At 41.8% G+C, this 72089-nt stretch overlaps 1 long non-coding RNA gene across 1 annotated transcript; it reads right to left on the bottom strand.

Moving 5' to 3' along the window:
* Positions 1-18608: 18608 nt before the first annotated feature.
* Positions 18609-60519, bottom strand: LOC140195999 (uncharacterized). The gene is made up of 4 exons (XR_011885592.1): positions 60430-60519; positions 55369-55480; positions 53266-53402; positions 18609-19855 (listed from the first exon to the last, which is right to left on the bottom strand). It is a non-coding gene; the product is annotated as an uncharacterized lncRNA (long non-coding RNA).
* Positions 60520-72089: the final 11570 nt, after the last annotated feature.

The following is a 72089-nucleotide window of genomic DNA, read 5'->3' as shown; positions in this document are numbered from 1 at the left end:
TGGGTCTGTTAAAGAGCATTAAAGTGGATAAGTCCCCAAACCCTAATATGATGTATCCCAAGTTATTGAGAGAGGCAAGAGAAGAGATTCCTGAGGCCTTGACCAATATTTTCGTGTCCTCTCTAGCTATAGGCAAGGTCCTGGAGGACTGGTGAATAACTAATGTTCTTCCATTATTCAAGAAGGGAACCAAGGATAATCCTGGAAACTGTAGACCGGTGAGTGTCAAGTCAGTGACAGGGAAGTTACTGGAGAGAATTCTTAGGGATAGGATTTCAGAACATTAGGAAGTGCTAACATGCTTTGTGCAGAACAAGTCATTTCTTACTAACTTATGTTTTGACCTTTTTTAATGAGTAGACAGGGGTGATCGATGAAGATAGAACTATGGATGTTGATTACATGGATTTTAGTAAAGCATTTGCAAGGTCCCTCATGGGAAACTCATCCAGAGGATTAAGATGCATGGGATCCATGGTGAACTGTCTGTTTGGATTCAGAACTGGCTTGACCATAGAAGACAGGGTTGTGGTCAAAGGGATTTATTCTTACTGGAGGTCTGTGATTAGTGGTGCTCTGCAAGGATCTCTACTGGGACCTCTGCTGTTTGTCATGTATGTAATTGTCCTGGATGAAAATGTAGATGGGTGGGTTAGTAAATTTGCAGATGATATGAAGATAGGTGGTGTTGTGGATGGCATAAAAGATTGGCAGAGAGTACACCAGAATATAGATCAGTTGCAGTTATGGATGGAGAAATGACAGATGGAGTTTAACCCAGCCAAATGTGAAGTATTACACCTTGGTAGGTCATATGTAAAGAGACAGAGCACTGTTAAGACAAGACCACTATTAAGACAAGACCCTTAACAGTGTTGATGAGCAGAGAGACCTTGGGGTCCAAGTTCCTAGCTCCCTGAAAGTGGTTACACAGGTTGATAAGGTGTTTAAGAAGCCATATGTCATGTTTGAATTTATTAGTCAAAGGATTGAATTCAAATGGCAGGAAGTTATGCTGCAGTTTTATAAAACTCTAGTTAGGCCACATCTGGAGTACTGCATACAGTTCTGGTTTCCCCACTGCAGGAGCCAGGTATTCTCTGCTGCATGTTTATTATGGTAACTAGTCACATTAGTGTGCGCATGTCATGCAAGTAGAACAACTCCATGGGACCACAGGCTGGCAGCCATTGTTTTTTTTTTGATTTTGGATCAACTTTGCCACTACATTTTGTCAGCAAGGATTTTGACAGTTATACGAAATGAATATCAGCACTTGAATGTGTCCAAGAAATTGGAAGCACCAGCCTGAAGTAGCTTGTCGAAAGTATGACCTGTTTTGTTGTTCACGCACAAGAGAAAATCTGCGAATCCTCCAGCATTTTGTGTGTGTTGTTCACGCCATGTTTGAATTTGAAATTCAGTTTTGAGGTGGTCAAAAGTTGCTGTGTCCGATTTGGTGGACGCGAAAGCTGTGGTGCTGGTTGCCTGAAGTGTTCGACTCTTGGTTCCATTGAATGCTGAAGAACTGAAATAATTGAATTGCTTCTATCATTGAAAAGCTGAGTTTAAACTGCCATTGTTTTGTTTCGTTTGCACACTTGGAAGATGAAACGATTTCAGCTAGAAGCAGTGACCTTGAAACTAAGAGAGAAATTAAACAAACATGTGCTATTGAAGGTCAGTTCCCTGAGGGAAATGAAAATATTTATGAAGACAAAGAACAAGCTGTAATAACTGAGAAGTTACGGGAAGGTGCACTGAGGACAGTGTCTAACATGCATGGAACATGTCCTTTTGTTAGCAAGATGTCCCACGTGTCTAATATCACATCAGTATGCATTAAAATGGAGGCTGATTTAGCTGAGTTATACGCAAGACAACAAATATTGAGGGATAAGCATGACATAAAGGAACAGACAAACCAGTTTCAAAGAGACCAGGAACAACAGGTGGACCAGCTTCAGAGGAAGATGGAGAAGCTTAAGTTGCAGGAAAAAATTGCTGCCATGTTGGCCAGAGTTAAAGTGCTAAGGGCCTCAGGTACTGTGGGTGCTAAACATGCTCTTGTAGAGCAGCTCTCTGCTGAGAGTTCCTATGCTGACATAGGAACAGAGAAAACACTACATACTCGAAAGTGGATACATTTGAGGAACAAAAATCTACGAGCCACGAGTTTGAACCCCAAGTGGTAATTCAGGGTGTTAACTCTCAGCCTGCACCAAGGAGGCACTGAATCAATGCCATATCCAATAGCACAGGTGCTTCTGAGAAAATTGATTTATGGTATGATGCCACTCGTATTTCAGATGATAAAGGTCTAAATGCTGCACTGGAGGCCATAAGAACTCGGAAGGAAATAACAAGCATCGTAACGCAACAACAACGCATTGCATCTCTGCCTGAAAGAAAAACTCAAGTTTTCGATGGCGATCCATTGCAGTATCATTCATTTATGAGGGCTTTCAAGAATAGCATTGAAAATAAGACTGAAGATTTTGGTGACCGTCTCTATTTTCTCAAACAGTGCGCTGGAGGTTACCCTAGAGAGCTTGTCAGAAGCTGCAATCGAGCCAGCCCAGAGGAAGAATATTTGAAGGCTCAAGCTTTACTACAGGAAAGTTTTGGTGATGAGCTGATAGTCACTGCAGCCTACATGGGAAAGGGTCTTTTCTGGCCACGTATTAAATCAGAAGATGTGAAAGTTCTTCAAGATACCAGTCCTTTTCTTAGAAGTTGTTGCAATGCCATGGAAGACGTGCAGGCCATGCATAAGCTGAACATACCTGTTAATATGAAGATTGTTGTAAAAAAATTGCCCGATGAGCTTAAAAAAATGGAGATTGGCGGGCTATAAACTACAAGAAAGGCACAACCATAAGGTTAATTTAGCTGACGTTGTTAGCTTTACTGAAAGGCAAATGAAAACTGTTGCACACCCGGTGTTTGGGGAAGTATACAAGGCTACATTACCAGCAGTAAGTAAAGGTGTGAACAAACCTGGATCACAAATTTGTGCTCAAGCTATAGGAAGCAGGTTTGCAACTACTGTGGCTACTGTGGAAAGTGAAACTGAGCCCGGAGCTGAAGAAAAGGCTACAGATTTGGATGAGCCAGAACTGAAGCAAACTTAGTAGCGAGAACCATCCTGGCGTCTAATGATTTTACGGGGGCTAGTGATCATAATTGTAAACCTCCTATAATTCCAGTTCAGGTAAAGTCTGAGAAGAGTAACAGGACAATGGTTACTGTGCTTGCCTAGATCAAGGAAGTACAGCAGTGCTCTGTACAGCGAGGCTCATGAACAAGCTCAACCTGACAGAGAAAAGGACATACATTCTCTTACGCACTATGGGTAAAGAGAAGGTCATATGTAGCGACATCATTTCAGGATTGGAAATGGCTGTGATGGTGGAAGAGACTACACTTGGCCAGAGCAAACAGCTAATGGGACTTCAGTTTTGTGCTTGGATGAGTGTCAATAGCAACGTTTCAAGACAGATTTTCCTGAATGCAGTCAAGAGGAATAATCTGATTTGGCAGGGAAAATCACAATCCAGGATAGACTGTTTACCAAAAAAGGACATTTGTGTTAATATTGAGACTTCATGTTTCCTGTGTCTTAGTAGCATGTAGTTGTAATTACTATAGTGTAATAATTAGGGGCTGGAATGTAGGGGCCAGGTATTCTGTGTTGCTTGCAACACACATAAAAGTTGCTGGTGAACGCAGCAGGCCAGGCAGCATCTCTAGGAAGAGGTACAGTCGACGTTTCGGGCTGAGACCCTTCGTCAGGACTAATTGAAAGAAGAGCTAATAAGAGATTTGAAAGTGGGAGGGGGAGGGGGAGATCCAAAGTGATAGGAGAAGACAGGAGGGGGAGGGGTGGAGCCAAGAGCTGGACAGTTGATTGGCAAAAAGGATATGAAAACATCATGGGACAGGAGGCCTAGGGAGAAAGAAAAGTGGGAGGGGGAAAAAACCGACGGGACATCAACCGTCTCGACTTCACCGCACCATGTTCCCATTCCAACCTCACTCCTTCCAAACACTCTGCTCTCCACTCCCTCCACGCTAATCCTAACCTTACAATAAAATCTGCCGATAAGGGGGGTGCTACTGTAGTCTGGCGTACTGATCTCTACCTTGCCGAGGCACAGCGACAACTCGCGGATACCTCCTCTTAGTTACCACTCGATCATGACCCCACTAAGGAGCACCAGGCCATTGTCTCCCACACCATCACCGACTTTATCTGCTCAGGGGATCTCCCATCCACTGCTACCGATCTTATAGTTCCCACACCCCGCACTTCCCATTTCTACCTCCTACCCAAGATCCACAAACCTGCCTGTCCAGGTAGACCCATTGTCTCAGCTTGCTCCTGCCCCACCGAACTCATTTCTGCATACCTCGACACTGTTTTATCCCCCCTTGTTCAATCCCTTCCTACCTATGTTTGTGACATTTCTCACACTCTGAAACTTTTCGTTGATTTTAAGTTCCCTGGCCCCCACTGCTTTAATTTCGCCATGGATGTCCAGTCCCTATATACTTCCATCCCCCATCAGGAAAGTCTCAAAGCTCTCCGCTTCTTTTTGGATTCCAGACCTAATCAGTTCCCCTCCACCACCACTCTGCTCCGTCTAGCGGAATTAGTCCTTACTCTTAATAATTTCTCCTTTGGCTCCTCCCACTTCCTCCAAACTAAAGGTGTAGCCATGGGAACCCATATGGGTCCCAGCTATGCCTGCCTTTTTGTTGGCTTTGTGGACTGATCTATGTTCCAAACCTATTCTGGTATCTGTCCCCCACTTTTCCTTCGCTACATCGACGACTGCATTGGCGCTGCTTCCTGCACGCATGCTGAGCTTGTTGACTTCATTAACTTTGCCTCCAACTTTCACCCTGCTCTCAAGTTTACCTGGTCCATTTCAGACACCTCCCTCCCCTTTCTAGATCTTTCTGTCTCTGTCTCTGGAGACAGCTTATCTACCGATATCTACTATAAGCCTACTGACTCTCACAGCTATCTGGACTATTCCTCTTCTCACCCTGTCTCTTGCATAAATGTTATCCCCTTCTCGCAATTCCTCCATCTCCGCAGCATCTGCTCTCAGGATGAGGCTTTTCATTCCAGGAAGAAGGAGATGTCCTCCTTTTTTAAAGAAAGGGGCTTCCCTTCCTCCACCATCAACTCTGCTTTCAAACGCATCTCCCCCATTTCACGCACATCTGCTCTCACTCCATTCTCCCGCCAGCCTACTAGGAATAGGGTTCCCCTGGTCCTCACCTACCACCCCACCAGCCTCCGGGTCCAACATATTATTCTCCGTAACTTCCGCCACCTCCAACGGGATCCCACCACTAAGCACATCTTTCCCTCCCCCACTCTCTCTGCTTTCCACAGGGATCGCTCCCTATGCGACTCCCTTGTCCATTCGTCCCCCCCATCCCTCCCCACCGATCTCCCTCCTGGCACTTATCCTTGTAAGCGGAACAGTGCTACACATGCCCTTACACTTCCTCCCTTACCACCATTCAGGGCCCGAGACAGTCCTTCCAGATGAGGCGACACTTCACCTATGAGTCAGCTGGGGTGATATACTGCGTCCGGTGCTCCCGATGTGGCCTTCTATATATTGGCGAGTCCCGATGCAGACTGGGAGATCATTTTGCTGAACACCTACACCCTGTCTGCCAGAGAAAGCAGGATCTCCCAGTGGTCACACATTTTAATTCCATGTTCCATTCCCATTCTGATATGTCTATCCACGGCTGCCTCTACTGTCAAGATGAAGCCACACTCAGGTTGGAGGAACAACACCTTGTATTCAGTCTGGGTAGCCTCCAACCTGATAGCATGAACATTGACTTCTCAAACTTCTGCTAATGCCCCACCTCCCCCTCGTGCCATCTCCATTATTTATTTATATACACACATTCTTTTTCTCTTTCCTTTTTCTCCCTCTGTCCCTCTCACTATACCCCTTGCCCATTCTCTGGGTTTCCCCCCCCCCGTCCTTTCTTTCTCCCTGGGCCTCCGGTCCCATGATCCTCTCATATCCCTTTTGCCAATCACCTGTCCAGCTCTTGGCTCCATCCCTCCCCCTCCTGTCTTCTCCTATCATTTTGGATCTCTCCCTCCCTCTCCCACTTCCAAATCTCTTACTAGTTCTACTTTCAGTTAGTCCTGACGAAGGGTCTCAGCCCGAAATGTCGACTGTACCTCTTCCTATAGATGCTGCCTGGCCTGCTGCGTTCACCAGCAACTTTTATGTGTGTTGCTTGAAATTCCAGCATCTGCAGATTTCCTCGTGTTTGCATTCTGTGTTGCTTGTTTATTATGTTTGTTATATAACTGGTCACATTAGCACGGGTATGTCATGCAAGTATAACAACTCCATGGGGGCGCAGCCTAGTGGCAATTGTTTTGTTTTGACTGTGGATCAATTCTGCCACTACACCTATAGTAGGAAGGATGTTGAGGCTTTTGGAAAGGTTTGCCAGGATGCTGCCTGGATTCGAGGGCATGTGCTCTAATGAGAGGTTGGCCAAGCTTGGGTTGTTGTCTCTGGAGTGCAGAGGCTCAGGGGAGATCTGACACATTGTCAGAGTGGTAGAGGCAGATACATTAGGGACGTCTCTGACATGCTTAGATAGACACACGGAAGTGAGGAAAATAGAAGGATATGGTCATTGTAGACAGAAGGGATTGGTTTAGTTGGCTATTTGATTACTAATTTAATTGGCTTGGTATAACATTGTAGGCCAGAGGGCCTGACCTGTGCTGTACTGTTCCATGTTCTGTGATACAATAACTTGCTCAATGAAGTGAGCTTTAAAAGAAAGATCATGAAATAATTGACTCTGGAATATTCTAAACATTTCCTGTTTATGCTGACCATAATTATCAGGTGATTTTCTAACTTCTGATTTGGTGATTTATTGATTCATTCTCAAGACAATAATTTTCATAGAAGTGTCAAAATCCCCAAAATATTTTGAATGCTAATTAGTATAAAATGGTCCATTACAACTATTTGTCCAATAAGCTGAGCACTAAAAAAATGATCAACTATTAAGCAGCAGTAATTTTTTTTGTCACTAAACAATAGAAAAACGAGCATTGGACATTATTTTTCATGGTAATCAAGAACCATTACAGCAAATGGAAATATGCTAAAATACTTTTCAATGCTATTTTTAGTATTTACTCTAATTTCTTCTGTGTTCTGCTTCAGCAAAGTCTTTAATTATATCTGATTATATCTATTAATGAACAGGCTTCTACTGTGGTCTTAAAGAAGTATATAAATAATTGAGGTAAAAATGGAAAGAAAAATAATTCGATTATAGACTCATGATAATGACTACACCTAAAATACATTTCTGTTCCTCTTTTTTGTTTCAACAGACCTGCCCATTCTCCAGCACTTGCACTGTATAATTTTAACAGCAGTTTAGACCTACTTTGCGATTAGGTTAAAGCTACTAATTTCACATTTTTCAAATAACCAAGCTGTTCACAATGGGATTTGGCTGCTCTAGTTTCTGAAAATCAATTTTCGTTCTTTTTTTTATTTTTACACACAGCAGTCTCTGTTCTAAAGAATGAACTGGGTCAAGCAATTATAGAGTATACTGCTATTCCAAGACATGCAACAATTTGAGGAAGCTGATTGGCAGTGGCAAATCTATGCTTCCAGAGAAATTCCACCACCTCATTTCACTTGCATATTAACTAAATGAAATAACATGGGTGTTAATGTAAATCAATTACTTGCTTATAGCTCTCTTTTGCCTTTCAGTCCTCAAAAGGCAATGAAATGTGTCCAACAGATCAATGAAAATTATGTCCACAGTCACAAAATGCATAATCCTTGTGTGTGACACTGTCTGAATAACCTGATTACATGGAGGATATGCAGTGGGTATGTCTGCCAATATTTGAGACCATTAAAACCTATAGATTTAGATTTTACTGGATTGAATAAAGCACTGAATAGCATCTACATATACCCTCATGTGCTCCTTTTATGTTATGATGAGGACAGTCAAATTACTTTAAACTAGCCGATAATACTAGCACTCACATCAACGGTGATGAAATGCTTTGAGAGGTTGGGCATGGCTAGAATCAACTCCTGCTTTGGCAAGGACCTGGGCCCACTGCAATTTTCCCGTTGCCACAATAGGTCTACAGTAGACACAATCTCAATGTCTCTTCACGTGGCCTTAGGTCACCAGGACAATAAAGACACCTATGTCAGGATGCTGTTCATTGACTATAGCCTAGAATTTAACACCATCATTCCCACATTTCTGATCAAAAAGCTACAGAACCTGGGCCTCTGTACTTCCCTCTGTAATTGGATCCTCATCTTCCAAACCAGAAGACCACAATCTGTGCGGATTGGCACATCTCAGAGATGTGTGCTTTCCTCTCTCTGTACCTATGACTGTGTGGCTAGGCATAGCTTAAATGCCATCTATAAATTTTTTGATGATACAACCATTTTGGCAGAATCTCAGATGGAGACAATAGCTATATACAAGAGCAAGTTATACCAGCTAGTGGAGTGGTGGTTGCAGCAGCAACCTTGCACTCAATATCAGTAGGACCAAAGATCTGATTGTGGACTTCAGAAAGGATAGGATGAGAGAACACGAACCAACCTTTATAGAGAGATCAGAAGTAAATAGAGTGAAAAACTACAAGTTCTTGGGTGTCAAGATATCTGAGGATCAAACCTGGTCCCAACATATTGATGCAGTTACAAAGAAGGTAAGACAGCAGCTATATTTCATTAGGAGTTTGAATAGATTTGTTTTGACAACTAAAATACTGGAAAACTTCTATAGATGTACCGTGGAGAGCATTCAGACAGGCTGCATTACTGTCTTGCATGGGAGGGGCTACCGCACAGGATCGAAAGAAGCTACAGAAAGTTGTTAAATTAGTCAGCTCCATCTTGTGTACTAGCCTCCGTAGTACCCAACACATCTTCAAGGAGCAGTACCTCAGAAAGGTAGTGTTCATTACTAAGGACCTTCATCGCCTAGGACATGCCCTCTTCTCATTGTTACCATCAGGAAAGAGGTACAGACTCAGCAATTCAGGAACAGCTTCTTCCCCTCTACCATCCAGTTCCTAAATGGACGATGAGCCCATGAACACTATTTGGTCCAGGTGACTTCTCTACCGTCAGATCCTACAGTTTCCCAAACACCTTCTCCCTAGTATTGGCAGCTTCATTCACTTCTACTTGCTGCCACTCTTGAACTTCCAGCATACTGCTAGTGTCTTCCACAGTGAAGACTGAAACAAAATACTTCTTCAGTTCTTCCATCATTTCCTTCTCCCCCATTACTACCTCTCCAGCATCAGCTTCCAGTGGCTTGATATCTATGCTCACCTCTCTTTTACACTTTGTATATTTGAAGAAGCTTTGGGCAACTTCTTTGATATTATTGGCTAGCTAAACTTCGTATTCCATCTTATCCTTCTTTATGACATTTTTCATTGCCTTCTGTTGGTTTTTAGAAGTTTCCCAACTCTCTAATTTCCCACTAATTTTTGCTCTATTATATGCCCTCTCTTTGGCTTTTATATTGGCTCTGACTTCCCTTGTCAGCCGTGGTTGTTTCATCCTGCCTTTAGAATACTTCTCCTTTGGTATGTATCTATCCTCCACCTTCCGAATTGCTTCCAGAAACTCCAGCCGTTGCTGCTCTGCTGTCAACCCTACTAGAGTTCGTTTCCAATTAATTTTTGCCAGCTCCTCTCTCATGCCTCTATAATTTCCTTTACTCCAATGTAATGCTGATACCTCTGACTTTAGATTCTCAAATTTCAGGGTTAATTCTATCATATTATGATCACTGGCCTGCTAAGGTCCCTTTACCTTAAGCTCTTTAATCAATTCCCGTTCATTGCACAACACTCAATCCAGAATAGTTGATCCCCTATTGGCCTCAACCACAAGCCACTCTAAAAAGCCATCTTGTAGAAACTTCCCACCTGCTTCAAAAGGGCAACAATTATACCTGTGCCCAAAAGGAGTATTCTGAGCTGCCTTAATGACTATCGTCCAGAAGCACTCAATAGATCTACAGCAGACTCAATCTCAATGGCTCTTCACACGGCCTTAGATCACCTGGACAATAAAAACACCGTTTGTTGACTGTAGCTCAGTGTTTAACACCATCATTCCTACAGTCCTGATCGAAAAGTAACAGAACCTGGGCCTCTGCACCTCCCTCCGCAATTGGATCCTCGGCATCCTAACTGGAAGACCTCAATCTGTGTGGATTGGTGATAATATCACCTCCTCATTGACAATCGACACTGGCGCATCTCAGAGATATGTGCATAGCCCACTGCTCTACTCTCTACACTGCTCTACACTGCTAGGTATAGCTCAAATGCCATCTATGAATTTGCTGATGATACAACCATTGTTGGTAGAATCTCAGATGGAGATGAGAGGGCGTACAGGAGTGGTGTTGCAATAAGAACCTTGCACTCAACGTCAGTAAGACAAAAGAGCTGATTGTGGTCTTCAGGAAGACTAAGATGAGGGAAGACAAACCAATCCTCATAGAGGGATCAGAAGTGAATTGAGTGAGCAATTTCAAGTTGCTGGGTGGAAAGATTTCTGAGGATCTAACCTGGTCCCATCATAGCGATGTAGCTATAAAGACAAGACAGCGGCTATATTTCATTAAGAGTTTGAAGAGATTTGTTTTTGTCTCCTAAAACAGTTGAAGACTTCTACCAATATACCATAGAGAGTATTCTGATAGGCCATATCACTGTCAGGTATGGGGGGAGTCGGTACTGCACAGGATAAAAATAAACCACAGAAAGTTGTTAAATTAGTCAGGTGCAACTTGGGGAGTAGCCTGCATAGTATCCAAGACATCTTCAAGGAGCGGTCCCTCAGAAAGGCGGCATCCATTATTGAACACCCCCATCACCCAGACCGTCTTCTCATTGTTACCGTCAGGTAAGAGGTACAGAAGCCTGAAGACACACACTCAGCGATTCAGGAACAGCTTCTTCCCTTCTGCCAGCCGATTCATAGATGGACATTGAACCCATGATCACTACCTCACTATTTAAAAAATACTATTTCTGTTTTTGCACTATTTTTAATTTAATTGTTTAATATTATATATAATATAATATATAACATTTTAATATATATACTTACTCTAATTGACTTACTTTTTTTTCTATATTATCATGTATTTCATTGTACTGCTGTCACTCTGTTAACAGATTTCACAACATATGCCAGTGATATTAAACCTGATTCTGATTGTCGGCATTCTATAAATTCCCCCTCTTGTGATCCAGCACCAACTTGATTTTCCTGATCTGCATGCATATTGAAATCCCCCATGACTATTGTGACATTGCCCTTTTCACATGCGTTTTCTATATCCTGTTGTAATTTGTAGACTACATCATTGCTACTGCTCTGCGGTCTGTACATAACTTCTATCAAAGTGAAAAAGGATCTTGTGCTATCCCAGCGTATACAATGCATAAAGTCTTCTCGGGCTTCCAGCCGAGTACAGGTGTTGATTTTAACTGACATTTCAATGCCAACTTCCTCCACTTTCATCAGGAATGATGCCTAGGCGTGTCTAGTGCATTGCTATATCTGCAGAACGGCCATCGTCCATCCTCCTAATGGGTTAATACTTAACCAACTGAATATCCGCTGTCCCACCTTGTTTAAAATCATCATTCAGTTCTTACTTAAAGCAAGACCTTTATCTTCTTAAAATTCTTATTCTCTAATCTTATTTCAATAGCTTCCTTCACAAGGTGGTCTCAAAAGCATCCACCGAGATGCAACACAGAGTGTCATAGGAAGTCATTCTTGCCTGTGGCCATCAAACTTTACAACTCCTCCCTTGGAGGGTCAGACACCCTGAGCCAATAGGCTGGTCCTGGACTTATTTCCTGGCATAATTTACATATTACTATTTAATTATTTATGGTTTTATTGCTATTTATTATTTATGGTGCAACTGTAATGAAAACCAATTTCCCCCGGGATCAATAAAGTATGACTATGACTATGACTATGACTGTGATGTGGCACTTCCAGGTTGTGATGGTGCTGGTGCAACAGACACCGGTCTGACTGTGCATGATGTTTGGGAGAGTGTGAGAGTGTGAGAAAAATGCTTGGTCCGTAGCATTCTTACGTTCTGTTCTAAATATTGGGTGCGGCTGCTCACATAACTTGTGTTTGGTCGCCTTACAGGGGCTATGAAGGACTTTTTTTCCCTCAGCCTATCCACTGTTCTATGTGGCCATTTTCTCCCCTTTGCATTAGTGGTTTGCTAGCGCTGGTGGTAAAAAATACACTAGGCATGTTTTCAACGATAAAACAAGCCGATAATTAAATAGTAGTGAAGTTGTTGTAGGCCTAACAAGGATTCGTTGTATAGGTGACCAATGGAGAAAGCATATCGATCAGGGAACGCAAATCTAGAAAGTCTGGGAAAGGTCCAAGCACACGTTAAATGTTAGGTAATATCTGGTATATCAGAAGCAAAGTAGGAATAGTAAGATAAATAGTATTTTGCTTTTAAGAATATAAATAAATACAATTAATCTTCAGTAGTTCTGTAGTTCTTCCCCCACTAAAAGTACAGTAAAGCAGTTTCTGCAACATCAGTTTGCCTTGTGTTCAGATTCACCGAAACTTGCTCCCCTGGAGAGTTCATATGCAAGAAATGTCAGCTAATCCAGCACCTCAGGAACAAACTGGCTGAACTTGATGAGGAGGTAGCTGACCTGCGATATAGTAGAGAATTGGCAGATGTACTCCAGGTCTCCCTTAGGGAGATGATGTGAGAGCTTCTTCAAATATATAAAGTGTGAAAGAGAGCTATGGGTTGAGACTCTAGACCAAAAAGAAAGAGATAGGTGGGTGACCATGAAAAGGAAGCGCAGGGTGCACACTGTCCGGGGGTATCAACCCCAGGGCTGGAAGTATCCAACCATTTTGAACATCTAGCGATGCTCGCCGACGACTATGAATCCTCTGAGGTGGTCAGCAGGACAGAGGAGACCCCACAGAACACTCTCTGATTTTAAGCCTAAACCCCATAAAAAGGAAGTGGTGATAGTTAGGGGACTCAATTATCAGGTGAGGTTGAGAATCAGGTACGTTCTAACGAGGAGTCTCGTAGGTTGTGCTGACTACCAGGAGCACAATTAGGAGATCTCTCTGGATTAGTAGATAAGCTCCAGGCCAGAGCTGGGGTGGATCCAGTAGTCATTGTCCACATCACAACAAATGACATCGGTAAGGGCAATCTGTCTGTTCTGCAAAACAAACTTAAAGAGTTAGGTGGAAGCTTAGCGATAGAACCGACAAGGTGGTCTTCTCGGAAGTTCTGCCTGTGCCATGAGCCAGTCCATGTAAGGCGGAGGAGATTAGAAGATCTAATGCATGACTTAAACTATGGTATAAGTTAAAGGGGCATAGATTTATGGGATATTTGTCGGCTTTTTGGGCCAGATGGAACCTGTACTGCCAGGACAGGTTGCTTTTAACTCGAGGGGCACTACTGTACTGAGCAAGCGTACACTTCAGTTAGTTGAGGACTGTTTAAACTAGGGAATGGTGGGGGTAGTGAACTTAGAATGGGCCAATCTCAACTCAGTAATAGACTAAGGATGGCTTGTATAAATACAAGAAGTATTAGGAATAAAATAAATGAACTGGAATTATATGCAAGTGTGTATAAGTATGATATCATAGCAATAACTGAAACCTGGCTGACCTCAAAGGATGGTATTAAACATTGGACCTCAATGAATATAGTATTGAAAGATATATTTAGGAAAGATAGGCAAGGTCGTGAAGGTGGAGGAGTAGCCATATACATAAGAGAGAATTTAAACATGAGGCTGCTTATGATAGCAAATGGATCAAGACTCAGTGGCGATATCTGGGTGAGAATTGAAAGCTATAAGGATGAAGGAATAACATTGGGTGTATGTTATAGACCTTCTAATGCTGAAAGTGATTTTAATAAACAACTCCATCAGAAGATTAGAAAAGCAAGTTCTGAGGTGATGGTATAGTTATGAGTGACTTTAATTTCCCAAATATTGAGTTGAAGAACCCAGTGTCCAATGGATTAGAAGAAAGTGAATTTATTGAGTTATTGAATAATAGTTTTTTGACCCAATATGTTAATGCACCAACACAAGTGGAGGCCTGTCTGGATTTGATATTCTGTAACAATCAGGATAGCATTTTGAGTACGGACGTTGTTGGGACTTTATGAGCATGTGATCATAAGATGGTTAGTCAGGACATTTTTTGGGGAGAGTATATCAGTAAAAACCAAAACCACTAAATTGAATTTCAGAAAGGCAAAGTTTGTGCAGATACAGCAAAGACTACAGAAGGTAAACTGAAAGAAATTGCTTGATGTTGAGTCAGTTGAGGACTCACCGCACTAACTGTACCCTGGGGCCATTCTCACCGCACTAACTGTCCCCTGGGGCCATTCTCACTGCACTAACTGTGCCCTGGGGCCATTCTCACCGCACTAACTGTCCCCTGGGGCCCTTCTCACCGCACTAACTGTCTCCTGGGGCCATTCTCACCGCACTAACTGTGTCCTAGGGCCATTCTCACTGCACTAACTTTGCCCTGTGGCCATTCTCACTGCAGTGACTGTACCCTCGGGCCATTCTCATTGCTCTAACTTTGCCCTGAGGTCATTCTCACTGCACTGATTGTACCCTGGTGCTATTCGTACTACACTAACGGTGCCCTAACAGATGAGGAATGAAGTATAAAGAAGAAGAAACTTACCAGATACTTACCTCGCCCAAGCCTGGTGAGCTACGTACAGCCACTTACAGAATGGCCGCTCTGCTTGCCCCTGCCTTATTTTTATTCAGCCTGTTCTCTGATTAGACGCAATCCAACTTCAGAAACTGCTGCAAATTGCTGCTTTTTAAAATCTTTATCCATGGACCTAGCTCTAAATTGCTGCCTCTTTTTGTGCTCCTGCTCACTGTTCGGGTGGAGTCTAGAGAAGGCAAAGCAAAGAAAACACTAGTGGAGTAAAATGAACACCTCCCCTCAGCTGGTGTGGTACCCTCCCAGCAAATTACATTAAAACTGCCTTTGGAAGGCAAACATAGTTTAAGAAAAATGTAATACATTCCTAACTGCCAGGCTCATATTAGAAAAAGAGATATTTGATGAATAAACACTTCTCGGGTTTCCAGTCAGCTACAGGTATTGATTTTAGCTGGCAGTTAAAACTTTAATGTCCTGTAAAATCAATACCTTTACCTGGTTGGAAACCCATGAAGAGTTTATTTGCCATATACAGCAGGAAAGCACTAGATCCTTTTTCAAAGGTTTTTGAGTTAATTGCCCCTAACAGTCCAATATCACATGAGGGGAGTTAGTTAGGACCTAAACCTCACATCTCCCTTTTGAGGAAAATTGAGTTAATCCCCCTCTAACAGTCAGAAGTCACATGAGATAACTTGCCCCCCAACAAGTCTGATGTCACAATAGAACAAATTATTAGTATTAATTACAAGACATAAGACCTTGGTTGCAGGAGGGGTGTGATTGGCAACTAAATATTCCAGGATTACGTTGCTTCAGGTGTGATAGAATAGGAGGGGCAAGAGGGGGAGGTGTTGCATTGCTTGTCAGAGAAAATATAACAACAGTCCTCTGGCAGGATAGATTAGAGGACTCGTCCAGGGAGGCTATTTGGGTGGAATTGAGGAATAGGAAAGGTGTAGTGATGCTTATAGGGGTGTATTATAGACCACCTAATGGGGACCGAGAACTGGAGGAGCAAAGTTGTAAGGAGATAGCAGATATTTGTAGTGAGCACAAGGTTGTGATTGTGGGAGATTTTAATTTTCCACACATAGACTGGGAAGCCCATTCTGTAAAAGAGCTGGATGGTTTGGAGTTTGTAGCATAGAATGTCGAGGGGGGCTTGATAGAGGTGTTTAAAATTATGAGGGGGATTGATAGAGTTGACGTGGATAGGCTTTTTCCATTGAGAATGGGGGGAATTCCAGATAGTTTTTTGCAGCAATACATAGAGGTACCAACTAGAGAAGGGGCAGTGTTGGATCTCCTGTTAGGGAATGAGATAGGGTAGGTGATGGAGATATGTGCTGGGGAGCACTTAGGGTCCAGTGATCACAATGCCATTAGTTTCAATGTAATTATGGAGAAGGATAGGACTGGAGATTTTTGATTGGAGAAAGGCTAACTTTGAGGAAATACGAAAGGATTTAGAAGGAGTGGATTGGGACAATTTGTTTTATGGGAAGGATGTAATCGAGAAATGGAGGTCATTTAAAGGTGAAATTTTGAGAGTACAGGATCTTTATGTTCCTGTTAGGTTGAAAGGAAAGGTTAAAAGTTTGAAGGAGCCATGATTTTCAAGGGATATAGGAAACTTGGTTCGGAAAAAGAGAGGGATTTGCAATAATTATAGGCAACTTGGAGTTAATGAGGTGCTCAAGGAATATAAAGAATGTAAAAAGAATCTTAAGAAAGAAATTAGAAAAGCTCAAAGAAGATACGAGGCTGCTTTAGCAAGTAAGGTGAAAATAAATCCAAATGTTTTCTACAGTTATATTAATCGCAAAAGAATAGTAAGGGATAAAGGGTGGACGGCTATGTGCGGAGCCAAAAGAGATGGGGGAGGTATTGAACAATTTCTTTTCTTTGGTATTCACTAAGGAGAGGGATATTGAATTGTGTAAGGTAAAGGAAACAAGAAAGGTAGTTATGTAAAGTATGACGATTAAAGAAGAGGAAGTACTGGCACATTTAAAGAATATAAAAGTGGATAAGTCTCCTGGTCCAGACAAGATATTCCCTAGGATCTTGAGGGAAGTTAGTGTGGAAATAGCAGGGGTTCTGACAGAAATATTTCAAATGTCATTATAAATGGGATGGTGCCGGAGGATTGGCATATTGCTCATGTGGTTCCATTGTTTAAAAAGGGTCGTAAGAGTAAACCTAGCAATTATCGGCCTGTGAGTTTGACATCAGTGGTGGGTAAATTGATGGAAAGTATTATTAGAGATGGTATATATAATTATCTGGATAGACAGGGTCTGATTAGGAACAGTCAACATGGATTTGTGCGTGGAAGGTCATGCTTGACAAATCTTATTGAATTTTTTGATGAGGTTACTAGGAAAGTTGACGAGGGTAAAGCGGTGGATGTTGTCTATAAGGACTTCATTAAGGCCTTTGACAAGGTTTCACACGGAAGGTTAGTAAGGAAGGTTCAATCGTTAGGTATTAATATTGAAGTAGTAAAATGGATTCAGCAGTGGCTGGATGGGAGACGCCAGAGAGTAGTGGTGGATAACTGTGTGTCAGATTGGAGGACAGTGTGTAGCAGTGTGCCTCAGGGATCTGTACTGGGTCCAATGTTGTTTGTCATATATATTAATGATCTGGATGATGGGGTGGTAAATTGGATTAGTAAGTATGCAGATGATACTAAGATAGGTGGCGTTGTGGATAATGAGGTAGGTTTTCAAAGCTTGCAGAGAGATTTAGGCCAGTTAGAAGAGTGGGCTGAAAGATGACAGATGGAGTTTAATGCTGAAAAATGTGAGGTGCTGCATTTTGGTAGGACTAATCAAAATAGGACATACATGGTAAATGGTAGGGCATTGAAGAATGCAGTAGAACAGAAGGATCTAGGAATAATGGTGCATAGTTCCCTGAAGGTGGAATCTCATGTGGATAGGGTGGTGAAGAAAGCTTTCGGCATGCTGGCCTTTATTAATCAGAGCATTAAGTATAGGAGTTGGGATGTAATGTTGAAATTGTATAAGGCATTGGTAAGGCCAAATTTGGAGTATTGTGTACAGTTCTGGTCACCGAATTATAGGAAAGATGTCAATAAAATTGAGAGAGTACAGAGGAGATTTACTAAAATGTTGCCTGGGTTTCATCTCCTAAGTTACTGAGAAAGGGAGAACAAGTTCGGTCTTTATTCTTTGGAGCGTAGAAGGTTGAGGGGGGACTTGATAGAGGTATTTAAAATTATGAGGGGGATTGATAGAGTTAAAGTGGATAGGCTTTTTCCATTGAAAATGGGGGAGATTCAAACAAGAGGACATGAGTTGAGAGTTGAAGGGCAAAAGTTTAGGGGTAACATGAGGTGGATCTTCTTTACTCAGAGAGTGGTAGCCGGGTGGAACGAGCTTCCAGCAGAAGTGGTTGAGGCAGATTCGATGTTGTTGCTTCAAGTTAAATTGGATAGATATATGGACAGGAAAGGAATGGAGGGTTATGGACCAAGTGCAGGTCGGTGGGACTAGGTGAGAGTAAAAGTTTGGCATGGACTAGAAGGGCCGAGATGGCCTGTTTCTGTGCTATAATTGTTATATGGTTATATGGTTATAAAACCATAAGATATAGGAGCCAAAGTATGCCATTTGGCCCATGGAGTCCGCTGCGCCATTCAATCATGAGCTATTATCCCTAATAGTTGGAGTTCACACTTTAGGCTATTGATGGAGACATTTGCCACTAATATTCAAATTTTATTTGAGTGTGGGTAGTTTGAGCTAATGGTCAGAGGGCACATGAGAAGGAGTTGGGTTAATTACCCTAATGATCAGATCTCACAGCAGAGGAGATTGGGCAATTTCTCCCAACAGTCAGAGGTCACATTAGAAGAAATTGTTCAAGGTAATTTTTCTCTTAACAGTCTGATGGAATGGCTCAGGCTGACTAATAACACAGGAGAGTTCCTGTGCATAAATTATATGTTGGGATAAAAATACAAAAAAAATTGCAAGATGAGTGACTGAAAATTTACAACAACAAAGTAGCAAAATACTTTGATAAAGAAGCAAAATACACAGAATTTTTATAGCAAGATTTACAAACTGGAAATAAATTACGCTTTTGTCAAATTTGTGATTTGAAATCTTCCATTGGAAAGATGACTTCCTTCGAGGTTGGAACCATACTGTGCACATTCATATGTGGAATGATATACTGTCAGGTGCATTGCTGCAGTATTTATTTCTGACTGTATTAAATCTGGTATTTTCATATTCTTCATCAGCACAGCGGAGACACAGTTCCATTGTGACAATCTGGATTTATCCATCACTTCCAAAAGTTCCAGTATGACAAAAATACTTCAGGGCATCATCAGATTAGATTGAGAGAAGAAAAATGAGGCAATACAAATGCGGATAGCAAAGTAATGCATCTTACAAAACTTGCATAAATAGAAGGATAATAGTTTTAAAAAGAGCATATAATCCATTTTCCGAAAAATAGTTTCATTACTACTCTAGCACTGATCTTCTACTGAAAAAGCAGATGGAACAGTTGCAGTTATATCACGTGTTACGGATAGATTATGTGTTAATTATTGATTCGACCTCCCTTTCAATGAAAATTGCCGGCTATACTGAGGAGTCTTAACCCTTCAGATTTTAATTGCTGAATATTTTTAAAATGCCATATTTTGTATTAAATTATTTGTGCTTTTCTATCCCATTTTCTTTCCTTTCCTTCTTTTTTTGATTGCATTTTAAAGTGGGGGAGTGCATAAGCTTGAGCATGAGTGGAGAGTTAACAACAAGCAAATTGATTATGTGAAGAAGATGGCGCCAAAAAGCACTTAGATGTAGTGTAGCAGGTCTGCTGTGTAATCCTCTCAGGAGACGTGGATCATCATTTCCAATATCTTCTCAGCTTCGGCGGGTAAAACATGGGTTTTTACAACTTAACTGCAGGTTTATAGGTTTCTTGGTCATCCTGGAATTTTCCTGTAAAGTTAAAGTTTTGATTTATTTATTGAGACACAGCACAGAACAGGCCCCTCCTGCTGCACAGTCCAGCAATCTCCTGATTTAACCCTAGCTAACCATGACCAATTAACCTAACAAACGGTACATCTTTGGACTGTGGGAGGAAACTGAAGCTCCCGGAAGTAACCTACGCAGTCATGGGGAGAACATACGAACTTCTTACAGGCAGCAATAGGAATTGAACCCATCTCACTGCTACTGTAAAGCGTCACGATAACCACTGCGCTACCATGAGAACCTAATAGGAATCAAGGAGGCCAAAGGCATGATAGGAAATTATATTAATAATATTTTTGCATCTCAACTGCTTTCTTTCCTGTTTATGTGAAAGGCTATCTATGCTAATAATGTAGTTGTGGGTTAAAAAGTTCAAATGTAGTTGACAGACATACTCCACCTAGGATTGGTTTTGTTGTGAAGAATTGGCTTAATAGAATGGAAGCAACATGAAATTAGGCCATTCAACTCACTTTGATAATCCAGGCACTATCTACTCATTCCTATGCCTCTGTTCCTAACTGAAAGCCATGTATATAGTTTTTCTTCCGATAGCTATCCAATTTTCATTTGAAAGCCCTACACTAACACAGGTACAGTATAAAGTTGTTCTAGACTGTAACTACGTATACTCTCATTAAAAACAAATTTTCTGTCAAATCCATTCCTCTTGTACGTCATTTTGAACCTGTATTTTTGATTTTGAACTATCAGTTAACATGAAGAGCTTTTCTCCAGTTATCCTACTTGAACCAGATGTGGTGTTGAAAATCAACCTTCCTGCTACAAGAACAATCTTAGCTTCTCCAGTTAAACCCTCAAACCTGGAGCAGTTCTAGTAATTACTTCTGCATTCTCATCACATTCTTTCTAAAATGCTGTGACCTGGAAGAGACCCAGTATTGCTGTTGAGGCCTAGCCAGTGTTTTATATTTCCTCAACATAATTCCCTTGCTTCTGTACTCTCCTGTAAGAGGATCACGATCTTGTCATGGTTCGGAGCCTTGCAAGCCTTAATGATCCGCAGAGCTACAGTATGTTGGCTGGAGTCAGGGCTTAACATTTTGGCTCTTGATAGGGTCACCCATGCCAAACAAGTCAAAGCATAGATGGTCCACCAGTCCTCCAGGTTCAGGGGTTCAGCTCAGGGTTAACAACCCTGACTGGTAAAACAAAATTATTACGGAAGCAGCAATGAAGAATGCTTCTCTATCTGAGAGTGATGATATTCCTAAGTCTTCACCCGCAACTTGCATGACTGAGAGGTGAAAACTGACAGGAAGCTACAGACACAATGAAGGAAGCTGTAAACACCGCCAGAGATGGAGGATCTTCATTGCTGCCCTAAGTGCCAGCCGCATAACAGGCTATTTACGAATCTCAGGGCCTCATATGCTTTCTTAACCATTCCTTCCCTCTTCAAGGTGTTATGAACACATGCACACAGATCCCTCTGTTCAACATTGTGCTAATCAGTTGGTGCTGACTCTCCTTGAACATTCTATCACATCTTGCTGAATGACATTTGCCATTTGTCTGCCTAAACTGCAGCATCCTGTTTCTATCCCCCTCACAAGTTAGCAATCTCCGGGTCTGGTGTGATCTAAACATTTTGAAACAGGCTAATCTATTATTTTGAAAAAAGCAGTGATGTCTGTGCTGACCTCTGGGGAACTGCCTGCTAACCTCTTGTCTGAAGAACCCGGTCTATTCTGATTCTCTACCTTCTGACTTAAGCTACATTGTTTTTAATCCATGTCTACACACTGACCTTTAGTGTATGACTCAGTTTTCTCAACCACTCTTATAAGGGACTTGTCAAATTCCTACTGAAAATCCATAAAGACAATTTCTATGGTATTCCATGAATAAATGATTTTTCTAAAGTCATTTGTTATCCAGTATCTACAGGTCTGTCAGTTTAACCATCGCTGAGGTTAAACTGGCTGACCTATATTTGCCTGGCATTCTTTACACGTCCAGACTTACAAGTTTTCACTTCTCCATTTCTCTGATACTTACAAGGAAAGATTGGAAAATTATAGTAAGGCCTTTTGCAATCTCCTTTCCTACTTGCTCCAGTAACTCAGGATGCATCCCATCTTTACCATTCAACTCAGTTATTATAGGTATAGTTATCTTGTGCTTTCCCCCTATCAATTTTCTCCACACCACCCTCATTTCTACTTGGATATTAACAAGGATGCTATTCTCATCCATGGTTAAGAAGTACGAAGTAATAATTAATTATTCCATCCAAGTCTGCCACCTGCGAACATAAATAAATGTCATTTTCCTTCTTGAGCCCCATTCCTACAATCGTTGCCCACTAACAATTAATAACCTCATTGAAGACCTTTGACTTCCCTGTCATGTTAACTGCCATTCTCTTCTCAGCAAAGACTAACAATGCAATTACTTTTTTTTATCATTTATTCAATTGCACTTGCTTTGATTTTGTTTATTTAGAAATAATTGTTACTTTATATACTTTTAAATAAATGAGTGTAATTACTTTTTTAAAGTATTGGCTTTTAAAAAAAATTACTACTTGAATATTCCTGATCACTAGGAAATTTCGAAGAGTTTGTTAGGTTTGACAATTAATACACCAGCGGAAGCATCAGAGTGTTTTTTTGCCTTTTTTTGGAAAGAGTTTGTTCTGGCACTGACATTACATTATGCAAAGTCCTACTGTCATACAGGGCTTTACAGTTTTTGGCAAATTCACACCTGTGGATCCAAGAAAAGGTACAGTCAACAATTTTTGGTACATCAATGTTGGAATCCATTGTTAAGGATGAGGTTTTGGAGGCCTGGGGGCCACATGACAAAATATATCAAAGTCAGCATGCTTTCCTTTAGGGGAAATCTTGGCTGACAAATAGGTTGGAATTCTTTGAGGAAATAATAGGCAGGATTGGCCAAGGAGAGTCAGTGGATGTTGTTTACTTGGATTTTCAGAAGGCCTTTGACAAGGTGAAGCACATGAGGCTACTTAATAAGATAAGAGCCCATGGTATTACAGGAATAGCACGGATAGACTATTTTCTGACTGGCAGGAGGCAAAGAGTAGGAATAAGCAGGGCCTTTTCTGTTTGGCTGCTGGTGACTGGTGGAATTCTACAGGGATCAGTGTTGGGAACGGTTCTTTTCATGTTATATGTCAATAATTTGGTTGACGGAATTGGTGGCTTTATGGTAAAGTTTGCAGATGATAGAAAGATAGGTGAAGGGGTAGGCAGTGTTGAGGAAGCAGGGAGTCTGCATATAGACCTTGACAGATTGGGAGATATTGCAGATGGACTATAATGTCGGAAAGTATGTGGCCATACACTTTGGAAGAAGGAACAAAAACACTGACTATTTTCTAAATTGAGAGAAAATCCAAAAAACTGAGCTGCAAAGGATCTTGGGAGTCCCTAACGTTTAATTTGCAAATCGAGTCAGTGGGGAAGGCAAACATAGTGATAACATACATTTCGAGAGGACTAAAATATAAAAGCAAGGATGTAGTGCTGGGGCTTGATAAGCCATTGGCCATGCTGCACTTAGAGTATTGTGATCAATTTTGGGCCCTTTATTTAAGAAAAAAATGGACTTCCATTGGAGCAACACACATCAAAGTTGCTGGTGAACGCAGCAGGCCAGGCAGCATCTCTAGGAAGAGGTACTGTCGACGTTTCGGGCCGAGACCCTTTGTCAGGACTAACTGAAGGAAGAGTTAGTAAGAGATTTGAAAGTGGGAGGGGGAGGGGGAGATCCAAAATGATAGGAGAAGACAGGAGGGGGAGGGATGGAGCCAAGAGCTGGACAGGTGATTGGCAAAAGGGATGTGAGAGGATCATGGGACAGGAGGCCTAGGGAGAAAGACAAGGGGGAGGGGGGAAAATCCAGAGGATGGGCAAGGTGTATAGTAAGAGGGACAGAGGGAGAAAAAGGAGATAGGGAAAAAGAATGTGTGTATATAAATAAATAATGGATGGGGTACGAGGGGGAAGTGGGGCATTAGCAGAAGTTTGAGAAGTCAATGTTCATGCCATCAGGTTGGAGGCTACCCAGATAGAATATAAGGTGTTGTTCCTCCAACCTGAGTGCAGCTTCATCTTTACAGTAGAGGAGGCCATGAATACTACTAGCTCTTCTTTCAGTTAGTCCTGACGAAGGGTCTCGGCCCGAAACGTCAACTGCACCTCTTCCTAGAGATGCTGCCTGGCCTGCTGCATTCACCAGCAACTTTGATGTGTGTTGCTTGAATTTCCAGCATCTGCAGATTTCCTCGTGTTTACTTCCATTGGAGATGGTCCAAAGGAGTTTCATGGGAATCATTCCAGGAATGGAGGGGTTGGTGTATGTGGAGCATTTGATGTGAACCTAGCGAATATTGAAAGGCATAGATAGGGCAGATGTGGAGAGGATGTTTCCCTCTGTGGCCGAGTCTAGGACCAGAGAGGACACAGCCTCAGAATAGAGGGATGTCCCTTTATAACAGAGATGAAGAGGAATTTCTTTAGCCAGAGGGTGGTGAATCTGTGGAAATCATTGCCACAGGCAGCTATGGAGGCCAAGTTATTCGGTATATTTAAAGGGGAGGTTGGTCGGTTCTTGACCAGTAAGGGAGTCAGAGAGCATATGGGGTTAGGTAGGAGAATAGGGTTGAGAGGGTTTATAAATCAGCCATGATGGAATGGCGGAGCAAACTTGATGGGCCACATGGTCTAATCCTGATCCTATGTTTTAAGGTCTGATGGTCTTATGGCCTTAAAAGTTGGCATGTGTCGAAGCCTCCAATTACCAGCAAGTCCAACTGTTAATTGTCCCTTATCATATAACCCAGAGGGACTGAATATGGTGGATAATCCTATACTGCCTGAATGCTTAAAAGAGTAGGTAAACTGTAACTTTCATCTCTGAATTCTGGACTCCTCTGCAAATCAGTTACTTAAAATTCAGTGCTGAACTCTGTTCTGTTGTTAGCTAGAGTTCGGGTGGAATTGTAGTGTGCAGCATGTTCACTCAACATTTTTTCAACTTCCAAAGAAGTGCATTGCAGTTTGACCTCACCCATGCAAGCAGTCACCTAGTCCCCAAAATGCCATCAGGGAGATACTACAAGTCCATCAGCACCAGGACTACACATCAAGAAGGCTCACTTCTGCCCCAGGATACTGACGGACTTTTACTGCTGGACCATTGGGAGCATACTTACCAACTGCATCTCAGTGTGGTATGGCAATTGTCACGAATTGGACCGCAAAGAACTCCAGCTTGTGGTGAAAACTGCCCAGTGGATTATCGGCACCCAATTGCTCACTATTGAGAACATCTACCATAAACGCTGCCTGGGCAGGGCGAAAAGCATTATCAAGAAGGCATCTCACCATAACCATGGACTTTTTACTCTCGCCCATCCAATAGGTGTTACAGGAGCCTCCGTTCCCGCACCAGCAGGCACAGGAAGAGCTTCTTCCCTGAGGCTGTGACCCTGCTGAACCTCACATCACAACGTTAAGCACTATTGCACCCATATTACTGTCTCAGTACTTTTATGTTTGTGTGCTGTAGCAGTTACATTTTATTCACAGTTATTTTGTAAATAACACTATTCTTTGCATTTCTGATTAGATGCTAACTGCATTTCTTTGGCTTTGTATCTGTACTCGGCACAATGACAATAAAGTTGAATCTAATCTAATCTCCAATGCTTCTTTCCTGTAGCTCTCCAGCTTCTCGATTAAACTCATCAGGTGTGATACCCTAACTGTTCCTGCACAGCATCTGTGGATTGGTCTTTACTGCTCTCCTTGTTCTGTTGATAATTACTTGAACTGTTCATATGCTCACATTATTTAAGTTTGATGAGTGAAGTTTGAGCAGGTGACTGGTAATTGTGGATCGCTCATAGCTGTTTGCACTATTGTTTAGAAAATTGTTGGTTGCTATTGTGTTGTCTGTTATGGTACTGTCTTGTGTTTTATGCTTGGCACTGTACAACGATCAGCTCTGGTATATTTCACATACTGGCAATAAACTGCTGCTGATTCTGCAGAGCTGACAGACTGATGCATATGAAACACAAGTGCTGCAAACAATGTTCATATCACTTAATTAAGGATTCTTCACAAATTGTCTCTAGAAACATCTACAACCATTGTTGCAAACAAGAGACTATTAATAATATAGAGATCAATAATCAAGAACAATTGTCATCTCCTGGCCTAACATTATGCATTACAAACACAAAAAAAGTCTGCAGATGCTGGAAATACGAAGCAACATGTACAAAATGCTGGAGGAACTCAGCAGGTTAGACAGCATCCATGAAAATGAATAGATAGATAGTCGACGAAGAGGAAGGGGAAAGCCCAGAATAAAAACATGGGGGGCTGGTGGAGGGAAAAGAGGCTAGCTGGAAGGGGATAGGTAAAGCCAGGTGAGTGGAAAGGTCAAGGGCAGGAGAAGAAAGAATCTAGTAGGAGAAGAGAGTGGACAATAGGAGAAAGAGAAGGAGGAGGGGACACAGGGGGGGAAGTAATAGGCAGGTGAGAAGAAATAAAATTTAGGACTGGTAAGGGGGGGGGGGAGGAATTTGTTCACCAGAAAGAGAAATCCAAATTGATATTCATGCTATCAGGTTGGAGGGTATAAAGAGTTGCTCTGCCATCCTCAGGGTGGCCTCATCATCTTGGCCATGGATTGATGTGTCGGAACAGGAATGGGAATGGAAATTAAAATGTCTGGTCACTGGGAAGTCCTGCTTACGGAGGGCGGTGTGGAGGTGCTCAGTGAAGTGGTCCCCCAACTTATTATGTATTACTGGTTAAGATAGGTTTGTGATTCTGAAGCTCAATTTATATCTTTGCTGGTTTTTATCTTAATTGAGATTAAAATCAGAAGGGGGTTGACATTGGCCTGGTAGTGACGATTATACGAAGTCAAACTGACCTCGTCTGACTGGGAAGTGAAGTTGTCCAAAGGCCTACTGTGTGAATAAATTGACTGGCACAATAGCCTGAGGGGAAAGGCTGATTGCCATCTATTAACCCCAGTATGCAGCGTCCAGGAAAAATACAATCAGCATTGGTAAAACTGTAAAATTGAAAAGCTGCTTTCATTCACCAGCTGGGTTTACAAATGAAGAATAGTTATGTGAGAAAACTACTAGAGGGCTTTCAGCATCCTCGGAGCAGTACCTCAGTAAAGCTCAGGCAAATGGATTAGGAAAATATCTGAGAATTAACAGTGGGAAAGCCAACAAACCAATCCTCATTGCCAAGGTGTGGTGTTGATTTGCTTACGGGAATAACTTGTAAAGAACATTACATTACTCCTATTACCTTCCCTCAATCTTTTCAAGATATTTTAATTGCCTACTAGTTATCTTACTCTATTTGTAATTTATAGAAATGAAATCAAATATTACAATTTAGTCTGAAAGATTTGGAATTAAAAAGCTATGACACTATTGATGAGTGGCATGCTAGCAAAATGGTTAGCACAGCACTTTACAGTACCAACATCTAGGGTTCAGTTTCTGCGGCTGCCTGTAAGGAGTTTGTATGTTCTCTCTGTGACCATGTGGGTTTCCTCCGGGTGCTCTGATTTCCTCCCACAGTCCAAAGAAGTACCAGTTGGTAGGTTACTTGGCCGTTGTAAATTGTCCTGTGATTTGGTTGGGATTAAATCAGCAGATTGCTGGGATTGAAGGGTGGTAGGGCCTATTCCGTGTTGTATCCCAATAAATAGGTAAATAAATAAAATTGCTCAATTGCTATGGAAACCCAATGTCATTACTATTGTCATGCAAGTATAACCCTCTCATTGGGCTTGTATACAAACTCGGCTCGTTAGCTAGCTCTCTTAACAGCCATGTGACTCAGTGGTGAGAATGCCACCTTTCCCAAACAATACACATCTAGGGTCGGCATGATTTGGGGTTCAACCAAACAGGAACTTTGTGATGTTCCAATTAAAGAAATCTCAATTTGAGTGAATACTGTGTAAATACTGCCCGTACACAATCATCAGTCAGAAAGAAATAAAGGATCAAACACTGCATCCAATTATAAAGAAAGTAGATTTACTAATTTCACCTTTATCAAACAATTGTTAAGATAAAGAAAAAAAAGTTAAACCAGTCTAAATGTGCACATGACTGTTGCAGCTTATCTCTTCCAAAGCTTGGTGTAAGCATCTGTCATGGTGCTGAACCCATGGTCTGTGTGACACGCTCGCCACAGTCTGAACTTCCCTCGAAGTCCATCTCTCTCTCTGGAGTATTAGCCCTCCTCCTTGGGGCCATATTCATCTGAACAAAGCACTTCTTGCAGTGAAGACTCTCCAGAATCTTTTCCAGATCCCACCATCCTGATTGACTGACACAATGTTCCTAAGTTGAACATCAGGACTTCTTATCTTTAGCTGAAACAAAATATTCTACCAGTAGGCTACACTGCTTTTACAGAAAACTCTTAAAATGAAATGCCTACAGCATAGCAATAGAAATCTTAACCAGCTCATTACACCAGGATGGAAATTTCCACCCTTGTCTGGACTAACCAAAAGACACCAAATGCTGACCCTGCCGGAAATATCAACATCATCTGAATGAATAAAAACAGTGATTAGAACTCTAGTATACTTTTGGTAATGATTGATAATTGTCAGTCCATCAGAATTTCATCTTGCATTAGCATTAGGGTTAAGGTCATTGCAACACATTGCCAGCAAAATGTACAAATGATGTACTCATTACATAAGTGATGAAGAAAACAATAAGCTTATCATTTTGTGATCACTCCTATATATCTGTATTTAGTTAGATCAGGTAATTACATCTCAGCAAGGGCTGATGTTCACTTAGCTGCTATGTTTTCTCCTTCTGCATAGTTAGTCTACTTTCATCTAGCTGGTTTCTGCCATAGTGCAATTTTGCCATGACAAGTACAATTTAGAGTTAGGCAGGAAACAATGATGTTCCAGTGATGCAGTTGATCAGTCCACCTTTTACCCAATGCCAGCCACAGCAAGGCATCAACATCAGAAAAAATCATAAATCCATCAGACCTGAAGAAGGGCCTTGGCCCGAAACATCAACTATCTATCTATTCATTTCTGTAGGTGCTGCCTGACTTGCTGAGCTCCTCCAGCATTTTGTGTGCATTGTTTTGAATTTTCTGCATCTGTAGACTTTCTCGTGTTGATAGATTTATTTTACTTTTTAATTACAAAAACAGCTCAAAAGTACATGGCAGGTGGCTAATAAACACAAGCTTATTGAATGTTTAATGTTTGTTTACCTTGAAATTGCATAGGAACTACAAAGCAAATACTTTGTTGAACTGGGAGTTTCATATTTGGTTTCATAATTCCTAAAGACATAAAGGATGATCATTTGGCCTGCTGAGTCCATGATGGCTGCCAGTGCACTTCCATCTGTTCCAGTTCCAGCATTGAGGAAGATTGAAAGCATTGAGGCAAGTGCAGAAGGAGAGCGAGTGTTCAGTACCGACTGACTACCAGCCTCTTGCTCACTGCTGCCGGAGGAAGGTGTCTGTGAGTGGTGGTCTCTCTCTCTCTCTCTCTCTCTTTCTCTCCCTCTTGCTCGCTGCTCCCAAATGAAGGCCCCTGTGTTTAAATGGTTTCTCTCTCCCTTGATGCTGTTGGAGGATGGTGCCTGTGAAGTTCTGGGTCTGTGGTTTGTCAATTGGACTGTAGTTCACGTTATGTTGTTTTTGTGGTTTCTGATTGCTCCTTTTTCTGTTATTACTTTGGAGACTTCGAATCAAGGTGACCTGCAGATAATGAACTCTGAGCTGAATTGAGTTATGCCTGGGCTCCTTCGTTTTTATGTTTTATATTCTGTGTTTTTCGCTCGTTTTTTTTTGTTGCCATTTCTGTGTTTTTTTTAGCGTGGGGGATTGATATTTTTCTTTGAACCGGTTCCATGGTTTTCTTTGCTTCGTGGCTGTCTGTGGGGAAGATGATCCTGGGTTGTATACTGCTTACATACTTTGATAATAAACGTACTTTCAATCTTTGGCATGTGGGAGGAAACCCACATGGTCACAGGGAAAGCACCTGCAATCAGGATTGCACTGTAAACACTGGAACTGTTTTGCGGTGATACTAATTCCTGTGTCACTGAGCCACCCTTCAGCTCATTTTTGTTATGAGTTTTTCATAAATACTTTGCCCAGCTGTTTCTGAGACTTTCTCAAAACTGAAGCGATGGTTCTTTTTATTATGTTATCATGTTTCAAGTTTTGCTAATACTGTGCTCACAAGGATGAGAGGTTTTGATTGTGATGAACAGAACATTAACTTCTTCATTCCAATTGATCAATTGCCGACTACTATTGTTTATTTTTGGGATATTGTGTTTTATTTTCTGCATACTATATCATCTGTCTTCCTGCACTTGACTTCCAGTCTAATAATTGTTTAAACCATCAGGAGAACACTTATTGCTGGATTCTGGAATGGGTATGCAATCCTGATGGGGGAAGATGAATGGTTTGATGCTAGAGTAGGTGACACCTTCCCAACCCTGCCTATGTGGGAAGAATGCTATTCGTGCCTGGCGCTGATGCACCTCTCTCTTGTGTTAGTTTTCTGATCTGTTACTTGACATTGTTACCACACTTGCTAACCTAACTGCTGATATATCTTTCATTCTGTTCACAGACTTAATGTTTGCTTTTTTGATTTCGATTAAGGTTTATGTTTAATTCATGACCTCTCATTTCTGCCTTTCTCCGATACTCAATATTACAGGACATTCCATGTCATCTGCTCCTTTGTAAATATTGTTGATCTGCAACATTAGGTCTGAGGAGCAGGTTTAGTCAAAACATCAGCTGTCTTGTGTACTCATAATGGATGCTGGCTGAATTGTGGAATTTCTAAAATGCATACTGTCATGCATGAAGCTAGTAGCAGGAAGAAATCAACCTTCCCTAATTAATTATTAATAGTTTCAGTTATTATTTTTCACATAGCATAATTTTTTTGTTATCAAGGTAGTAACAGGTGACCTTGCAACGTCAGCTGATGTGCAGCAGTGCTGGTTTTGGGAAGCCGAAATTACTTGAGATGGTGGAAATACTGAGAGAGAGGTTGGAGCTTCTGCTAATTCAGTGATAATAGGGATTGCTCAGCTGAAGTGTTGAACAGTCAGCTGTTTCTCCTGAAGATTGTAGCTTCAGGCGAATCCTGATTCTCTCCTCGCCACCTCCAGAGGATATCTGATCATATCCGATCAGTGTTGCTACTGCAGGAGACCTTATTTTAATTTCGGCTCCATTACAAAAAAAACAGCATATGTCAAACCCTGACAGTCTTTTTGGACTATTGATAAAAGTATGCAGACCAGTTCAAGACTTTAAACACACTGGCATCTGTTCACCGCAGACTTCTCTAAGGCTATGGATTAATTGTCATATCAGTCTATGCTAAATATTGCTTCCCGAACAAAACAATGTATGAAGGAATAATCCTGGTTCTGAGCAGCCAGATTAACATAATATTGAGGAGTTACATCAACTGTCAGTGAAATATGAACAGGCCATCATGCTGGAGTTACAAAGAGTATTGGCGAGAGTGCATCTGGCGATCATCAGCTGTGAATTGGTTAATGTGCCCTCCGGCAGGTTGGAAGGATCTAGAGAAAAAGAAACTGTCCTTGCTATCTGAATCTTTGTCATATTATAGATGATGCCACTATTCTGTGACAGCCTCCCTGCAGAAACACTGCCTTGTTCTGATTACATCTGCAGGTTATTCTACATTGTAAGACAGGATGGAGCTTCCAGCCAAACATCCTTTATGGAATGGCAAGCAACACTTCACTAACACTATTGCCTAATATAATGATATATCAAAGTGACTATATAATAGTTGAATAAGTAGTACAAAAATAAAAATTTTAAATAGGTAGTGAGGTAGTGTTCATTGGTTCATATTCCATTTCATAGAACACATTGTTCTTAAAGGTATATAAACACTTAGAATGCTATATTGTTTGTTTTTAATAAGTCCCCCAACCAGAATAACTATATACACCTAAAAGATAGTCTTTCAATTAACTATTTATATACAATATAAAATTAGGTAAGTAACAAGTTATTTACAAATGCGAGGCAATTAATTTTGGTAAATGAAAGCTATTCACTTTGTATTCCTCTCAAGCATGATGCTCCCAGAAATGAAGGGCATGGCTTTGTCTACTGGGACGATGTGTTTGCTGTATCCAAGAGATTGAGGAAAGTAGGCTTGTATTCTCTATATTTTAGAAGAATGTAAATAATCTCACTGACAAAGTTCTTGCAGGGTTTGATAGGGTGGGTGACTGAAGTTATCCATGCCGATGGTTGTAGGGTAATAAATGTTTCTGAAAATGGTGGTGTGGGATCCAAGGCTTTAGTGCCACCTATCTGATGGTAGCATCAAGAAGAGGGATGGCCTGGACAGTGGGGGTCTTTGATGATGGATGCTATTTTCTTGTGGTTGTGCTCCACATAAATGTACTCAATGGGAAGAGGGATTTGACTGTGATGGGCTACTCTGTTTCCACCATTTGCTGCAGTCTTTTCCAGGTCTGCACATTGGTGTTTCCATGCCAAGTTGTGATGTAATCAGCTTACACTCTCCACTGTGCATCTATAGAAGTTTGTCAAAGTTTTCAGCGACATGCTGAATTTGCACAGACTTCTAAGAAAGTAGAGGTCAGTGACAAAGTCAGTGAACTTGTGGCACAAGTCAGTACAAAGGGGTATGATTTAGTGGGAATTACAGAGACATTACAGAGTGGAGGGGATTGGGAATTAAAATCCAAGGATATCAGGTAATATGGAAGGATAGGCAGGAAGGTAAGTGAGGTGGGGTAGCGTTCTAATTAGAGCTGAGATCAGGGCGATAGTGAGAGATGATATAAGATCTAAGCAGCAGAATGTTGAATCCATCTAGGTAGAGATTAGGAATAGTAAAGGGAAAAATCACAGGTGGGAATTATCTGTCGGCCACCGAATAATAACATTACAATAGCATAGGCAATAAACAGAGAGCTATCTCAGGCATGTAAGAACGGAACAGCTTTTATCATGGAGCACTTTAACTTGCACATAGATTTGGTGAATCAAGTTGGTCGAGGCAGTCTTGAGGAGGACTTCATAGAATGCATCCATGATGGCTTCCTTGAGTAGCATGTTACTGAACCTACCAGGGAATGTGCTATCTTAGATCTGGTCCTGCGCAAAGAGACAGGTAAAATTAATGATCTTGCAGTTAGAGATCCTCTTGAAAAGAGTGATCATAGTATGATTGAGTATCTCATAAAAATGGAGGGTGCAATAGTTCGATCTAAAACCAGTGTATTATGCCTAAACAATGGAGACTACAATGGGATGAGGGAAGATTTGACTAGTGTAGACTGGGAACACAGGCTACATGGTGGGATGGTCGAGGAACAGTGGAACACTTTTAAAGAGATTTTTCACAGTGCTCAACAAAAGAATATTCCAGTTAAAAGCAAGGACATTAAGGGCAGGGAGAGCCAGCCTTGGATAACTAAGGAAATAAAAGAAGGCATCAAACTAAAAACTCATGCATACAAAGTCACCAAGAGTAGTGGGAAATTGGCAGATTGGGAAAACTTTAAAAAGCAACAAAGGACCTCTAAGTGAGCAATAAATAAAGGAAAGCTAGATTATGAAAATAAACTAGCACAAGATATAAAAATGGATAGTAAAAGTTTTTTATAATTATATAAAGTGCAAAAAGGTGGCCAAAGTGAATGTAGGTCCCTTGGAGGACAAGAAGGAGGAATTGATATTGGGTAATGAAGAAATAGCAGAGGCTCTGAATGACTATGTTGTGTTGGTTTTCACAGTGGAGGACACATCTAACATGCCAAAGAGAAATGATATGCATACGATGGAAGGTGAGGACCTTGATACAATAGGTATACAAAAGAGGTAGTGTTGAGCAAATTTATGGGCTTGAAGATAGACAAGTCCCCTGGTCCTGAAGGAATGTATCTCAGGGTACTGAAAGAAATGGCAGAAGTTATAGTAGAGGCCTTGGTGATAATTCACCAAAATTCTCACAACTCTGGGCAGGTCCTGGCAGATTGGAAGATGGCGAATGTCATGCCACTGTTCAAAAAAGGATGTAGGCAAAAGGCATGTACTAGAGACCAATTAGTTTAACATCTTTTGGGAAAATGCTTGAAGCTATCACTAAACAAGAAATAATGAGGCATCTGGAAATAAATGGATCCATCAGGTAGTTACAGCATGGATTCAGCAAAGGCCGGTCCTGTTTGACAAACTTACTGGAGTTCTTTGAGGATGTAATGAGTGCAGTGGATAGAGGGGAACAGATGGACATTATTTACTTGGATTTCCAGAAGGCGTTCAATAAGGTGCCACATAAAAGACTTATCCATAAGATAAGGATGCATAGAGTTGGGGGTGATGTATTAGCATGGATAGAGGATTGGTTAACTAATAGAAAGCAGAGAGTTTCGAACATGGGTGTTACTCTGGTTGGCTGTCAGTGGTGAGCGGTGTCCTGCAAGGGTCAGTGCTGGGCCCACAACTGTTCACAATCTATATTAACAATTTGGAAGAGGGGACCGAATGTAGTGTATCTAAGTTTGCTGATGATACTAAATTGAGTGGAGAAACAAACTGTGCAGAAAATATGGAGAGTCTGCAGAGAGATGTAGATAGGTTAAATGAGTAGGCAAGGGTCTAGCAGATAGAGTACAATGTTGATAAATGCGAGGTCATCCACTTTTGATGGAAAAATAAAAGAGCGGATTACTATTTAAATGGTAAAAAATGCAGCATGCTGCTGTGCAGAGGGACTTGGGAGTGCTTGTGCATGAATCACAAAAAGTTAGTTTGCAGATGCAGCAGGCTATCAAGAAGACAAATGGAATGTTGGCCTTCATTGTGAGAGGGATTGAATTTAAAAGCAGGGGGGTTATGCTGCAACTGTACAGGGTACTGGTGAGGCTACACCTGGAGTACTGAATCAGTTTTAGTCTCCTTACTTAAGGGAAGGACTTACTGGCTTTGGAGGCAGTGCAGAGGAAGTTCACCAGGTAGGTTCCAGAGATGAGGGGGTTAGACTATGAGGAGAGATTGAGTTGCCTAGGACTGTACTCAGAAGAATAAGAAGAGATCTTACAGAAATATATAAAATTAAGAAAAGGATTCTCTTAAAAGACCCCATCATATCATCCTCCATCACCGTCACCGGAAGCCCAGTCCACGCACTCACCACTCTCTGTGTCAAAAAACTTACCTCTGACATCTCCTCTGTACCTACTTTCAAGCACCTTAAAACTGTGCCCTCTCATTCTAGCCATTTCAGCCCTAGGAAAAGCCTCTGACTATCCACATGATCAATGCCTCTCATCATCTTACTCATCTCTGTCAGGTCACCTCTCATCCTCCGTCGCTCCAAGGAGAAAAGGCCAAGTTCACTCAACCTGTTTTTATAAGGCAAGCTCCCCATTCCAGGCAACATCCTTGTAAATCTCCTCTGCACCCTTTCTATGGTTTCCACATCCTTCCTGTAGTGAGGTGACCAGAATTGAACACAGTACTCCAAGTGGGGTCTGACCAGGGTCATATATAGCTGCAACATTACCTCTCGGCTCCTAAAATCAATCCCACGATTGATTAAGGCCAATGCACTGTGTGCCTTCTTAACCAAAGATTCAACCTGCACAGCAGCTTTGAGTGTCCTGTGGACTCGGACCCTAAGATCCCTCTGATCCTCCACACTGCCAAGAGTCTTACAATTAATACGATATTCTGCCAACATACAGTACTTGACCTACCAAAATAACTTCACACTTATTTGGATTGAACTCCATCTGCCACTTCTCAGCCCAGTTTTGCATTCTATCAATGTCTTGCTGTAACCTCTGACAGCCCTCCACACTAAACACAACACCCCCAACCTTCGTGTCATCAGCAAATTCACTAACCCATCCCTCCACTTCCTCATCCAGGTCATTTATAAAAATCACAAAGAGTAGGGGTCCCAGAACAGATCCCTGAGGCACTCCACTGGTCATCGACCTCCATGCAGAATATGACCCGTCTACAACCACTCTTTGCCTTCTGTGAGTAAGCCAGTTCTGGATCCACAAAGCAAAGTCCCCTTGGATCCCATGCCTCCTTACTTTCTCAATAAGCCTTGCATAGAGTACCTTACAAATGCCTTGCTGAAATCCATATACACTACATCTACAGCTCTACCTTCATCAATGTGTTTAGTCACATCCTCAAAAAATTCAGTCAGGCTCATAAGGCATGACCTGCCTTTGACAAAGCCATGCTGACTATTCCTAATCATGTTATGTCTCTCCAAATGTCCATAAATCCTGCCTCTCATGACTTTTTCCATCAACTTACCAAACACTGAATTAAGACTCACTGGTCTATAATTTCCTGGGTTATCTCTACTCTCTTTCTTGAATAAGGGAACAACGTTCACAACCCTCCAATCCTCCAGAATCTCTCCTGTCCCCATTGATGATGTAAAGATCATCGCCAGAGACTCAGCAATCTCCTCCCTCACCTCCCACAGTAGCCTAGAGTACATCTCGTCCAGTCCCGCTGACTCATCCAACTTGCTGCTTTCCAAAATCTCCAGCACATCCTCTTTCTTAATACCTACATGCTCAAGCTTTTCATTCTGCTGTAAGTTATCCCTACAATCACCAAGATCCTTTTCCGTAGTGAATACTGAAGCAAAGTATTCATCAAGTACCTCTGCTATCTCCTCCAGTTCCATACACACCTTTTCACTGTCACAGTTGATTGGTCCTATTCTCTCACGTCTTATCCTCTTGTTCTTCACATACTTGTAGAATGCCTTGGTGCTTTCCTTAATCCTGCTCACCAAGTCCTTCTCATGGCCTTTCACTCTTACGCTCCTTCCTGCTAGTCTTATAATCTTCTAGATCTCTATCATTACCTAGCTTTTTGAACCTTTCATAAACATTTCTTTTCTTCTTGACTATATTTACAACGGCTTTTGTACACCACGGTTCCTGTACCCTACCATTCTTTCCCTGTCTCATTGGAACGTACCTAGGTAGAACTCCATGCAAATATCTCCTGAACATTTGCCACATGTCTTCCGTACATTTCCCTGAGAACATCTGTTCCCAATTTATGCTTCCAAGTTCCTGCCTGATAGCCTCATATTTCCCCTTACTCCAATTAAATGCTTTCCTAACTTGTCTGTCCCTATCCCTCTCCAATGCTATGGTAAAGGAGATAGGATTGTGATCACTATCTCCAAAATGCTCTCCCAGTGTGAGATCTGACACCTGACCAGGTTCATTTCCCAGTACCAGATCAAGTACAGTCTTTCTTCTTGTAGGCTTATCTACATATTGTGTCAAGAAACCTTCCTGAACACAAATAACAAACTCCACCCCATCGAAACCGCTTGCTCTTGGGAGATGCCAATCGATACTTGGGGAATTAAAATCTCCCACCACGACAACCCTGTTATTATTACACCTTTCCAGAATCTGTCTCCCTATCTACTCCTGTTACTATTAGGTTACTATTTAGGACAGAGATGAGGAAGAACTGCTTCTCACCAATATGTGGAACTCTCTGTCCAATGAAGCAGTGAAGGCTACCTCAGTAAATATATTCCAGACAAGGTTGGATTGATTTTTGCATAGTAAGGGAATTAAAGGTTATGGGGAAAATGCAGGTGGGTGGAGATGAGTCCATGGCCAGATCAGCCATGATTTTATTGAATGGAGGAGCAGGCTTGGCAGGCCAGATGGTTTACTCCTGCTCCTATTTCTTATGTTCTTATGTAGAGGTGCTGTTGTGCCTTCTTTGTGATGGATCCGCTGATATGGCAACAGAAAGAAATTTAAAATTACTGACCCACTACACCTCCATCCCCTCATGAGGACTGGCTCAGGACCTTCTGCTTCTTCCTCCTGTAGTTGATAATTAGCTCTTTGGTTTGGCTGATGTTGAGTGAAATGTTGTCAATGTGGCATCACTCAACCAAATTTTCAATATATATAAGCCAACCTTCGTAATTCCACAGTACATCCCCCTGATATTGATAAGCCCAAATGACTTTTTAAATAAGCTTCATGTGTGTCAAGTTTCACCTGTTCTAGTAGTGTTATTTTACTTTTGCGACCATGAATATAATATACCACCTACGTTTCTAAGTATCTGTTTTACTGCTCAAAGACACCAGTCATTCAACTAATTGCTACATTAATTACAGGTACACTACTTACAAAACATTCTCCAGTATCCCAAGCCAATAATAGCTCTTTCTAATTTACTCTTTTTTCGTATTGTTCCCAATATTCTTTTCTGCCTGTACATGCTCTTTTATCATGCAACTCTCTCTTCAGCTTTCTGTGGACTCTGATCGTTACTTTTCTCTATAACTCCACTGACTTTCACTGTCTGGTTGGTTTCTAGTGTACTCGACACAACCGCCCTAATTCACAACTTCCCCTGCTGAAACACCTTGGCAAGTCTGACAGTAGTATATCTTGGCCTGAGGTGATTTCAGACTTAATAAATTATCTCTATGTAGTAACATAATCCTCCCTGAAGGCATACAGCTAAATAGGAAGCTGGTTCGAACTGTGCTCTGTGAACAGCAGGTCGAATACAAATCTTACCCTTTTCCCAGATCTGCTCTATAGTCATAGCAGCAGTATTTGACCTGATTGAAACAGCCTTGCCATTATACGCCACTTCAGCTTTCTCACCTTCCATCTTCCTAATAAATTCTGGCAATGTAAATTATTGTTCTACACTGTGGTGGGCCAAATATCGTCAAAACAAATCAGAGAATTCATAGCTGAACAGGTTGTGAATTTTGCTCACCAAGGACTGTTGGTTACTCCAGGACTTCTCTTCTCTGCGTTTCTGGCAGTATTGAAGCTATGTTCTGTATCTTTCCCTTTCCACGCTGTGGTGGCTTCTCAAAAGATTTCCACACAGTCACTTTTGGCCCTGATATCCTAATGGATATGTTAACTCCTAGGTTACTGCATTTGCTGCCTAGAGTGAAGTAGGTATATGCACAGCTTCCTCTGGGAGACAGGTTCAGTAGTCAACACTGCCACTTGCCAGGCTTGGAAAAGCAATTTCATAATCCTTTTGATGTCCCGGAGATTTTATTTTTCTTGATTAACATTTTCATTTCATATTTAAATTCCTTTTTGGGAGCATCACCTTTATATTTACAATCCCATTAAGACCTTGGCTCTGGCTATTGGATCTTTGGGCAGTTTCTTGCCACCAACATTCCCATTAACTCAATTTTTCACTTTTCTCCTCTTAAGAAAGCACCACCATTCAACTGCTTCTCTTAGCACACATCCCTCTTTTGATTACATATGTGTTGGTGCTGGTTGCTATCCTCTGCTCAGTGTTGAGGTATGTGAAGTTATCCATGGTGGTTCTGGAGGAAAGAACTGGTTGTAAGGAAATAACTGTTCCTAAAGATGGTGATGTAGGACCTAATGCTACTGATAGCAGTAGCAAGAAAAGAGGGAGCAGAGTCAAATGCAGGCAGACGGGACAGGTTGAGGTGGGGGATCTTGGCTGACAGAGTAGTGGGGCTGAACACTGGTTTGTTTTCCGCTCTCGAGTTTCGATGCTGTAATCTGTTTGGAAGTCTGCCCCTCTCTCTTCCACTCTCCTATGGCAGTGGCTAACCTTCGTCTATTTCAAGGTGCCGTACGGGGATTCCTGAGGGTCAAGTTCATTGAATCCTTCAGGAGATCATAAAATCGCAAGTTTGTTTAGATGGTTCAAAAGTAAGTTTCTTAAAGTGAAATTACAAGCTTCAGATTCCTGTGATTGTAGTTCAGAAGAAGCAAATCTAGTAGTTCTGTGAACTGCCCAAAAAAACATTTCCATATATCACCAGCACCATCCTGGAGATTCCAGTGGAAGCTAAAGACTCGCTCCTGCAGGTGACTCTGCCGTAACAAAAAGTACTTGAGATGCTTTTCCCTTATATATCTCTGTGGCCTGGAGAGGAGAAGATGGCAGCGCGACGCAGTACCAGCGGCCACTCTGGTGATGAATATGTTATCTGTCAAGTAGGGTGCCGTGCACAATCCTGACTTGATGGAGACAGACATGAGAGCACAGAGGAACATCTGATGAAACTTCTGAAATGCCTGTTTCGCTGCCGCTGCTACTGTGTGATCCAGAATCTCCAGAGGGGAAGGCCTTAAGTCCTTGGCTTTGCTTGTTGCTCTGCTGCCAGGGTGGGGTCGAAGCGCTCAGCAGAGATGGTGCTTGGTGCTCGATGTCGGAGGGCTGGTCAGAGGCTCGAAGTTTTTGGACGGACTCAGAGTTGGCTGCGGTCTGGTGTTTCCAATGCATCGGCAAGTTTGCGGTGCTGGAGGTTCATGGCAGGGACAGTTACTCCCTTCTACCGTCTGTGTGAGATGATGGGGCTATCGGGACTTTGAGACTTTTTTTTACCGTGCCCATGGTCTGCTCTTTATCAAATTACGGTATTGCTTTGCACTGTTGTAACTATATGTTTTAATTATGTGGTTTTTGTCAGTTTTAGTCTTGGTCTGTCCTATGTTTCTGTGATATCATACTGGAGGAACATTGTATCATTTCTTAATGCATGCATTTCAAAATGACAATAAACGAGGACTGAGTGTCCTCATAACCTAAGCTAATCCATTGCCCTCCAGCCTACTGGTCCGAAACAGTATCAATGTGTATGTTGACAGGATATCTTCAATTAATAAGGAAGATGTTAATATAAAGTTTATAACCCCTCCTGCGGGTGTACTGTAAATTGCTTTTAACATACCTAACTCCACCTCTTTCCTGACTAATCATTGCATTGCTGCTTCCTCAACAGTCGTTACCTCAAGCTTGCCAGCAACATGGTGTCCATTGTATATCGCTGCTTAATAAGGCAAGTAAGGAACCTTCAGAATTCCCAACCCTGGAAAGCTGTGGATGTTCAGTGACTGTTTATATTTGAAACAGAAATAGGTGCGGGATACGGAGACAGGTCAGAAAAATGGCACTGAAGTAAAAGATCATAATAAATGGTAGTATATCCGACATGTCAGCCCATGGCCTTCTCTAGTGCCAGGATGAGGCCATACTCAGCTTGGGGGAGAAATACCTTATATCCATCTGGGTAGCCTCTAGCCTGACGGATTGAATATCTATTTCTCTAACTTTTGATAATCGCCCCCACCCCCCGCTCCTTTCCATCACCATTCCCTATTCCTGTTTGTCTCGCTCTTTATTGCCACACCTGCCCATCACCTCCCTCTGGTGCTCCTCCACCTTCCCTTTCTTCCATGGCCTTTTGTCTTCTCCTGTCAAATCCACCCCACCCCGCTTCTCCAGCCCTGTATCTCTTTCACTAGTCAACTTCCCAGCTCTTTACTTCGCCACCCCCCCCCCAGCCGCCGGCTTCACCTATCATCTGCCATCTTGTACTTCTTCTTTTCTGCCCCTGCCTTATTACCTTGACTTCTCCTCCTCCTTTCCAGTCCTGATGAAGGGTCTTGGCCGAAACGTCAACTGCTTCCACTTTTTCCATAAATGCTGCCTGGCCTGCTGAGCTGCTCCTGCATTGCTTGTGTGTTGCATAATAAATGGTGCAGCAGTCTCAAGGGACTGGCATGTTTGTTCCTGCCTCTATTTCTTATACTGTTACCGATGAACTGAAAATCATAATACAAGTTACACATGTTTTTTAAAGATATATACACACCCAATATATCATAGTAACCTATCCCACAGTATACTGTAGGAATTGTATTTTAGGAATACATTCAACAGGGGTTAAGCATTAATCAGAGTGCTCCTCCCTCAAAGGCTTTTTACCTCTGATGAACTGATATGTGCTGTTGGATTATATTGGATACAGAATGATTCACAACCACTACCAGCCACAACGTAATCCAAACAACATATGATCCAATACTTCCCATTGCCCCACTTGCAAGTAGCTACAGATACCATTCAATCATTAGTTTAACATAAAGAAAAAACTCTAAATAAAAACTTAAGTCATGTAGTTGCTAAATAAAAGGTGAATTCTAATAGCAATGTAAGCATACCTAAAGGCAGTCAACCTTGAAAGAATTTACTTTACTTTATTGTCTCCAAACAATTGATACTAGAATGTACAATCATCACAGCGATATTTGATTCTGTGCTTCCCGCTCCCTGGATTACAAATCGATAGTAAATATTAAAAATTTAAATTATAAATCATAAATAGAAAATAGAAAAGGGAAAGTAAGGTACTGCGAAAAAAACCGAGAGGCAGGTCCAGATATTTGGAGGGTACGGCCTAGATCTGGGTCAGGATCTATTCAGCAGTCTTATCACAGTTGGAAAGAAGCTGTTCCCAAATCTGGCCGTACGAGTCTTCAAGCTCCTGAGCCTTCTCCCAGAGGGAAGAGGGACGAGAAGTGTGTTGGCTGAGTGGGTCATGTCCTTGATTATCCTGGCAGCACTGCTCCAACAGCGTGTGGTGTAAAGTGAGTCCAAGGACGGAAGAATTTGTCCTGTACATAATTTTGCTGAATTGGCCACATGGCTATTTGCTGACCAGCAAGGCTGATAAACATCAGTTAAAGTTTAGCCATTCTGTATAACCACCTGGCTTTGCTTAGGCTTTCTAGCCAATTGTATTGGACATTTCATTCATTTTATTTATCTTCTATTGAATTATATACTGTAGATTGGCAATATTAATGATGCAGAAGTAATAAAGAGAAGAGATATATAACAAACTTCCTGTGAGTGGAGATACAAGAGACTGCAGATACTGGAAATTGAAGAAATGAACAAAGAACTAAAAAGAATCAGTGGTTCCAGCAACATAAAACTATAAGGCGAAGGAGCAAATTAGGCCAATTAGCCCTTCCAGTCTGCTCCACTATTCCATCATGGCTGAATTATTAACCCCCCCCCCCCGCCAAACCCGTAAAGCCATTCTCCTGCCTTCTCCCCGTATCCTTTGACATCCTGACTAATCAAGAATCTATCAGCCTCTGCATTCCATATATTCAGTGACTTGGCCTAAACAGATACCTGTGGCAATGATTTCCACAGATTCACCACCCTCCAGCTAAGGTAATTTCTCCACGTATCTGTTCTAAAATGTTGTCCTTCTATTCTGTGCCCTCTGGCGACTCTCCCACCATAGGAAACATCCTCTCCAAATCCACTCTATCTAGGCCTTTCAATACTTTTTCAATGAGATCCCCCCCCTCCATTCTTTTAAACTCCAGTGAGTACAGGCCCAGAGCCATAAAATGTGCTTTGTGCTAACCCTTTCATTTCCATGGTAATTTTTGTGAACCTCCTCTGGACCCTTTCCAATGCTAACACATTCTTTCAAAGTTCAAAGTTTGAAGTAATTTTATTATCAAAGTATATGATTAGATTAGATTTCAGATTGGATTCAACTTTATTGTCATTGTGCCGAGTACAGATACAAAGCCAATGAAGTGCAGTTAGAATCTGACCAGAAATGCAAAAAACAGTGATATTTACAAAATAACTGCAAATAAAAAGTAAGTGCTACAGTACACAAATATAAAAGTACTGAGACAGTACAATATGGATGCAATACTGCTTAGCACTGTGATGTAAGGTTCAGCGGGATCACAGCCTCAGGGAAGAAGCGGGTTCAGAGGCTGCTGTAGCGCCTACCGGATGGGAGGAGAGTCAAAAGTCCATGGTTAGGGTGAGATGCATCCCTGATAATGCTTTTCACCCTGCCCAAGCAGCGTTTATGGTAGATGTTCTCAATGGTGGGCAATTGGGTGCCGACTATCCACTGGGCAGTTTTCACCACACGCTGGAGTGCTTTGCAGTCCGATATGGAACAACTGCCATACCACATTGAGATGCAGTTGGTAAGTATGCCCTCAATGGTACAGCGGTAAAAGTCCATCAGTATCCTGGGACAGAGGTGAGCTTTCTTGATGCTCTGCAGGAAATAAAGGTGCTGTTGCGTCTTTTTGACCAGGATGGAGGAGTTCAGGAACCAGGTGAGATCCTCAGAAATGTGGACACTGTATACAATCCTGAAATTTGTAGCCTTATGGCATACACAGAAAATGAATGAAAGATCACACCCAGAAGGATGGACAAACAACCAATGTGCAATAGACAACAAGCTGCAAATTCAAAAAGAAAGAAGTAATAACAAACAATGAATGTCAACAACATGAGATGAAGGGTCCATGAAAGTGAGTCTATTGGTCGTGGGAACAGTTCAGTGATGGGGCGAGGGTAGTTGATTGAGGGAAGTTGATTGAAGTTATCCCTTCTGGTTCAATACACTGAGGATGAATAACCGTTCCTGAACCAGGTGCTGTGTGTCCAGAGGCTCCTGTACCTTCTTCCTGATGGCATCAGCAAGAAGAAGACATGACCTGGGTGGTGGGGATCCCTGATGATGGATGCTGCTTTCCTGTGACAACACTCTGAGTAGATGTGCTCAATGGTGGGGAGGGATTAATTCATCATAGACAGGGCTATATCCACGACTTTTTGTAGCATTTTCTGTTCAAGGGCATTGGTGTTTCCATGCCAGGCTGTGATACAGCAGTCAATATACTCTCCACCATATACTGTATTTATAGAAGCTTATCAAAGTTTTGGATGTCATGCTGAATCTTTGCAAAGTTCAAAGGAAGTAGAGATGCTGTTGTGCTTTCTTTGGAATAGCACCTATGTGCTGGGCCCAAACCAAATCCTCTGAAATGATAACACCGAGGAATTGAAGGTGCTGACCCTTTTTAACTCTCATCCTCCGATGAGGACTGGCCCATGAACCTCTGGTATCCTCTTTGAAGTTAATGATTAACTCCATGTTCTTGCTGACATTGAGTGATGGGTTGCTGTTGTGGCTCCTTTCAGCCAGATTTTCAATCTCTCTCGTATATGCTGATTCGTCACCACCTTTGATTCAGCCAACAGCAGTGGTGTCATCAGCAAACTTATACTGTATACGGCATTGGAACTGTGCTTAGCCTCACAGTCATACATAGGCCAGGTTGTTGGCTATATTTAAGGCAGGGCTTGATAGATTCTTGATTGGACATGGCATCTAAGGTGATGGGGAGAAGGCTGGGGATCAGCCATGACTAAATGGTGGAGCAGACTCAACGGGCCAGATGGCCTAATTCTGCTTCTATGTCTTATGGTCTTAATGTAACTGCAAAAATCTTTTAGTATCCTGCTTTATATTATTGGCAGGTTTGCCCTCATATTTCATTTTTTCCATTCTTATGACTTCTTTAATTGCCTTTGTTGAATTTTAAAAACTTCCCAATCATTCATCTACCCATTCACTTTTGTTACATTTTATGCCATTTCCTTGGCTCTTATGCAGTTCTTTACTTCCCTTGTCAGTCACTGTTGCATACCCCTGCCATTTGAGAACAACTTCTTCTGTGGGACATACCTATCCTACACCTTCTGAACTATTCCCAGAAACTTCAGCTACCTCAGCTCTGCTGTCATCCCTGTCAGTATCTCACTCCAATGGACCTGGGCAAGCTCCTCTCTCATGCCTCAGTAATACTTTTATTCCACTGCATTACTGATACATCTGACTTGCTTCACCCTCTCAAACTGCAGTATGAATTCAATCATATTATTATCACTGCCTCCTAAGGGTTCTTATACCTCGAACTCCCCAATAAAATCTGGATTATTACACAACACCCAATCTAAAGTAGCCTTTCCCCAAGTAGGCTCAAGTATAAGCTGCTCTAAAAATGTGTAGGCACTCAACAAATTCCCACTCTTACTTGCTAACACTGACCTGATTTTCCCAATCCCCTTACATATTGATGTCCCCAATGACAATTGTGACTTAACACTTATTACATGCTCTTTCCAGCTCCCTCCCCTTTGTATCCATGGCCCCCTCCACTGTCGTGATGAGTCGACACTCAGTCTGGAGGAACAACACATTATATTCCATCTGGGTAGCCTCCAACCTGATGGCGCGAACATTGATTTCTTCAAATTCTGGTATTGCTCCACCTCACTTCCTTCACCATCACTCATCCTCTTGTCCCTCTCTTACCTTATCTCCTTGCATGCCCATCTGCTGCTCTGTTCTCCTTTTCTTCTGCCTTCTGTTCCCTCATTTTAGATTCCCTCTTCTCCAGCCCTGTATCTCTTTCACCAAACAACTTCCCAGCTCTTTATTTCATCCCTCCTCCTTCAGGTTTCACTTATCACCTTGTGTGTGTCTCTCTCCACTCCCCCACCATTAAAATCTACTCCTCAGCTTTTTTTCTCCAGTCCTACCGAAGGGTCTAGGCCCAAAACGTCGACTGTATTCTTTTCCATAGATGCTGCCTGGCCTGCTGAGTTCCTCTAGCATTTCGTGTGCTACTCATGCTTCCAATTACTTTTAGTCACCTAAACATTTCTCCATTAAACTGGCACACTGGAACTGTGATGTGCAGCATCCATAAAATGCACAGCAGTTAGTTGTCTAGGGTACTCTAAGAAGATGTCACAAACCAGTGACCTCTCCCATCAAGGAGGACAAGAATTGCATTCTGATTCAGAAGTACATCACTGGTCCTTTCTCACTGCTGAGTCTACATACTGAAGTTCACTATCCAACAGTATGAAGGGATCGCAAACAGGAGAAAATTTGCAAATGCTGGAAACCCAAGCAACACACACACACACACACACACACACACACACGCACAGCGCCGGAGGAACTCAGCAGGCCAGTCAGCAACAATGGAAAAGAGTAAACAGTAGACATTTTGGACCAAGATCCTTCATCATTACTATGGAATTATCCTTACCAGAAAGACTATGCCTTCTTAACAGCAATGAGGAATGGGCATTAAATGCTGGCCTTGTGACTGATGCCACAGATTCAGGATAATAAATAAGAAAAGCCGATGGAATCTCTTTGTCATTGGTTCCTGAACATACAGTGGCATGCAAAAGTTTGGGCACTGCTGGTTAAAATTTCTGTTACTGTGAATAGTTAAGTGAGTAGAAGATGAACTGATCTCCAAAAGTCATAAGATTAAAGATGAAATTCTTTTCAACATTTTAAGCAAGATTAGTATATTATTTTTCTTCAGTATAATTTTAGAGTGAAAAAAGGAAAGGAGCACCATGCAAAAGTTTGGGCACCCCAAGAGATTTAAGCTCTCAGATAACTTTTACCAATGTCTTAATTAGCTTGTTAGGGCTATGGCTTGTTCACAGTCATCGTTAGGAAAGGCCAGGTGATGCAAATTTCAAAGCTTTATAAATACCCTGACTCCTCAAACCTTGTCCTAACAATCAGCAGCTATGGGCTCCTCTAAACAGCTGCCTTGCACTCTGAAAATTAAAATAAATGATGCCCACAAAGCAGGAGAAGGCTATAAGAAGATAGCAAAGCGTTTTCAGGTAGCCGTTTCCTCAGATTGTAATGTAATTAAGAAATGGCAGTTAACAGGAACGGTGGAGGTCAAGTTGAGGTCTGGAAGACCAGAAAACTTTCCAAAAGAACTGCTCGTAGGATTGCTAGAAAGGCAAAACCCCCGTTTGACTGCAAAAGACCTTCAGGGAGATTTAGCAGACTCTAGAGTAGTGGTGCACTGTTCTACAGTGCAGCGACACCTGCACAAATATGACCTTCATGGAAGAATCATCAGAAGGAAACCTTTCCTGCGTCCTCACCACAAAATTCAGCGTCAGAAGTTTGCAAAGGAACATCTAAACAAGCTTGATGCATTTTGGAAACAAGTCCTGTGGACTGATAAAGTTAGAATAGGACTTTTTGACCGCAATGAGCAAAGGTATGTTTGGAGAAAAGAGGGTGCAGAATTTCATGAAAAGGACACCTCTCCAACTGTTAAGCACGGAGGTGGATCGATCATGCTTCGGGCTTGTGTTGCAGCCAGTGGCACAGGGAACATTTCACTGGTAGAGGGAAGAATGAATTCAATTAAATACCAGCAAATCCTGGAAGCAAACATCACAACATCCGTAAAAAAGCTGCAGATGAAAAGAGGATGGCTTCTACAACAGGATAGTGATCCTAAACACACCTCAAAATCCACAATTGACCACCTCAAGAGGTGCAAGCTGAAGGTTTTGCCATGGCCCTCACAGTCTCCTGACCTAAACATCATCGAAAATCTGTGGATGGACCTCAAAAGCGCAGTGCATGCAAGACGGCCCAAGAATCTCACAGAACTAGAAGCCTTTAGCAAGGAAGAATGGGCGAGAATCCCCCAAACAAGAATTGAAAGACTCTTCGCTGGCTACAGAAAGCAGTTACAAGCTGTGATACTTGTCAAAGGGGGTGTTACTAAGTACTGACCATGCAGGTTGCCCAAACTTTTGCTTCAGGCCTCTTTCCTTTTTTGTTATTTTGAAACTGTAAAAGATGGAAATAAAAAAGTAATCTTGCTTAAAATATTAAAGAAATGTGTCATCTTTGACTTTATGCTTTTTGGAAATCAGGTCATCTTTTACTCGCTTAGCTATACACAGTAACAAAAGTTTTGACAGGGGTGCCCAAACTTTTGCATACCACTGTATAACTCTGTTATGGAGTCCAGTGAGTGGGCTCCTTTTTAAATTGCGCTCTTACAGGAGCTTCCTAGACACTGCTGTCCAGTTGTGAGCTCGAACCTCCCCACAACTTCCAGATATTATCTCGATGGGCCAAATGGCCTAATTCTGCTTCTGTGTCTTATGGTCTAATTCAGTTGTGGTTAGAGGAAGTGCAAATCAAATTTCACAATATATGTGATTCAGCTCTTTTTAAATTGTGGGAGTCATAAATTACTTTGGGTTAAATCTATTGTCAATTGCAAATAGATGAAAATACAAGTGCCCTGGGATTGAATTCTAGGCAGTGGCATATTAGTAACTTTTATTTTTATTTTCTCTCAGAAAGGGTCTTCTCATCATCTGGATGGTTGTCATTCATACTTCTGAGCACTCGTCTCTGTTCATTCAATTCATTGCTCCTCCTAATTTATTTTATAGTTAACCAGTAACTGTTGTTTCAACTAGGATTTAAAACAGATACACTCTACCTCCAGTAGTTTCACCGAGAGCTGACACCTGTTTCAGGTATCATAGAAACATAGAAAATAGGTGAAGGAGCAGGCCATTCGGCCCTTCGAGCCTGCACCGCCATTCATTATGATCATGGCTGATCATCCAACTCAGAACCCTGCACCAGCCTTCCCGCCATACCCACTGATCCCCGTAGCCACAAGGGCCATATCTAACTCCCTCTTAAATATAGCCAATGAACTGGCCTCAACTGTTTCCTGTGGCAGAGAATTCCACAGATTCACCACTCTCTGTGTGAAGAAGTTGTTCCTAATCTCGGTCCTAAAAGGCTTCCCCTTTATCCTCAAACTGTGACCCCTCATTCTGGACTTCCCCAACATCGGGAACAATCTTCCTGCATCTAGCCTGTCCAATCCCTTTAGGATTTTATACGTTTCAATCAGATCCCCCCTCAATCTTCTAAATTCCAACGAGTACAAGCCCAGTTCATCCAGTCTTTCTTCATATGAAAGTCCTGCCATCCCAGGAATCAATCTGGTGAACCTTCTTTGTACTCCCTCTATGGCAAGGATGTCTTTCCTCAGATTAGGGGACCAAAACTGCACACAATACTCCAGGTGTGGTCTCACCAAGGCCTTGTACAACTACAGTAGTACCTCCTTGCTCCTGTACTCAAATCCTCTCGCTATAAATGCCAGCATACCATTCGCCTTTTTCACCGCCTGCTGTACCTGCATGCCCACTTTCAATGACTGGTGTATAATGACACCCAGGTCTCGTTGCACCTCCCCTTTTCCTAATCGGCCACCATTCAGATAATAATCTGTTTTCCTATTTTTGCCACCAAAGTGGATAACTTCACATTTATCCACATTAAATTGCATCTGCCATGAATTTGCCCACTCACCCAACCTATCCAAGTCACCCTGCATCCTCTTAGCATCCTCCTCACAGCTAACACTGCCGCCCAGCTTTGTGTCATCCGCAAACTTGGAGATGCTGCATTTAATTCCCTCATCCAAGTCATTAATATATATTGTAAACAACTGGGGTCCCAGCACTGAGCCTTGCGGTACCCCACTAGTCACTGCCTGCCATTCTGAAAAGGTCCCGTTTATTCCCACTCTTTGCTTCCTGTCTGCTAACCAATTCTCTATCCACATCAATACCCTACCCCCAATACCGCGTGCTTTAAGTTTGCACACTAATCTCCTGTGTGGGACCTTGTCAAAAGCCTTTTGAAAATCCAAATATGCCACATCCACTGGTTCTCCCCTATCCACTCTACTAGTTACATCCTCAAAAAATTCTATGAGATTCGTCAGACATGATTTTCCTTTCACAAATCCATGCTGACTTCGTCCGATGATTTCACCGCTTTCCAAATGTGCTGTTATCACATCTTTGATAACTGACTCCAGCAGTTTCCCCACCACCGACGTTAGGCTAACCGGTCTATAATTCCCCGGTTTCTCTCTCCCTCCTTTTTTAAAAAGTGGAGTTACATTAGCCACCCTTCAATCCTCAGGAACTAGTCCAGAATCTAACGAGTTTTGAAAAATTATCACTAATGCATCCACTATTTCTTGGGCTACTTCCTTAAGCACTCTGGGATGCAGACCATCTGGCCCTGGGGATTTATCTGCCTTTAATCCCTTCAATTTACCTAACACCACTTCCCTACTGTCATGAGTACCTGTAAATACCTTCCATTATTACAAGCTACTTATAGATTGAGTTCGTGTTATTCCCCTCCTATTGATATCATTGCAATCCTTTTGCATTGATAAATGGATATTTTCCCATTTAGATTCCTGGACTGGAAATAAAGAATGTAATCTAAGAAGAAAACTTTTAACTTCTAGATCATGGTTGAAGTATGGTATTTATGTCTATTGTGACACCAAACATTATTAAAGATAAAAAGGCAGGAGATGCTTTATTATTGTTGATACAGAAAACAGAGTCAAGTTTGAAAAGAGAACACCAATGCAACAATTTATTTCCCCGAAACACTGAACTAACTGCATGCACTATGTTGTTGTCCACTACTCAATTCTATTTCTATACAAAAACATTCTTTCTAATTCTTCTGGGTGTCTGACTCATCTGTGCACAAAGAAACCAGGATCAGCACCATGGCATCTAAAAACGGAATATGCACCAGGATGCCATATCCAGGATTTGTGCTCACAAAGGTGTGTGCTGTGAATGGGATAGGCCATTCAGTTGAGACTATCCCTTATAGAACCTATGAGTCTTTCATTGGCTGGGTAGGCTGCGGAGTCTGACACTGGGAATTCACTTCAGGTAAGTTTCCTTTAAGTAACACATGACTAAGATAAGTAAGTGTCCTTTAACTATCAAAACTTTTCCACAGGCATCGCTCCACTGGACTCTCTACTTATGACTCTCACCAGAGCATAAGAACATAGAAAACTTACAGCACAATGTAGGTCCTTCAGCCCACAATGCCGTGCTGAGCATGTATTTACTATAGAAATTACCTCGGGTTACCCATGGCCCTCTATCTTTCTATGTTCCATGTACCTATCCAAGAGTCTCTTAAAAGACCCTATTGTGTCCGCCTCCTCCACTGTTGCCAGCAGCCCATTCCATGCACTCACCACTCTCTGCATAAAAAACGTACCCCTGACATCTTCTCGGTACCTGCTTCCAAGCACCTTAAAACTACTTACTTCTAAGCACCTTAAGACAGTTGTGTTAGCACAAATCGTAAATTTCTGATCTGTGCATCTGAATCTCAAAACATCATCTTCCCAACCACTAATCCAGTGAACTGCTAGTACTGACCATCTGCTCAGCTCCTTACTCCCATAGATCCTCAGCTTCTAAGTCCATCACCAATTTCAAATAAACAAATCACCGTAAGTCCTCTCTCCCCATGTTCTATTACCCAACACAACACAGTTCCCTTTTGTGCTGTGGAGGGTTAAAGCACTTGGGGGAAAAGCTCCAATGCACAGGATTGGAAGGGTCTTCGGAGTGTTGTAGACACTGTCAGCTCTATCACAAGCACAACTCTTCACATCATCGAGGATATCTTCAAAAGGTAGTGCCTCAACAAGGCAACATCCTCCACTAAGGATGCTCACCATTTGGGACATGCTCTCTTCTCATCACTACCACTAGGGTGGAGATATAGGAGTCAGAACCCACACTCAACATTTTAGGAGGAGCTTTTCCTCTGCCATCAGATTTCTGAACAGTCCCAATCCCCTTTTACAATATTGATTGATTGTAACTTACAGTAATTTTTATGTCTTGCACTATACTGCTGCCACAAAACAACAAATTCATGACATTTGGTCAGTGATGATAAATCTGATTCTGATTCTGAACATGTCCGATTTAAAGCCTATTCAATGATGCAGAACACTGCGCGTCTCCTGCACAGATAAATTTTGTAGCTATGTACCTTCAAGCAAAGTATTCACTTTGTCCATCCTATTGAGGTACTTTCACCAAGCAATGGAGACTACACCTCAGATTATGGATCACATTGCCTGTTTTGATAGATTGCATATTTGTGTAACATACTGTACATTAGAATTCACTGAAGTGACGATGTCAAGTGGTACATGAACACGGATCCATTTAATGTTAGTTTACTGAACAAGTGCTCCAGGCACTGATAAGCGTAAGATAATATGCCTGGTTCGGTGAATTACAATGAGCCAATCCTAACCACTTAAATAGCAGAAACAATCTAACTTGTAACATTTTCCATTGCTGATAATATACCAGTAATGATTCTGATCTTTATTAAGTTGAGAACCTTAAAAATTAATTTCATCCTAGATAAAAATGATTCTTTACATTTATTCCAGATGGCACAGTGATGTTTCTCTGTGTCTTTAAGTGACATGCTCTAATATATTGAAGTGTCACATGGACAAGTTAGCTGAAAGCTCATTGTAGAACATCTTGCACTGCATGGAAACAGAGTGCGATTCATTCCATTGTTCATCGTCCTACCACCCCCCCGAACAGGACACTTTACAAATGGTGTTTTGGCATTGTGGGAAAACTCCATATCCACTAAATTGAAATCTATCAAAGCACCGTCAAGTCAAGCTTGAGAGCTCCTATTCAGCACTCTGTCTGAGGCTGATGCACAGAACAGATCTCTAAAAGATAAATTCTTCTGTCTGGTAAGCTGTCTAATACCGCCAATCTATCTGACTGGTTATTTACTGACTCTTTTGTACAAGCAGGCAGAATTTGACCCACCTCAAACATCGGCTTGAAAGTGAAGCTGTTCCATTCTTCTTTGTTAACTGAAATTGGAATCAATCTCTGAGTTGCTGGCTCAGCATTGTTAAACCATTAGACAACGTGCATCAGGTCTGCCAAGATCCTTCTCAAAGCTGCAAGGAGAACAAGAACATTTTAGTTTTATTCAATAAAAGAGTCTGCCAGCTTTGTAAAATCTGACATATTGTGAGTCTCAGATAAATGATTATCATTTACACTGTGCTAAAATTGATTTGATGTGGGGCCATCCATTATACCTGGTGCTCTCAGTGTGGCCACTGCTACATTGGTGAGACCTAATGCTGACTGGGAGCCTGTTTTATTGAATACCTTCACTCTGTCTGCCACAAAAAGCAGGATCTTCCCAAGGCCACCCATTTCAAATGGACTTCACAATCCAATCCTGACATCTGTCCATGTCCTTCTCTACTGTCACAATGATGCCAAACTCAGGTTGAAGGAGCAACACCTCATATTCCAACTTGATGACATGAACATTGATTTTTCTAACTCTCGATAATTACCCCCCCATCCCCTTTTCTCTTTTTCCATTTCCCATTCTAATTACCCTCTCTGTCCTTCTCATCATCTTCCCATCATTTTCCTTTGGTTCCCCTCCTCCTTCCCTTTCTTACATGGTCCACTGTCCTCTCCAATTAGATTTCTTCCTCTTCAGCCCTTTACCTCTTCCACCTATCAGATTCTGCTCCTTAGCTCATGCCCTCTCACCCATCCACCCACTTTCTCCTTTGCCTGGTCTCAACCATCACCTGCTAGTTTGTACTCCTTTTCCATTCCCCACAATATTATGCTGGTTTCTGACCCCTTCCTTTCCATTTCTAATGAAGGGTCTCAGCCTGAAACATTGACTGTTTATTCCCCTCCATAGATGCTGCCTGACTTGCGGAGTTCCTCCAACAGTTCTTGTGTATTGCTCCAGATTTCTGGCATCTGCAGAATCTCTTGTGTTTATGATTTGTCTGTGTTCATTGTCTTCGAAGGGAAAAATAATCATTTGATGGATGATGCTAGATCAGAACTAGATTTCTCTCTTTTTGGAGCTGCTGTGACTGGAAAAATGTTAAGTACTTGATAATAGATATGCATTTTTTTAAATTAAATGGAGGTCTAGCCAATGCTGGTTTTGTAAGAGGTGATTCCATTAACATGGCAATATGAAGTGATTTTTTCAGGAAATAGAACTGCAGTGTTGTATTTATACCTATAATTGAAAACAACACAAAATTAAATTTAAGAAACAAAATCATATTAGTTTTATTTAGTTGTTTTGTTCTAACAAGTAATTAAAACTGAAAAATCTCCCTTTCTAGTTTTAATTATGAAACTCCATCCTAAATGGAATGTTCTTATTTCCGCTATTTATGCCTAAAGCATTTTAGGCAATCATGAAAGTTAGAAGACATGTATGCCACTAAAACTATCTTTGAGAAATCTCTAAAAGTGTATTCATTTTTTTTAGTAAATTCATCTCACACATAATGGAGTTATTTGAGTCATTTTGCATAAAGAATTATATAAAGATAGACATGAAAACACACAGTCTTGATACATCTAAAAAACACTGTAAGACACATTACATTGAAACAATTTCTCCTTTGAAATGTAGGTTCATTTCTTTTGTCATATATTTTCAATTCTTTTTATTACATTTTCATCTCACATTAAACTCATTAAATCGACTAAATATGATTTTTTTTCTAAATAAAACAATATACATGTATTCTCAAAAACTGAGGAAACCAGTCAGAACATGGTACATTAAAAACCCTATATTTGTTTTGTAGTGACACTTAATTATTCGGAGTGGCAAACAATAGAGACCTGTTCCATTATTTGCCATTACTTCCAACCGTGAAGTAGATATGTAGACTTGTTCAGATTGCTGATTCTATTCCAGAATCTAAACCCTTTCACACAGTAAAGATCTGAGTGGGTTTCCATTCTGAGATAGAGTTATAGTTTAGCAGGAATGCAACAATAGTCAACCCAATGCCAACACTGAGTTCGGGACAAATACATTCCAAAGCATTCTCATCCTTAAAGTATCCAATATAATACCTCCTGCAAAACTTCACTTTTCACTGTTGCTTCTGATCTGTCATCTCAGTGAGTGTGTGGCCATCTCTCTCGGTGTTCTGTATTCTTCAAAAGCTTCATTTGTCACTGGTTCCTGAAGCAGGTGGACAAAATAATTCATACGTGGATACAAAGGTTATGGTAATTTCTGCCTATGATTCCCTACAAATACAGTACTATGAATTGTAGCAGTCAAAGTAAGCGTTTGTTTTATCATGCAACACACCAGCGTGCGGTCTGTGTTGCAGTCTGTGCTATGGTAGGAGATTGTGAAAAGCACACTGCCGAGGAAGGAGATCCAGACCAGGATCAAGTCCAGCCGGTGCCAGTGTCTGGAGTGCAGGTATCTCCAAGAAACTTTGTTTTCAAACTTGTTCTGGAAGTGTGAGTTAGTGATCCATAGCTTATGATGTGATGCTTTCATGCTGTGCTCCACGAAATGAAAAAATCAGAAGAAAAACATCAGACAAAAAAGTAGGCACGAGAAAATCTGCAGATGCTGGAAATTCAAGCAACACACACACAAAATCTGTTTGGCCAAGCTTTAGCATCATTGCCAATGAGAAAGTTGTTTGGCTACAAATTGAGTTTTTATCAAAGTTTCTATAAATGTGTGTTTTTTTTATTAAGATACAGAATGGATTAGACCCTTCTGACCCTTTAAACCACACCACTGAACAATTCTCTGATTTAATCCTAGACTAATTATGGGAAAATTTACAATGACCAATTAACCTACCTACCGGTATGAGTTTGGACTGCGGGAGGAAACTGGAGCACTTGGAGGAAACCCATGTGGTCACGGGGAGACTTGCAAACTCCTTACAGACCGTGGTGGGAATTGAACCTGGATCACCTATACTGCAAAGTGTTGTGCTAACCACTACGATACTGTTCCACCCTATTACAGAACATCAATTCATCATCAATGCAGCTTCAGCAATGCAAATTAGTTGACTAAAGACTTCAAAAGTGTGGACAAGTTCTTTGGCTGTGCTATTGAAAATTATTTCGAGTACTAAAAGTTTGTTGAGACACTGGCAGTCTTTAAATTACAGGTTTTCCTGCTGTTACCCTGTTAAGCTGGCAGGAAGTAAAGGTTTTAAACCAAATAACAGAGAGAAAAGAAACTTTAATGGAAGGCGGACATCCAGCGTAGCTCTACTGCCTTCCTGCACATACTTGCCAAACTCCACAGATGATGGAGGTCTTGCAAAATTTTCTGCATCTGCTGCTTTGTTCTGATTTCCAGCATCTGATTTGCTTCCAGTTGCTCTGCATGTTACCTTTCAGTTCGTTGTTCCTTCTTACTGCCTCCAATTCTATTTGACATGCAGCATTATTTCAATGTATCATATGTAACATGATAAGAACTTGCCTGAATGATCTGGACATATTCTTCTCTGCTCTCATTGCTTCTAGCGCAACACATTACTAATTAGAAACAAAGATGTTGAATTGTTGGTAGTTTCAGCTGTGCAGGCCCTCAACTTTGGAATTCAACTTAAAATATCTCCAGCTATTGTTATCCAAACAGCTCTTTACATTTGATTTGTTTGGTCAAGTCTTTGGGCACATATTTTATGTGGATCAAAATCAGCATTTGTTTATGTTCCTCTGAACCCTTTGGGATACTTCAGAATGCTGAAGGTTCTATCTAAATCTTCTTACATAGTGGTCTCTCAGGATTGATGAAGGCTTTCTTTCACTCTAGTTCATTTGAGTCCAACATGAAAACTGCAGACACTCTTTCAGTTGAGGTAGGAGGTATCTGATGGGGTGATGCATAGTTTGTGAGGTGGTGCACTCCTTATACCATGTGTTCCAAATGCATGGAATAAAAGTCTTAGAATCATAGAGGCATAGAAATGCACTGTGCAGAAACAGGCCCTTTGGCCCATCTAGTCCATACCGAACCCACTTAAAATCAACTCCCATCGACATGCACTGGGACCATAGACCCCATACTCCTACCATCTAGGTAGCTATCCAAACTTCACTTAAATATTGAAATTGAGCTCATGTGCACCACTTGCGTTGGCAGCTCATTCCATACTCTCATGACCCTCTGAGTGAAGAGGTTACGCCTTAAATTTTTCCCCTTTCACCCTTAACCCTGACCTTTGGTTTTAGTCCCACCCAATCTCAGTGGAAAAAGCCAGCTTGCATTTACTCTATATATACCATTCATAATCCTGTATTTCTCTCTCAAATCTCTTCTATATCTTCTATGTTCCAAGGAATAAAGTCCTAACCTATTCAATCTTTCCTTATAACTCAGACCCAGCAACATCCTTGCAAATTTTCTTTGTTTTCTTTCAACATTATTTACATCTTTTCTGTAGGTAGATGACCAAAACAACACACAATACACCAAATTAAGCCTCACCAACATCTTATAAAGTTTCAGCATAGCATCCCAAATCCTGTTCTCACTACTTGGATTAATGAAGGCCAATGAGCCAAATGCTTTCTTTACGGCCCTATGCCACTTTCAATGAATTATAGACCTGTCTTCCCAGATCACTTTGATCTACCAGACTCCTCAGTGCCCCACATTCACTGAGTAAGATCTACCCTGGTTTGTCCTCCCGTAGTGCAACACCTCGCACTTGTCTGCATTAAATTCCATCTGCCATTTTTTAGCCCTTTTTTCCAGCTTATCCAGATCCCGCTACAAGCTCTGATAGCTTTCCTAGCTGTCCACTACACCCCAATCTTGCTGTCATCTGCAGACTTGCTGATCCGGTTAACCATATTATCATCCAGATCATTGATATAGATGACAGATAACATTGGACCCAGCACTGATCCCTGTGGCACGCCACTAGTCACAGGCCTCCAGACAGAGAGGCAACCAACCTCTACCACTCTGGTTTCTCCTACAAACCAAAGTCTAACCCAATTTTCTACTTCATCTTGAATGCCAAGTGACTGAATGATCTTAACCAACCTCCCACGTGGGACCTTGTCAAATGACTTACTAAATTTCATGCAGAGAACATCCACTGCCTTGCTTTCATCAACTTTCCTGGTAACTTCATTGAAAAACTCTATAAGATTAGTTAGACATGACCTATCGTGCACAAAGCTCTGCTGACTATCCTTAATCAATGTCTATACAAATAACTTACATATCTGGCCCCTTCGGACACCTTCCAATAACTTCCCCACAACTGATGTCAGACTCAGCGACCTATAATTTCCTGGTTTATGTTTAGCGCCTTTTTTAAACAGTGGAAGAACATTGGTTATCCTCCAACCCTCTGGTACCTCCCCTGACACTAAGGATGATTTAACTGTCTCTTCTAGGACAGAAGTAATTTCTACACTTGCCCCCTGTAGGATCCGAGGGATCACCTTGTCAGGCCCTGGGGATTTATCCACCCTGATTTGCCTGAAGACAGTAAACACCTCCCCCTTCTTGAGTCCTGACGAAGGGTCTCGGCCCGAAACGTTGACTGTTCGTTTCCACAGATGCTGCCTGACCTGCTGGATTCCTCCAGCATGTTGTGTGTGTCACCTCCCCCTTCTATTCTCTGTATAAGATTCATGAAGTTGCTGCTGCTTCACTTCACATCTATAGACAATATGTCTGTCTCCTGAATAAATACAGATGTATTCTCTGATTGAAGCCCCCCTCGCTGAAGCCTCAAAGATCTCTACTTGAGCGATGACCACTCTGCTTTCCTCTGCGTTACCTTCATTTATTTTGGTGGATTGGCCACAGCTTAAAACTCCAAAATCTGCCGTGAGTCACTGGATTTAATACTTGATCAGTGAACCTGAGAGAAGTATGTCCGCAAAGCTCCTGATCTCTCCAGTTGGCCTCTGCTCAGAGCTCCAATAACACTGCTGCAAAGGTCCTCAATGCAATTCTAAATGCACCTCACCAAACCTGAACAGACCTGTCCCAGAGATGCCCTTCAATCAGTAGGATGTAGTGCTTTTTAAGAACACTTTGAAAATATGCCTGAATCTTTTCTTTCTGACCACTGATAATTTTTTTCCATGACAGTCATGGGACAATGGCTGCTTCACGAGTTGTGTGTCAGCCATGCAGGTGACATGGCTTACACAGCAGTAATCAGGGTCTCAGAGTTGGAATCGTTGGCTTTGAAGAGGGCACTGATGTTACTTCACTTGTCTGTCTTCTGAATTTGGAGGGATTTGTGGAACTGCTTTTAGTGGTAATTTTCAAAAACGTGCTGTAGGTAGTCCAGGTCTCAGAAAATATCTATTATTGTCAATCTGTCAGTTCTATTGGAATATACAAAAATAACTCTTTAACTTTACTAACACAATTCACTCCAAACAATTGTTAATCCACAGAAAATTAACTGAAAGAGTTTAATCATTATCTGCAAACATGTGTAGACCGAGGTTACATATGGTGGGATAACATAGTCCTGATGTAGGGTTTCAGCTTGAAACATCGACAGTTTCCTACCTTCCACCTTGAGATCAGGATAATTTCCCATTTACAATTATGTGGACTTTATAATCGATGGTGGGAGGGTGCTGAGGAGTTCAGGGGGCTAATCTTCAGATGTGTAACTCTGACTGTTTTGGTAACAAATGTGCGATGCTCCCACAAGAAGAAACCTTCAGTTCAATTTAAACTTGTTTGAAAGATGGCGGCGTGCATGAACGCAGCGGCCCCTCGGCTAGTGATAAGTGTTTGTTCTGTTTGTCCTGGACGCATAACATACAGTCGGAATATGCTCGTTAACATCAGGGCATACTATGTCGGAAAAACTGACGAGTTCTGGTGTGACATGGACAGCTTACGCCGCTACGGACTACTATCCGCTACCAAGCCGGCTGCTTCCCGAGGGAGGAGGAAGCGAAAGCACTGTGAGAGAAGACAGAGGACGGGTAAGAGGGCCGGCATCCATGCTAAGTTAAAAACTAACCCCACCAGGCCAGCGGTACCGACCCTCCTGCTCTCAAATGTCCGCTCCATCGACAACAAGCTGGATGAGCTGCGTCTGCTGAGAGAAACACGCAAGGAATTTAAAGACTGCTGTGTCTATGTCTTACCGGAATCCTGGCTCCATGACAACATACCGGACGCGGCGATACAGCTAGAGGGAATGACATTGTTTTGTGTGGACAGAGAGGCAGCTAGCTCCGATAAGAGCCGAGGAGGAGGTCTGTGTGTTTATATAAACAAAGACTGGTGCGTGAACGCTACAGTAGCTGCTAAACACTGTTCACCACTGGCTGAGTTTCTCATTGTGAAATGCCGGCCGTTCTATCTGCCGAGGGAATTCACCATCATGCTTGTGGCAGCTGTTTACGTAGCTCCCAGTACCAATGCTAAGGCTAATGCTAACGAAGCACTGGGAGGCCTACATGAAGCCATCAGTGAGCTACTGACTACACATCCTGACAGCTTTGTGGTGATTGCTGGGACTTTAACCACACCAGCTTAAGGACCTGTTCCCCAAATTCCTGCAATATGTGGATTTCGAAACCAGGGGAGACAACACACTGGACTTGGTTTATACCAACACACCACAGGCATACAAAGCAGCCCCCGCCCCCATCTTGGCCACTCTGACCACATGTCTGTCATGTTAACACCAGCATATAAACCACTGCTTAAACGTGTGAGAGCAGAGAAAGAGAGATAAGGGTTTGGCCAAAAGGAGCAGCCTCAGCACTACAAGACTGTTTTTTGCACACAGACTGGGACATATTCAAAACAGCAGCCTCCTATGACGACCATATAGACATTGAGGAGTATGCGGAGGCAGTAATCAGCTACATAGCCAAATGCACGGAGGATGTCACTGTGATGAAAACCTTCACCGCACGTGGTTATAAAAAGCCACGGATGACAACAGAGGTGCATTTACTACTGAAGGCCCGTGACACAGCCTACAGATTGGGGGACAGGAGTGTGCTTCGCTCAGCCAGGTCTGCGCATTCATTAGGGGTCAGGAAAGCGAAAAGGGCCTACGCAGGCAAAATACATGGACACTTCTGTGACACAGGTGACACCAGACGGATGTGGCAGGAAATTAAAGCTCTGACAGACTACAAGATCAGGCAGAAAACCGATGAGAGTGACACCTCTCTACCAAGCAGGCTTAACAATTTCTTTGCCCGCTTCGAAGCATCAAACACTACAGCAAGGAGGAAAGCCAGTCCCTTTTTACCATCTGACCAGCCAGCTCCAATCATCGATCCAGAGCAAACACGGAGGACCCTTACCAGGGTCAACCCACGAAAAGCAGGAGGTCCCGACAACATCCCTGGACGTGTGCTCAAGGAATGTGCTGATGTATTAGCAGATGTCCTGACAGACATTTTCAACATCTCCCTTAGTCAAGCTATTGTCCCCAGATGCTTCAAAACCTCCACAATCATCCCTGTAGCAAAGAAATCAGTTGTAGCCTGTCTGAATGATTACCGTCCCGTTGCCCTGACCCCCATAGTGATGAAATGTTTTGAACGGCTTGTCAAGCCTCATATCACAGCCAGCCTCCCCTCATCGCTGGATCCTCTACAGTTTGCTTATTGTCCAAATCGCTCTACGGAGGGTGCAAGATCCACCACACTGCATACAGTTCTCTCTCACTTGGACGACAAAGACACTTATGCCAGAATCCTGTACATTGATTTCAGTTCAGCGTTCAATACCATCACCCCGCAGACACTAGTGGACAAACTGTCACTGCTTGGCCTTAACACTGCCATGTGTCACTGGATTCTGGATTTCCTGACAGAGAGACCACAGTCAGTCCATGTTGGCAGGAACATCTCTGACTCCATCACACTGAGCACTGGATCCCCACAAGGCTGTGTGCTTAGCCCATTGCTGTTTACACTGCTAACACATGACTGTGCAGCCAGATTCAAGAAGAACCTGATCATTAAATTTGCAGATGATACCACAGTGATGGGGTTCATCAGCAAAAATGATGAAACTATGTACAGGGAGGAGGTCAAACACCTAGAGAGCTGGTGCAGTGGTAACAACTTGATGCTTAATGTCACCAAAACCAAGGAGATGATCGTGGATTTCAGATGGTCTCAGCCTGAGCACACACCTCTCCGCATCAGCGGCTCCACAGTGGAGAGAGTGGAAAACATCAAGTTCCTTGGGGTGCAGATCTCGGACAATCTCACCTGGTCCAGGAACACCATTGGGATTGTGAAATGGGCCCAGCAGAGATTGCACTTTCTGAGGAAGCTTAAACAAGCATCACTCCCCACTAACATCTTAACTACATTCTACAGAGGCGTGGTTGAGAGTGTGCTGACCTTTTGCATCACAACCTGGTACTCCAGCTGCAGTGCTGTCCACAAAAAAGCCTTGCAGAGGGTAGTTAGGGGAGCAGAGAAGGTTATTGGGGTCTCCCTACCTTCTGTCCAAGACCTCTTTCAGAGTCGATGCCTCCAGAAAACACGATAAATCATTAAAGACACCTCACACCCTCTCCGTGAACTGGTTGTTCTTCTGCCATCAGGCAAACGTTACAGGAGCATCAAAACTAAAACCACAAGGCTACTAAACAGCTTCCTCCCACAGGCAGTCAGACTGCTAAATAGCTGCTCTACCTGACTCTCCTCTGGACATTTTTAACTTGCACTGGACACTTATAACTTGATTTTAACTGACATGTGGCTGTTGTGTTTTACTATTTATTGTTATGTTTATTATTTAGTGTTGCGTTTGTCATGTTATGATTGTACTGCACCTGAGGAACACTGTCTCATTCTGCCCTGCAGAGTTGATGTACGGCTAGAATGACAATAAAGTTTTTTGAATCTTTGAATCTTTGTAGCCTTAGTAGGGTGGCCTGGTGGGCTGTGGGCAGAGGCATTTTCACCACTGATCTAAAAGACAAGAGTCTAGCTTAGTGCTGTAGTTGAGACCGGGAATGAACCTTCCCCTTGAGCAGATACCAAATACTTCACCAGTCAAATGTTCTCCTTACATTAATGAATTTTTAGATGTAAGGCAGAGGCTGTGTGGTTTTAAAGCCCATGGTCTTTATCTACTTTATGTCTAGATAGCCATACCAATGCAAGGTCAATAGGTGTGTATCTTCTTATCAGCTGACTGAAATCTATTCCAATAAAATCTCAGCAAATAGACCACATGAGCTCTATGCCTGTGAGATGCATTTATTATTTTAATTCTTTGAACTAGTACCAGTCTGCTGATATGGCAAAAGTTGGACACATTAATATTTTGTAGTTATGATCATACATTTAAGCAAAATGATGGACTAACAGTTAACTATACTTCACACATAATATCCTTTCTTTCCTGCACAAAATAAATATCCCTGGTACTTACTGCAGGTCTGAACTTTCTTAATAGAAGGAAAGCTCCAGAGAGAACTGAAAGCAGCTGCTGCACATAAATCTAAATAATCACATTTGCTGACTACCTTAGAGGTTGTTAAAATCTGTCTCCTGAATTATGATGAGTGAAGACAGATAAATCAGACCTTCACCTACTTCCAGTTGTGGGAATACTGAAAGCACTACACCATCACAGTTGAAGAGCTTGAATCAAGAGAGAAGTCATTTGTGTTCAATCACACTGTTAGGATGGAAGAATATATTTGTATAAGCATTTATGTATGCTCACTGTGAAAGAGAATGAGCAAAACATTGCTATTAAGATGACTCTTTTAATATATAGTGCTAATATTAAAGGTGACCAACATAAGCTTTGGTGCTACTCACTGGAAAAGATCTTCTCTTTTCCTTTATGCTTGTTCTTCATTCCCATGTTATGTACTGAGAATCAAGAACATAGTCTTGGAGTGATATTCCACAGATATGGGCCCTTCCATCCAGTGAACCCATGGTGATTATCAAGCTCCTAGTATCACATTAATCCAGATCAAGCAGTACTTCTCTTGTCTTCTTGTAATCTCCCCTTAAGGTGATTTCACCTACACATAAGGTGAAAGTTGTGGTCTTTGGGATAGGACTCCTATGTGGTCACAGGAAGCACATGTGAATTCCACTAGTGATCAGGCTGAATCTGGGTCACTGGAGCTATGAATACCTATCTTTTATCTTGTTGGTTCTGATTTAATTTACGTTGAACATAGAAAAGTACAGAACAGGAGCAGTCCCTTCGGCCCACAATTTTGTGCTGACCAAACAAATTAGTAATCAAATGGCCAACTAAACTAACTCTTCTGTCTACACAATGTCCATATTCCTCCATTTTCCTCCCACTCATATGCCTGCCTGAACATCTCTTAAAAGCCCCTTATGTATCTGCCTCCACCACCACCTCAGACAGATCATTCCAGGCACCCACCACTCCCTGAAAGGGCTTTTTCACTGGAAGTGTTTCACTATTTGAAGAAAATTGTTTTCCTTGTAAAGTGTTACAACTACAACCTCTCAAAAATGTAGCATTCAAAAAATGTGAAAATGGAGCAATATTTCCTTAGACCAGAGAAGGTGAAGGAAGGACTTAATAGAGCACCTGAAAATAACAAAGACAAAAATGTACTGCAAATATTGGAAAGCTGGAATACAACCCAAAAATACGAGAAACACCCTGCAGGTCAGGTAGAGAAACAAGGCCAAAGTTTAAGGCTGAAGAACTTTTGCCATGACACTGTTATTTCTGAAATGTTATCTGTGTTTCTCTTGCCACAGGTGCTGCCTGACCTGCTGGGTGTTTCCAGCATTTTCTGTTTATATTTAAAAATGAAATATGATTGATAGTGCATTGATTCTATTAAGAGAATGATAAATGTATCTGATGGAAAAGCAAATTCAATTACCACAAAAAAAAACTTGAGATTTGATTTTAAGTAGATAATCTCTGGACTAACTCTGTGGAAGAGAAGACAATGAGATTTATAATAGACTCTATTATTTACAGGAAACCAGACACCAACTTCTATTAAATACAAGAGATTCTGCAGATGCTGGAAATCTAGACAATGTACTCAAAATGCTGGAGGAACACAGCTGGTAAGCAGCATCCTCAGAGGGGAATAAACAAATGAAGTTTCAGGCCGGGGCCTTTCATCAAGACTGGAAATGAAGAGGGCAGAAGTCAGAATAAGAAGGTGGAGAGGGGAAGGAGATTAAGCTGCCAGGTGAGGGGGTAAGTGTGTGCGTGGGAGAGGATGAATAAGTAAGAAGCTAGGAGAGGATATGTGGAAAGGTTAACCGGGTGATGAAGAAGGAATCAAAAAGGAGAGGACAATAGACAATGGAAGAAGGAGAAGGGGGAGAGGTGTCACAGGGAGGTGATGGGAGGGGAGGATAAGAGAAGGTGTGAGAAGGTAAATTGAATGGGGAATGGAAAAAAGAGAAAAACAGATGGAAGAGAAATCACCAGAAGTTAGAGAAATCATTAACATTGACGTCCACTGTCCTCCCCTGTAAGATTCCTCTTTGTCAGGCCTTTACCTCTTTCACCTATCCCTTCACAACATCTTACCTCATGCTCCTCACCTGATCTCACCTATCACCTGCCAGATTGTATTCTAATTCCCACCCCACCCCCCGGCACATATTCTGGCTTCTGCACCCTTCCTTTCCAGTCTTGATGAAGGGTCATGGCCTACATAAGTGTTGTTTGACTAACTTCAATAAACCACACATGTACAACCACGTGCAGAAAGAAAGAAGATACTCCAAGAGGAGTTTCCTCCAAAGGCCTCTTAAAAGCAGTGTATTCCTTTCCAGTTCCCCATTTAACTGCACAAAGTTCAAAGTCAAAGTAAAATTTATTATCAAGGTATGTGTATGTTACCATATATTTACCTTGAGATTCATTTGCTTGCAGACATTTACAGAAAAATAACGAAATACAATATAGTTTATGAACCCTGACGCAAGTGGAAAACTACTTAAGATCCAGTTTATAATGATCGAGAAAGCAATTCGGAAAGGATGTTGGAAGAAGGTTGCATGGTAACTTAGAAAAAGAAACTGAAAAAAAAATGTGAAGGGTTGAAAGTAATGGCCTTGGATAAACAGAAGCAGGCAAAGGCTAATTAAATGCTTCAACTTAAGTGCTAACACAGAGCAATACGTAGTCTTCATCAGAGTTGGGAAGCTTACTCAATAAGAGCAAAGTTTTATATAGTTAATGAAAGGATTTTATTCTCAAAAGAAACGCTAATTGTGAAAAAGGAATTTCTGGTATTTTTGCCTTTTCCCTGAACTTAAATGTAATGAAGACCAGTTGACACATTTTTCTAACATTGTACGTGCATATCATGAACATTGGGAGACTGAAGCACAGTGGTATATTTTAACCAGTAGTTTGTTGAAGAAATTATAACTGCCTAGGCTATTGCTGGGGAATTGAACATTTTACTTAATGTGCTGGGCCTCTTTTAACTTCTGATCCATAACAATTACATCTCAATGCCCAACTCTGTAATGCAGGCTCCTCTGATGAGTTTCTATTACCTCTTAATCTTTTCTTCACTCTTCCCTACCAAACTTTTCTTCAAGTCCTTGGATCAAAATGATTCCTACATCTTTACAAACACCTATTGACCTTTCCACTTCCCAGTTAACTTCATTGTCTTCCAGGTGTTCTCCCTGGCAACTCCCCAATAACTACCATAACTAAATCTGGTGTTCTCTACAATGATAAGCTCTCTCCTCATGCACTCTCCCTCTCCCCAAACCTCTGATTTTTCTCATCTAACATTCTTCTCAGTCTTTCTTTTTCACCAGTCCATACATGCCATGCCTACTTCCATAGCAATCTCCATTCTCCGTAATGGCAGAAAATCATAGAGGAAATAGCTTTGTGCCTGATTATGCATGCAAGGTTCTCACGCCTAGTATTGAAGTGCATGGCCTTCTTTTTGAATTACCTCAGCAATATATGAAACTACACATTGGAAAACTCCATCCTTACCTATCTAACACAGTCGGAGAGGTTTTAATGTAATATTCACAAAGACACTATGAACTCAGTTCTGAGTTCTGGTTACCCTCACACTATCCAACCAGTTTTCATTTGGATTGATTCATGACTATGAAACCAAATAAGGTGCATAATGAATTGTTGATTCCCAACATCAATCTTACAATCCAGTGGTGACAATTAAATCTGTTCAAATGCAATGCAGTAGGTTTTGATCCATTCATTGGACTGTGTAACAATACCTAGAAATATATTTGTATGGGATTGTCAGAGTAATAATTATATATTTTTTAATGTTGCATGAATAAAGTCTGACACTTATTTTAACAGCCCAAAATGTTTAATTTGATTTGTGGAATCGATTTTACACAAGTTATGTTAAAAAGGATTGTCAAGCCATTCTGGTGTGCTTGTTCCATTTGATTTGATGAATTATTCTTTTGAAGCAAATTACAACACTGCGGAGTAGTGGAGACTACACATTTTGTACCAAATCCATTGAGCAAGGATGTACAATGTGTAAAGTCATTCACTCACCAGTTCCCAGCCATGAGATGACTTGGAGTTCCTGTTTTTCTTTACCTGGTAATTCATTATATTTGATAATAAAATATGACAAACTTGACTATCACAATCCTCCAATTTTTCATGATTAACAGCTTTGGGATAAGGAATAGCTGGTGACAGCTGGTTGGTGTTTGATGGTGAAGGGTTTCAGAAACTTCAGGTTTAGGATTAAATATGCAGAAGTTGTGCTTCTGTTGGTTTTTAGAAAGCCGATTCGTTTGTTGTTCTCCTGGATAAAAAGAGTAAACATCTTCCAATAAACAACAGGAATTCTGCAGATGCTGGAAATTCAAGCAACACACATCAAAGTTGCTGGTGAACGCAGCAGGCCAGGCAGCATCTGTAGGAAGAGGTGCAGTCGACGTTTCAGGCCGAGATCCTTCGTCAGGACATCTTCCAATTATGTTTTTCAATTTTATTTAGGAAATATAATCATCATTGTTGTGCATTAACCAGATTACTTATCAGGATTGTGCCCACATTAAAACACACTGCTTTCTCAGCTGGGCCCAGGGAAGTATGATTTTTTTCTTCTGCATTGTCAGGATAAACAAATTATGTGCATCTATCTATGAACCTACCATGTCAGCTGCAGAAGTTATATTCAGTTTAAAAGGCTTGGAAACAATTACTGCCCATGCAGCCGTGGAATTGTCAGGGTATACCCCAATTCATTCACTAATTATAAACTTATATTCCTTAACAAGTCTAGCCTGTAATGCAATTACATTTCCTTACTAACCTGGTTAACTCTTAACTTGCTGAAGTGCTGTTTGCCTCAGAAAGAATAATAGATCTGTGCAGGTAACTCTACCACATGGATAATTAAAGAATACTCAGCACTATCTTCTCTAGTCAACAGGTTAACCTGCCATATTAGTGAAAAATATATGATTGTACTTGCATATGTATAAAGGAGATTTACAGAGTTGCTTCTCAAATTGCCACAACAGACAGGATCTCCCGGTAGCCACCCACTTCAACTCTGCTTCCCATTCCCATTCAGATATATTCATACGTGGCCTCCTCTACTGCCATGATGAGGCTAAACTCAGGTTGGAGGAGCAACACCTCATATATCATCTAGGTAGTCTCTGCCCCTTGGTATGACCATAGAATTCTCCACCTTGCAGTAATTCCCTCCCCCTCCCTTCCTCTATCCCTATTTCACTCTACCCCCTCCCCCAGCTCCCTCATGGTTCCACCTCCTTCTTCTACTACCCATTGTTTTCAGGGCTATGACGTCAATGCTTCCCCTCCCCCACCCCTTTGTCTTTCAAATTACTGGTCTTTCAACTGAAGCTACAAGCATTCTTCAAATCCTTCCCCATCTTTCATTCTTCAGTCCTGACGAAGGGTTCCGGCCCGAAACTTTGACTCATTGTTTCTAACTGATGCTGCTCAACCTGCCGAGTTCATCCAGCGTACTCATAGCAATTGATGTCAGAGGCACAGGTCGATAGTCATTCAGGCATGCCACCTTGCTCTTCTTCGGCACTGCGATTATCGTTGCCTTCTTAAAACACGAGGAGAACTTAGACTGAAGCAAGGAGCAGTTGAAGATGTCAGCAAACACTCCAGCTAGCTTGCTTGCACAGGCTCGGAGAACCCGTCCTGGGACGCCATCTGGGCACGTCGCCTTCCTTGGACTTATGTTCAGGAAGGCCCTTCTAACGTCCTCCTCGGTGACGATGAATCTTGATGCCACCAGGTCCTGTTCATCCAGAGGGAGCGGGACGCTCCTCTTCTGTTTGAATCTTGCGTAGAATACGTTAAGTTCGTCAGGAAGAGAAGCGCCACAGTTATTGATATTCCCACCCTTTTCTTTGTGCCCAGTGATCTCATTTAGACCCTGCCATAGTCTACCGGCACCCCTCTGGTTAGCCTGGGCTTCCAACTTGGCTCAACATTGCCTCTTGGTGCCCTTGATGGCTTTCTGGAGTTCACGCCTAGATTCCGTGTAGTGACTGATATCCCCGGACCTAAAAACCACAGCTCAAGCCTTCAAAAGGGACTTGACCTCATAATTCATCCAAGGTTTCCGGTTAGGGAATACTCGGATCGTCTTGCGAGATTCCCTAATGAATCCCCAATCACCAAAGCTCGTCTCTTCTTCCCACTTTCCTTTTAAGTCACGGAGCCAGACTCAATGCCAGAGACCTGCCCGCTAAGTCATCCCCCTCCACCCCACCTCCCCAACGATATCCAATGAGATATACCTGTTGTTGAGGAGGATGGCCACAGGGATACTCTACACAGGCTGTTTAACTGTATTCCCCTTCCCGTCTGTCATCCAGGTTCCTGTCAACTGCACCTTGGGTGTAACTACCTCCCTATATGTCCTATTTATCACCCCCTCAGCCTCCTGACTGATTCAGAGTTCACCCAGTTCCTGCTCCAACTTCTTAACATGGTTTGTTAAAAGCTACAGCTGGATACACTTCTTGCAGTTGTAATTGTCAGGGACACTGGAGGTTTCCCTGTCTTTCCACATCCCGCAAGAGGAGCATTCCACTATCCTGCCTGGCATCTCTAGTCAAGGACTGTGAAGCTTGAATCGCACATGTTGACTGTAAGGTATGGTTCTGTGGGAATAACTATATGCATCTGTTTTTCTAGAACGTAAAAAAGTCTGGATTCCCCTACATTTGATGTAATGGTGACAGAAGCCACTGAGCTGTGATTTTCTGGTTTCTGTGGCTATTCTACTAATACCATTGAAGACAAGTGAGAGGATCCCAGAGGAAATGTATTCTTCTTGAGCTCAAGTTGTGTATTGAGACATCTAGGAATGCTCTTTTCCTAAAGACGACTGGGAACCCAATGGATTTTTACAGCACGCTATTAAATATATCACCAGTATTACTGAGTCTAACTAATGCCATTAGCATTGGTGAACACCTTATGGTTGAGCATCTCAGTGTAATACAATGGTTATATTGAATTGAAACAAAATCTGGAGGTCAGTAAGTACTCAGAGAGATTAAACTAGTTACATAACCTCATTTAAGCAGCATTTGAAAGGCTCAGTAAACCTCAGACGTCATTGAAATTGAAGTACCCAATTACATAGCTCTGTTGGTCTGTACATTTTGCCAATGGAAACGAGACTAGCAGGTTCCAAATTATATTTCACATGACCCCCGCAGTGAGGTACTGGTTTGCAACCTTCAGAGGGTGGCATTTGCTTAAGCAGCTGTCCTTCTGATTTCAAAACTGATTATTGTTTGTACAGTAAGTTACGTTTGTAAGTAGTTTGAAGGCTATTTCTTGCATATATCAATAAAATGAATGATTTCTATGCTGTACCCCCTCTGACACTAGCTTGATCCGTCTTAACACATTTGTCACACTGGTGGCACACTATGTCATGCTGTGTAGAATTCCAATTGTGCTGAATAGAATAGATTCAGAACAGATCTGTTGCTCAGACAGGCTATTCATGGGAGCAATAGCAGGAACAGGAATATATTCTGCTACAATACGTAACAACATTACTTGACAGATCCCTCACTTCATTATTGATATCAAACCAAGGATCATTGTGTTTCAGTGAGCAATGGAAAAGACCATGACAGGAGCTGCATAAGGAATCCGTTAAATTGGCCATTGTTAAAGTGACTAGCAAGGAGCTTTTCCCCAGGGTAGGGGAATCCAAAACTGACAGCATAGGTGTAAGGTGAGAGAGAAAAGGTTTAAAAAGAATTGACGGGCAACCTTGTTGTGCAGAGTGTGGTAAGTATATGGAATGAGCTACCAGAGGAAGTGGTTGGGGCAGGTACAATGTATTATTTAAGAAGTACATGGATAGGTACATGTGGGGTTGGGGGGGGGAGCTTGGAGGGATATTGCTGAATGCAGGAAATTGGAACTAGCTGGACAGACTTGTTCAGATGAAGTGTCTGTATCTGTGCTGTAGTGCACAGTTATAAACATACAACAAATTGGTTAATGAGTTACACATCTGTACCAAAGAGCAGAAACAAAAAGACATTAAGCAGAGCTAATGGTTCCATAACCAACAGATGGACTATCAGAGTGTTGGTGTGTGGTAAATGGAACTGTTATACATTTGTCAGGGAATTGTTCATTGATGCTCTCACTGACTATATTTTGTATGTGGTCATAAACATCGTTCTAGCACAACTTGCGTGTGCTTCAGGTTTTACTCATGGTGGAAGTCCACCGATCATCGCCTTCTACTCATTCTTCATGATGCGTTTGACTGGCCTCCTCGGCCTCT

This window comes from Mobula birostris, chromosome 4, assembly GCF_030028105.1.
Source record: "Mobula birostris isolate sMobBir1 chromosome 4, sMobBir1.hap1, whole genome shotgun sequence".
Lineage (NCBI taxonomy): Eukaryota > Metazoa > Chordata > Chondrichthyes > Myliobatiformes > Myliobatidae > Mobula > Mobula birostris.
This window is presented reverse-complemented; position numbering and strand designations above follow the sequence as displayed.